This window comes from Cupressus sempervirens, chromosome 6, assembly GCF_028749045.1.
Source record: "Cupressus sempervirens isolate cs-2001-9-10 chromosome 6, ASM2874904v1, whole genome shotgun sequence".
In the NCBI taxonomy this organism is placed as follows: domain Eukaryota; kingdom Viridiplantae; phylum Streptophyta; class Pinopsida; order Cupressales; family Cupressaceae; genus Cupressus; species Cupressus sempervirens.
The window spans coordinates 331,009,835-331,081,923 of NC_143123.1; positions in this window are offsets into that span (position 1 = coordinate 331,009,835).

A 72,089-nucleotide genomic window follows, 5' to 3' on the forward strand; every position below is an offset into this window, starting at 1 on the left:
AAAAGAATGCAAGAAAATCCTCTTTCCTCTAAAACCCTTCTTCATGAAAATCCCTTCTCTAAAAATTCCCCGGTCCCTGCGAAATGAACTCCCAATCTTTGATAACGAGTTCTCCCCTAAATTTTTGGTGCTGATTGTGCAATCACGCAAGTGAACTCATTGATCAGAATTCTTTTTAATATTTTATTACCTTTTTGAATAATCATGCACACATTTTGCAATTTAAAATATTTTTATTAAATTAATCTCTCTTTCTCTCTTTAAATAATTTTTGAAGCATTTTTTGATAAAAATATCTATTAGCTTAAGTAATAATAATATTTAGCATTTATTTAAAAATGATTTCCTAAATATATTATTATTAAATTAAATAAATATTATTACGCTCTAAAATTAAAACAATAATTTTAACACTTTAATTTAATTAATTTCTCAATTAATTAAATACAATTATATATTGAAATTATCTTAATAATTTTCCATTAAATTAAATCATTAAATATTTCTTTAATTTCATTTAATTAATAAAAAAATCACCATAGACCCACAAGACGAACTATGAAAACCCACGATAAAATACAACATACAAGATCAAACTCAAGGGGTATAATCATGAATTTATGTCATATGATTAATTTGGAAGGGTGATCATCTTAGATACTTGTCCTAATTTCTAGGACAATTGGTTTAAGGTTAAGATTTGGACTCAAGGATTTATCTCCCCTCTCTTACCATTGAGATATTTCGATAGGGTATGCCCATCCTTGTAATTCAGGGAAGTCAATACCTAGTACTTGTAATCTGCATAAATTACACGCATGTACAAACACATATATTTTAAACTAAACAAGAAATGGTAGGAAGTGGTGCATCGTGTAGATCCCGACTAGTAGGTGATTACAACTCTCTTCCTTAACCATATTAGAAGCATCAAACATAAAGAAAACATACACGTACACCATACACATGCAAGTATGGGGTAAGTAACCATATAAAACATGTATAAATAATCCATCTAATTAACATCATTAAATAAATGGAATACTGTAAATAATCATTATCAAAGTATAATCATGGATACATAAAATAACTAGTACCAAAGTAGTCTCATCATATAATCAACTGTGTATGAAAATAATACCCAATAATTTGGAAAACAATGTCACTAATCATCAAGCATAAACATAAACTGGCCTAAAAGAGTTCAACAATAATAATTGAAAAGTAAACTAGGGGTAGGCACTACACCTTCTCTCCACCCCTCCTCCTTTTGGTCAGCCTGACATCCTTCTTGCTCTCTTGTTCCTTACTGGTGCCCACCTTTTTCACATCATCCTCCTCATCCATTTCCATGCCCTCTTCCTCTTCATTGTAATCCTCCATTGAGTTTGACCTCTATCTTTATTATTCTCTCCATTCCTTTCCCAAATTTCTTCTTCTTCTTCCTACCCATGTATTTCATAATTTTGGCCACCTCCTCTTTGTCATACGAATGCAAACCTACACTATCCTCTATATCAGAAGGGAGGTAAGAGCTCTCTATTTCCTTTGAGGACTCCACCTTGTAGGCTACATCTCTTCTGGAGGTTTGAGCTTTAAAATGCTCATATATAAGTAATAACATACCCTCATGGAATGCAAGTTTAGCACACACTTTCTTCTAAAACCCATGATACTCCTATTTGCTGAGAAGTAAAGGTAGAAGGGGATGGAGATTTTTGTTCCATACCTGAAGTGGTTTAAGATAACAAAATGGTGGGCATAGATCTTTTCATACCTAGTATTAAGCATTATGTAGGAGATAATTGCCCTTAGGACAAACCTTCATAATTTCTTAATTAATGCAGGTTCATAGTAGGTGCTAGTCTTCACTAAATCCTTCATCTCCTTGACATCCTTAGAAAAATATTTCACAGCATTTAGGGATATTTTATTATCCCTATAGAATTTTATACCCTAATTAAGAGAATCTATGAGCTCTGCTATGACCCCTTCATTGACTTAGAAATCAATACCATCTATCTTCACCTTCTCGTCTTTCCATGGCTTAACCATAAGGTCAGTTATCTTAGGATCCCAATAATGAATTTTTTGAATGAAGGTTGAGATGTTGCTATCCCTCAACTTCTCCCAAACCTTTGATCTCCTCTTCCACTTCTTTGCGTCACCCTTTGGCTCTCTATAATATTATGTTGTAGAGAAAACAACAAATTCTTTGTGCTCTCTAAATGCAATGACCCAAACATTGATTTTTCTCACAAAAACTATACTAGTCTCTATCCTTGGTAAAGAAATTGTAATAACAATTATTGATCACCCAAAAAATGTGCCACAAAGCCCCCTAATTATGATACCTCTAATTCGACTCGTGCCAAGCTTTCATAATTTTAAAAGTTTGATTGACAATATTAACTTCCATAGTAACACTTTATGTTTCCCGTCTTCCCCTAGATTCTCTCAATCTCTATTAAGCTTTTAGTAGCCACTGAAAACCCCTCACCACTTGGTCATTTGTGTGATGTGTCCCTACTAATTGCCTCATTTGTCATCCAATTAGCAATTGCATTAGCCTCATAGTAAACGCGTGACATATATACCCTCTCAAAGGTAAGTAAAATTTCTTTCATTTCCTCCATCATATTCTTTATACTCTAGGATAGAGGGTGTTCACCCCTATGGCATTTAATAATATTATTGGAATCCCCCTCAAGCCATAGGGTTTTGACCCCTATCTCTTTTGATAGCTTGGTCATTTGGAGGGCAGCATAAGCCTCTGCATAGTGATTAGTTTGGTGTCCAAGAGGGAAAGTAACCATCGCTATATGATACATGTGACAATTTCTGATGATCCCTCCACTTTCCATAGAACTTGGGTTACCTTTAGCCACACCATCAAAGTTGGCTTTGTCCCATCCCTCTGGGGGTGTAGACCAGTGACATTCCTATCTTCTTTTTTGAGTATCATTACTACTTCCTATTTCACCTGCAAATATGTTAGATCCTTTATTAAACATATAATTTTCCAAAAGGGCATTTTGAATTTTACTAGACACAATATTTGTAAGAATGCATGCATCTCTGAAGATACGATTATTATGTTCCTTCCAAATACCCCATCCAAAATGAGGCATAACCCATTTACTAATAGCTTGAAGCCGTGATCTCTTCCAAGAGTGATCCCACTACCTAAAGAATTCAATAGTCAAGATAGGAGTAAACCAACTCATCCCAAAAACTTGACTAAAAATAAACCACATCTCTCTTGTCAAGGAGAAATGTATAAATAGGCTATCCACTGACTTGGCCTAGTCTTTGCAAAGGTTACATCTGTTAGGAATAGGAAGACCCCTTTTACTAAGATTGTCTATAGTTAGGATCCTATTTTGGGGGAAAAGCCAAAAGAAAATATTAATTTTAGGGATAAGACTAGGGAACGAGGCCTTAACCCAACCTAGTCTCAAATCCTACCTCAAAATAGCTTGGTACCTTGAAGCCACTAAATAGATCCCAGCCGAAGTGTTCTCTCAAACAAGCTAGTCTCGATCTTCATTCAAAACCATAGAGTGGAGAATAGTCATCAGAGGTTTAAGATACCTAAACCTTGTTTGTAATAACTAACAAATCTACCATACCTTTGGATACAAATACAAGCCCATCTTCATAATTAGGATTGTTGAGAAGAGGCCCCTAGATTAGCTAGTTGTCCTGCCAGAATAGGGTGTCCTTCCTATTGCCAACACTCCATTTTGCTCTACTGATGACCATCTTTTTGGCTCTTAGAATTCCATTCTAGATATTTGATCCATTGGGAATTGACTCTCCAAAGAGCAATTGTCTAATTGAAGGTCTATGAAGGTATTTATCTTCCATGACATCCCTCTAGTTCCCCTTGCTAGAAAAGATTCTCCAAATCTGTTTCATTTGGAGAGCTTTATTGAAATGTCTAAATTTACTTATACCCAACCCCCTATTCTTTTTTGGGAGGCACACATTATCCCACACCACAGGAGTCTTCTGATCCTAACCAAAGAAAATTCCACTAGATCTTCTCCATAAGATCAACATACTTGGTGGGAATCCCAAAGAGACTCAAAGCATAAGTTGGGATATTTTGAAGAATAGATTTGAACAACTAAATCTTTCTAGCTTGGCTAAGAGTGAATCCTTTCCAACCAACCAATTTATTATTAAACCTATCTATAAGGTTGTTCTAGAAAGAATCAAGGGGTTTGAGGTCCAAAGGGAGGCCCAAATATATTAAAGGGAGGCTTCCCAATTCATAGCCCATAATAGTAGCAATCTTCCTCTTTCTCTTAATCAAAGTATTAATGAAGAAAATAAAGCTCTTGTTCTAGTTGATAAGCTGCCCCAAGCCCCTAGAGTAAGAGCTCAAGATCTTTTTCACCACCCTTGTTTTACCAATTGTGGCTTTCCCTCCCATTATAGTGTCATCAAAAAATTGTTGGTGAGAGAAAACCAGGGTACCAAAAGAAGGTTTGATTCTAGATAAAGCACCAAAATTTCTATTGGTAGGAATCATCCTTCCAAGATATTAAGCCAAAATAATGAAAAGAATGGGTGAGATCAGATCTCCTTGCATGATCCCTCTAAAAGGTTTGAAGAAAGCAGAGGGGGAGCCATTGACTAGAACAACCAAAGAGGTATTAGTCACCAATAGGTTAATAAGTTTGATGACCCTTGAGTTAAACCAAAAGTCTTTAAGAACTTTGAAAATAAATGACCGGTCCATGTGATCATAAGCCTTTCACATGTCAAGCTTGAGGAGGAAACCTTCTCTCTTACCTTCTTCCAAAGAGTGGATAACTTCATGGATAGTCATAATTGAGTCTAGGAATTGTCTCCTTGGGACAAAGCTAGATTATTGAGGTGCTATTATGGAAGGGAGGACCTTGATAATCCTCAAAGACAACACTTTAGAAATAATCTTGTAATGTGAGTTACAAAGGCTAATAGGTTTGAATTGGTCCATAGAATCCACCCTAGCCACTTTCAAAACAAGCATAAGGAAAGTGGCATTTACCACCTTAAGTAGAATCTTGGCACCAAAGAACTCTTGAACCGCTTTAGTGACATCCCAATGGACCATATTCCTAAACATTTGAAAGAAAATAGATGGGAAACCATCCGGGCCTGGGGACTTGTCAACTGCAAGAGAAAAGACAACTTGCTCAACTTCCAAAGGGGAAGGGATAGCCTCAACCATAGCATTTTCCTCATGTTGGATTAGAGCTAGGATATTCGAAATGATTTCTAGCTAATTTTGTTACACTAGATTTGGATCTTTCGAAAGAAGATTAGTGAAGAAAGATATAGCCTCAACTACTATTTCATTTTCCTCTTCCAGAACAAGTTCCCTTTGCTTGATTTTGTTAATTTTGTTATGAACTCTGTGTTTCAAAGTAGAGGTGTGGAAGAACCTTATATTTTGATCCTCATCTTTTAACCAGACAACCCTCAATCTCTATTTCTAGTAGGCCTCCTCTTGACTAATAACATTGTGAAGCTCAGATAGAATAAATTTTTGTTCCTTTAGCCTCTTCATTATACCCTTCCTTCTAAATGACATCTTGAATAATATTGAGGTCCTCTAAGATTTGAGATTTGGAGTGAAATATGTTACCAAAATTAAACTTGTTCCATGTTCTTATATTCAACTTTACATTTTTTAGCTTCTTAGCCACCTTGAACATTGTAGAAACCTCTATGTGGATGTTCCACCACCCAGATGTATGAAGAGAAATATGCGAGTGGGAATTCTACATTCTCTCAAATATGAAGGGGAAGTTACATTTCATAGAAATGGGGTCCAAAGTAAGAGAAATGGGAGAGTGATATGATCTAGTTTGGGCCATTAAAGATAGATTACAATAGTTAGAATTCATCCTGTCTAAAGAAATAAGAGCCCTATCTAATCAAAATTGAATGCAATCTCTACCCTCTCTCCTATTAGACCAAGTGAAAAGACCTCCCTAAAGATCAACATCCATCAAAGCCAGGTCATTGATAAAGTCAAAAAGGTCCTTCCTACTATAAAGATCTAGAGCTAGGCCCCCTATTTTTCATCATTCCTTAAAGGGGTGTTGAAGTCCCGCATGATAATACAAAGTCCCACTTGGAATCTAGATAAAACATTCTTAATTTTAACCCAATATTTCCTCCTTCCATTCTTAGTGTTGGGAGAATACACATTCAAAAGATACTAGACTTCTTTATTTTTAATATTTTCAACTTGAACGAGGAGAATATTGCCTTCACCATATAAAACATGAGACTTGAAAAGATTAAAACTACAGACAGTAAGAAAAACTCCTGAAGCCCCATGCAAATGTGTAGCAAAGCCCTCCAAACTTCTATTGAAAGATATTCTTTTCACCACCTTCTTTCTCATTTTGGTTTCTTGAATAAGGATGAAATTTGACCTATGGTTTGTTAGCATATTTCTTATTACCTCTTGTTTGTGGGCTCCATTTAGCCCATGAATGTTTTAGGATATGACCTTCATTTCTTATTTGATAGGCAGGCCTCTTGGATGTTCTTTTGGCTCTAATCTGCTAGATTCCTTCTTGTCTCCTCTTTCCTATTCTGACTGTAACTATTTCTCTTGGGAGTCATAGATTTTTCTCCAAAATCAGCCTTCACTATACTTCTAGTTGTAGCTAGGGAGACCAGAGAAGGGTCACAAATCTTCTTTTTCTTTCATATAGTTGTCATGTGTCCTTGAATTTCATCAATACAACTCACAAATAGAGCCTCCATTCTAGTAAGTTGACACGGTGAAGAGGATCTTACCAATTCCACCAATCTTGAGATCTTCCTAGGAGAGGCAATACCCTAGCTAAGACTACCAACTTCCTTGGAGATAAGCTTATAGGATTGAGCTATGTCTGAACTCTCAACTAGGTCATGGGAATTGGGGACATTAGATATTTCCCCTTCTATTTTTGGCTCTATTCCTCCTTTCCCTGAAAGATTCCCTTGGATGATTTCCCCCATAGGGCCTAGTTGCAACATGCTATCTAGGACTTCTAGTTCAAAATCTAACTACTACTTCTCAACCATAGGCCTTTGTGATTCGTCAACCTTAGTTTTGGTTCCAGTTGATTCTGCCCCTTGGACCCCATCAACAACCAATGATGAAGCAACCACCATTCTTTCTTGCTACTGCTCCAAAGTAGGTTCATTGTTTATTTTTTCCCTTTAGTTTCAAAAAATTCTCTCCCTCTTTGGAGCTATTGATTTTTTCCTTTATTTTTCCCTTGACCTTACTTTTACTCTAAATCCATTTCTTGGGTTTCTCCTCCTAGATCCTAGGGAAAATCTTAGCTACATGGCCAACCTTCTTGCAATGAAAGAAAGAGAAGGGGACACTTTCAAAATCCACCTTCTAGATATGGGTACCCATCTTAGAGTGGAGATACACCACCTCTAACATATCTCTACCGTAACAAACTCCAATGCATATCCTAGCATATGTTAACTGACTCCTAGACACCATGATAGGGTATATGTATAAGAGCTCCCCAAATGATTTAGCTATGCCATAAAAAACATCCTCATACCAAAAATCCATTGGAAGTTCATGTAGATGAACCCAAATAGGAGCTTGAACAAAGAAAGAGTTGTTGAGATCAAACTTTGAAGACCATTTCTATAAGGCTAGAGTTGAATGTCCAAAGGACTAGGACCCAACACACATAATCCTCATGAGATCCTCCATGCATGAGAACTCAAAGGAGAGAAAACCCTTTTCCATAGTAGCAATCTCCACATGCCCTTTTAGGTCCCATTTGTTTCTTACATGGAACCTCACAATGTCTATATTCGGCCTTGGGCCTATGAACTTCCCAACTAGAGAGGACACCATAGAAGCAATGTTATGATCTACAAGCTCATCATGGATTTCTATAGCATACGTCCCCTTTTCTTTGTCTGAGATGTATTTAATCTTTGAGAAGGAAGACTTACCTGTGAGCTTGATACCAAAGAGAGAAGACCATCATCCTTTCAAGCTCAAGTCTTGGACATTTTTTGTAGTTTGTGGGCCCAACATTGTCCAACTAGATTTCAAAGTATCATTCCCTAGGACATGCCTTGATACTCATGGGCCCTCATTCCTAGAGAGAACATTATTCCCCTATTCATCCTCCTCCTAGTAGGCACTTGAGCCTTTCTCTGCTCCATCCTAGACAGAACCACCCAAAGTAGAATCTAAATTTCTAATCTCTCCTATTCCCACTCCAACATCTGCTCCCTCACCACACACCATTACCTTGTGGAAAGAAAAATTTAACTTGTTCCAAGTATGTTTGGTGGATCATACTACTAGTAACTACCAACCTTAAAGCTAAAAATTATGAAAAAATCTTATGCCACTTTGAATCCTCTTCTTTGAAATGTGAACATCTGCATGAAAAAGGCAAAGAAGAAAATGTCATTTTTTATGCTAACCATGAAATAGTACATTTGTACCCTTCATCTAATGTACATATTCCAATGCAAAAACCCTCTATGTCACATGTTGTGGAAGTTTTTAGGGTTCTACTGTTGACCTGTACAACCCTAATATAGTGCAGTCTTCCATGAAGTACTAGCCAACTAAATGTATTTGACTTTTGAGTTGAATGCATTCTTTATAAGACACAGGTAATCTAAGCATCAAAGTACCTTTGATTTTACAATACATTAGTTTAAAAAATAAGTCTCCAAAATGGTTTTAGTTCCTTATGTTATCACTCACCCTTATTAGAAGTTTCCATTCATATATTGGATTATGGACTTGAATTTTAAGTTTATTGTTTGAAATATTTCATGATGATTTTCTAAAAGATGACACAAGCAGATTGTCAATCTAAACATCTTCTATGAGAATATTTTAATAATTAGTAATTATTATTGCATCCAATGAACAATGTCCTTAATAAAATCATATCTCACTGGTTCTAAATTACAATATATATAAAAAAATCATTTCAAGAATGTTGGCATCCACTTCTTTTCTATTTTCCAATCCCATACTAAATGCCAGCAAGGAAATATGATTATGAACCCATTGCACAAAAATATCATGACTATAAAGAGACTTATGATCACATTTTAGTCTACAACTTTATGTTATTCTTGTGATATAAAAATATTTTTGACTTTCTTTTAATTTCACATATTTCTCTTCAAGCTGTCCTTGATCAATGTGCAAATTTGAATTTTGTGTTTCAAACACTAGGTCTTATAGACTAGAAAGTTCACTCTTGGATATCAACAAAATTATTTCTTGAGTATTTTGATATTGACAATTACTTTTACCTTTTCATCATAATTTTTAGTGTTGACGATCACAAATTTTGGATAAGGGAATACTTGAGGTAATGCCATGAATGTCAATCCAACAATCGAAAGTGTAATTTAATTTTTCTTTTAATTTAACATGTTGTTAAATGTATAATATTTTGTACCCTTTATTGGATCTTTCCACTTATTTTCACTTAAAAATCTATTTTCTATGAATCTATTTTCTCCATGGATAACAAGATCATAAATATCATGCAATTCATTAGTGAAACCTGGTGTTTTAACCATTTTGTGGAAGTCTATTACCTCTTTCTCCTATCTTTTCCTAGTACTTGTGGTGTTTGTTTTAGCCATCGTGGTATGTACTTGGTCAAAAATTCAAATAATTCTACATAGTTACACTTTATAGGCATGATTCAAAATTAAACCCTAATTCTAGTTCTATAATTTAAATAGTAAACAACTAGATTTGAAAAAATTGTTTTGGCCATCATGGTATATACTCATTCAAAAATAAAAAATAATTCTCCAAATTTAAAATTTAACATGTGTGATTCAAAATTAAACCCTAATTCTAGTTTTATAATCTAAGTTATAATAAACCACATGGTGAGAATTGAAAAATAAAAAAGGCACAAAGTAGATGTTTAGTATTTTACCTAGAATTTCAATTTGAGAACTAGAAGACTATAAGAAGGAAAATACTTGAGAGACTACATTGCATTCTTCAATCTAGAAGTCATATCTCCTTTCTAGATGTCCAATACTAGTTAGAACTAAAAGATTTAGATCAAGAACCCAAAGGGAAAAAATTATACAATCATGTGATGTGAGTCATGAATCATGTACATACATATTAACTTTTATTACCTCTTTTGAAGATTTTTATCATCTAATGTCACTACGAGTCTATGAAACATGCCTAGTTTTTAGGGGACATTTTCAAAAAGAGGTAACAATTCCCCAAATTGGCCTAAAATACACCTCAGGTCATTGATCTATGATCATCAAAAAGTCATTTGTAGTAAATATTAGGTGTTACAAGTCTCATAGACTCTCATTCAATTTTTCCTTTTCATTAGTTACATGTGACATGTAACCATTGAATGACATTGAGTGGATCATTGACACAAAAGTCTGCACCCTTTCCTGAGGAACTACTTCTTAGGTGACCTTGTGTAACATGGAAACAAACTCCAAGTGTGGGACTTGTGCTCTAACGCTGAATCTCTGGAGAAGGCCGACTTCCTTACTATTAGGGTGCACCTAAACTACTACTGGAGAGGAAAAGGGAGAAGGAAACTAAAATTAAAATGTAGAAAGAGAAAGGAGGGTGATACACCAAGATAGAAATAATGGTTACAAATCTACCAATGAATGCACTACACATCAATGAAATAACCAAAATAAATTAATTGTAACTCTATTCTACCTTCTAAGAAACCATGTGTAGGTTTGGAACTGGTTGAAGTGCTAAAAGGAAAATAATCTTACTATATAACAACTGCTAACAAACTTAACACAATACATAGATCCAAGAAAATGGAAAAGAAACATTCATTGTAGGGAAAATACATGCACTAGACAACATAATGGAAAGAATAGGTAAGAACAAGGTTCTTTTCATTAATGGAACACAAAAATTGTAGAGCATAATGCTACTGCAAAAAATAACAGAGAAGAACCTAGAAAAAGTATTTACAACTACTTTTTGAAGAGTTTAGGCATAACTCAAATCTAACTATGGAGTTCAAACCCCAACCTAAGGTGGGGTCAAGTTGAAGAGAGAAACAATAAATGAATATCATATCTAAATTTGATCATGAAATACAATTTGTTGTAGAAGTGATAGGAAGGGAAAAACAAATGTACCTAGTTGTAAGAAATCAAATCCCACTAGATTTGATCATTACAATCATTAATGAGGCATGGAGATTCATAGATGTTGTGCAAACAAGGAAAAATAATGTCATTCAACATTAAAGAATAGTCCTTGTAATGTGTCATGACCACAACAAATAAATTTTCACAATTGTCAATAATATGGGATGGGATAACACACATGTTAACTTGCCACGAAAATTACAGAATTGACCCACATGGAACAAATCTAGTTTGCCCAAAAAGGTGTGAACAATCGATGTAGATCTTCATTTTGAAATAAATGTTCCATATGCTACAAAAGTCTCCTCAACAGATGAATAAAACCCAAATGTAGATGCTTATCTCCTTCATTCTCCAATGGATGGCTGAGATGCACTCATAATATCCAAAGATACCCCAAAATCTTATAGCCATTGTATCTTCGCAAGAGGCCCAAGTAATGATGCGAAAAGATGGCCACTGTCTAATCAAAAGTAGCCCAATACAAGAAGGATCCACCATGTAGCATCCAAGTATTGGCTGACACATTTCTTGAATGTTCGATTGAAGAGGCAATAGTGATTTCATGATTTCAGAAAGAGCAGTAAAGTCATTCTCTAAAATGGTGAAAATGGTTAATGAAAAATGCTAACCTCAACAAAAAATACATGTTAACCCACAACTTGGCACATGAACCTGGAAAACAAACTAACTCAATCAATGAACAAACTAAACTGGCTTGACAAATGAAGGAATCGGGCTAACTCGACTATGAAGAGACTAAGTTAACACAAGGTGTTAACCCAACCAAAAAGCATATTAACCCACATCAAAGAATCCAACCCATTGAAGGTCTCTCGGATCAGTTATCAATGATGGGCTAAATGGGGGGAAAAATTGGCCAACATTCTTGGTGACTTAGAGGGGATGCTTGCCTGCTAAGCATAGACTAGTGACCTTAAGCAATCCATTGGGCATAAGGTCACCAAAAAAAATGATGCATTATCCCACTTGAAACTTCACAAAATTCTATAACTAGCAAAAAGAAAAAACTCCTGGGAGCTTTAGAAAGCTTAGAACAACTCCAAAAAGGAGAAAATGTGCTTATGTACTTCTTAGAAAGTAGAAAAATCTTACTCTAATATGCACAAGTATTTACAATGCAAAAATATCAAACAAAGCCATTGAATACCTTGTTAAAGTAGTTGCCCTTTCTCACAATCTAATTTGTTGTTCCATGCATAAGGACAACCAAGTGAATTTGCAAGTATGAAAATCATACTATTTCATGGAACACCTTCCTCCCACTGCTAAAAATGATGAAGCTCTCTAGTAGTAGGGGATTACCTTGTGAAGAAAAATGTACTTGCTCCTCTTTGTGATCTTCACCCTCATGCTCAAGAGTAAGCATGACTGGGGGCAACTTGTTGATTTTTTGTAGAGCTAGATGCATGATGGGGCATCCTCTTGATGGTTTTAGGTCCAAGAAATCAACCTTGACCTTGTCATTGTGCTCTACAATGATGGTATCCTGCTGGTTTCAAAGTGACACCTCCTCTTCTTGTGAAGAATTAATCTTCACATCTTGTTCATGTTGGTCATGAACCACTTCCTTGGGAGCTACTGGTATGGCATGGCTTTCCACTTGTTGCTCTTGAAGAACATGCTCCTTATGTATTAGAGATGATTATTCAACATCTATGGAAGAGAAAATATCATCAAACTCATTCAAAAGATCATCCTCATCATTGATCTCCTTCATTATGGCTGCAATAATATGCCTAGGTTGAGGGGAAACCTCATACATATCAGCATGTTCCTCCTCAAGGATGAACCTATTCTTGGGATCCTCTTCTCCATCCACCATATCATGGAGGGTAGTTTGCTATAGTGAATGATCTTCTCCTTTCTTAGTTTGCAACATACCCTCATTTTCTTCTAAAGGCTCAAAAGGCATGATTTATTCCTCAAGAGAAGGAACAACCTTTTCTTCTTCTTCTTCCTCAACAAAGGAGGGGAGCTCTTTAGATAAGAGGATTAGATCCTCTTCCTTCTTCTTAACTGCTACCTCCTTTGCCTCCTTAATAGGATGCAACTCCTCCCATTGTATCTTTGTGTGCTTTTTTTCACTCTCCCGAAACTCCTTGTTTGTGCCATCAGGAGTTCATACAACCGGTCCACCCTTAAAGAGTGAAATGGTGATAGGTATGGGAGGCTCATGACCAAGCCAATTTTCTTGCACAAAGAGTGGAGAAGTTGAAGAAGTAGGCTCTTTTAATGGAGGGGGCTTCTTAAAGCTTGGGATGACATATCTTGGAGAAGGGGCTATCTCTGCTTCCTTGGTCTGAAAATGAGCCAACTATAGCCTCATCTCCTCCTCTCTTACTACAGTAACTTTCCTAGCAAGTCTCTCCTCAAATTGTCTCTATTTCTCCCTCTCTTCCTCTTCATGTTGGAGATAGGCCTAGTATGCCATATCCTCTTGTTGTTCCTCAAATTCTTGCTACCTTTTAATCTTATCAAGTTGCCTATCACTTGCCAGCAATAGCTCATCTTGTTCACATAACCTCTGGTCTATTCTCATACTACTCTCCTAGAACTTGTAGTCAATCTACCTTTTGAACTCCAACATGATATCTTCAAGTTTTTTAGATGGAAATTTTGGGACTTGTGGAGTAGAAGTAGGGAAATAGGAATAGTTTTGAGTAGATTAGCTATAAATAACTTGTGGTTGAGATTAAAATTGGCAATATGAGGGCAGAGGAATAGTATTGTCATGATTGGGGGGGGGGGGGGGGCAGCAGGGGGAATAGTAGCTATTTCTATGAAATGGATCCATGGTTAGAGTTTCATAAAAGCTACGATTTCATAGAAAGCTTGAAAATCACAAAAAGATCAAGAACAATCTTTACATACTAGCAATATTTCTATTTGAAACTAGTAGATATACACTAGAGTTGCCACAGTGTTTGGTGGAATGCCTCCAAGGGCTAATGACACTGAGAAAAAAACCCAATTCCCAATGCATAAGATTACAATGGCTACTAGCAAACTTTTGTAGCTAAATCTTCTTGTCCCACTGAGCATGCCAAAAATTGTTGACACAAAAGTTTTCACCCTTTCTTGAGGAACTACTTCTCAAGCAACCTTGTGTAACATGGAAAAAAGCTCCAAGTATGGGACTTACACTTTGAGGTTAAATCTTTGGAGAATGATGACTTCCTTACTATCAGGGTATACCTAAACTACTGATAGAAAGGAAAAGCGAGAAGAAAATTGAGATTAAAATGTAGAAAGGGAAAGGTGGGGTGCACTAGACAAAAAAATGGCAAGAATAGGTAAGAATAAATTTTTTTCATTAATGGAAGATAAAAAATTGCAGAGCATAATGCTGCTGCAAAAAATAACAGAGAAGAACCCAAAAAAAGTATTTGCAACTTCCTTTTAAAGAGTTTAGGTGTAACTCAAACCTAACTATGGAGTTCAAACCCCAACCCAAGGTGGAGTCAAGTTGCAGAGAGAAACAATAAATGAATATAAGATCTAAATTTGATCATGAAATACAATCTACTATAGAACTGATAGAAAGGGAAAAACAAGTGCACCCAACCATAAGAAAGCAAATACCATGAGATTTGATCATTACAATCATTAATGAGGCATGGAAGTGCATAGATGTCATGCAAACAAGGCCAAAGAATATTATTCAACATTAAAGAATAGTCCTTATAATGTGTCATGGTTGCAATAAATAAATTTGCACTACTGTCAAAAAATGTGAGATGGGATAACAAACAATGTTAACCTATAGTGAAAATTACAGAGTTGACTCACGTGGAATAAATCTAGTTTTCCCAAAAAGGTGTGAACCATCAATGTAGATCTTCATTTTGAAAAAAATGGTCCATATGCTACAAAAATATCCTCAATAGATGAATAAAACCCAACTATAGACGCATATCTTCTTCATTCTCCAATGGACAATTGAGATGCACTCATAACATCCAAAGATGCCCCAAAATCTAATAGCCATCATATCTTCACAAGAGGCCCAAGCAATGATGTGAAAATATGACCACCATCTGATTAAAAGCATCCCAACACAAAAAAGATCCCCCACGTGGCATGTAACTATTGGTCGATGTTGGAATTATAGATGAAGTAATTGAGAGGGGGGGGGGGGGGTGAATCAGTTACCACAAAAATAGATCTAGATCCCTCAGATGTCTTAAATAACTAGTTACTATTGTCACTCGGTAAATGCATCACAAAAATGCTATAACTCAGTGGATTGACTTGTTACTGATCTTTAAGCATTTATAATTATATGCATGCAAAAGTAAATAACATGAGTGCAAGAGACACCAGATTTAACATGGAAACCCAATATGGGAAAAACCACCAAGTAACTAGCTACCAATTTTCACTCTTCTAAAGTGAGCCTTGTTAGGAGCCAACCTTGTTAAAGGTTACAATACACACTATTAGGTGTGACCTTGTTAGAGGATTTAATCACCCTATTAGGAGTGGCCTTGCTAGAGGTCTTTAGAATAGTTCAACTGAACTGTCACCTTGTTAGAGGATTTACAAAATGGTTGTTAAACCAACTTCACTGAGAGATTTTTAAATCACTGCTACAATGGTTAGAAAGTAACAATGAATTGACCTAAATATGATGCAACTAAATTTTCTAATTTTAGATCTCTATTCTGCATCATTCGATCCTCCTCGATCAAATATAGCTTTGCTTCTCCTTAATGATCTTTGATCATCCTTCAAAATTTGCTCTCACAATAATCAATCCTCCTTCACATTCACATTACATCAAATCCATCACACACACTTAGAATACACAACTTGACCTCTTATATATACCATTCAGATGATCAAGTCAACTCATTCACAAGTTACATTTACCAATAAACCATACATCAGTTAGCTACATATATTACATTAAAAAAATAAACTCTATTTCACAAAATAATGAAATCCTTCATTGGTCGACCCTGCTTGGTAAGCACTACTTCTAGAAACAATTTCCTGAGTTAACTATCTTAGCTTGGTTAATACTGTAAAATTTGTAAAATCCTTTGGCTACCGAGTGAACTTGGTAAGAACTAAATTTCCTTCACTGACCATGAGAGCTTGGTAAGAATTATCTTTTGCACTATTTCCCTTTGATGATCGAGTGAGTCGGTAACAACTATCTGCACAAGGTAAAGCTTGAGAACACTCGGTAGACACTATAAACCTTCTTTGCTAACCTTCTGAGCTTGGTAGACTCTGTCTTTTGCCTCGCTAACCAATTGAGCTTAGTAAAATCTATCTAATGATTGATATGACATTTGTGTAACATCAAAGACAACACACAATTGAGCAATTGTATCCAATAGTTGGCACATTTCTTGAATATTCTGTTAAAGAGACAACAACAATTTTGTGATTTTAGAAATAGCAACAAAGTCATTCTTTGAAATGATGAGAATGGTCAACAGAAAATGTTAACCCTAGTAGAAAATGTGTGTTAACCTACATCTTAGCACATGAAGGAAAACAAGCTAACTTAGTTAATGAACAAATTGAACTAGCTCAACAAATGAAGGAAGCGAGCCAACTCGACTCATGAAGAAACCAAGTTAACGTGAGATGTTAACCCAACCAAAAAGTGTGTTAACCCACATCAAGGAATTCAACCCATTGAAGATCTCTCAGATCAGTTATCAATGATGGGATGAATGGGGGCCAAAAATGGCCAACATTGACTCTTTGGTTGGATACTAAACATGTGTCATGATTTTGAAAGTTTTTTTGCAAAAATTGGGTTTTGTTTCCCTTTGACCCCAAATGCACTGTTCGTTGTTGATCTATGTTCATCAAATGGTCATCGGTAAAAATATTTCATTTACATAGAATCATTTTGAAATTTTTTCTCTAATCTACAACGTACATTACTCAACTCTCTAAAACTGAATATAGGAAAAAAATAATAATAATAAATTTTATTAAAGAATTGTTTCAAAATTAGAAATATAATTTTCCAAAAATAATTTAATAGATATGAAACTTTGGTATTTTAAATATTTATAATAGAAATATTTAAAAACAAATATTTGAAAAATAATTAAATAGACAAATAATAATATTAAACTCTAAGTTCTAAGACCTAATGCTAACCCTAAAATGAGTCCTAAATTCCTAATCTTATCCATGATTTCAATCAAGAAAAAGACCCTAAAGAAAACCATAATGAAAAACTTAACCTAAACTCTAAACCCTAGTCCTAATCAACAAAAAAATTATATTATTTAAATAAAAATATAATAAATTTAATATAAATAAACAATAACAATACATATTCAACAATATTATAATTGCAAGATACATTTTAATAGAATAACCTAATGAACCTTTATATATTATCTTTTCATAATATTAATATAAATTTTTATATTATAGCATATTCATATTAGGTAAAAATAGTCATTATTTATAATCAAATGAAATACTAAAACTATGTTCACCATGACACATGCCCTTTTTCTAGGGGACATTGCAAAGAGAGTTGAGTGTTCTCCAAATCAATTTGAAATACACCTTGGATCATTGATCTGTGTTAATCAAATAGTCATTTGTAGTCCATGTTTGGTGTGACAGGTCCCATTCACTTTTTCCTTGTCATTAGTCACACGTCATCATCTAATGATGTCAATTTGAGTGGGCATTGAACATGTGTGAAGATTCTAGAAGTGTTTTGCAAAAAGTTGGTTTTATTTCCCTTATGACCTAAAATACACTGCATGCCATTGATCTACGGTCATCTAATGGTTTTTGAAACTCAATATTAAGTTGTTAAATTGATAATGGACCCCATAATTACAATTAAACTAAATTGAACTTAAAAGGCCAAACCAAATATGGTATGTGGCACATGTCATGTTTTTAGAGGAGTATGAAATATAATTTCATTCCCAACTTTGGCTTGAAATACACCTTGAATAGTTGATCATTTTTAATCCAATAGATGAAGGTACCTTTTTAATATTTGTATATATAAAAGGCAATTTATTAAAATATTACACTAAACTTAATTACAATCATATTATATTTCATTACATTATACATAATTTCAATCACAATAATTCAAATTAAATGATAAATCTGAATATATGTCTCATGTTTCTTTTTCAAATTAGGGTCATGATAATTTTTTTTGTTTCATTAATTTTCTGATTTGCAAAATTTTCTATGTTCACTACATTATGGAAAATAAAACATGGGAAACAAAGAAATAAAATTTATCGTTTTGCATTTATAAAAAGAAAAAGAAAATATATTATGTAGTCCAAAGTAGAATTTTTGTTTGTAATAACCCCAAAATAAGCCATAATTATGTATAAAATTGTTTTATAGTTTTATCTATTTTACCATTTTATGATATTACATCTATGATTTCTCATTTTAATAAGTATTTGAGAAATAAAAAATATATATAATAAGTTAAATAAAACAAATAATAAAACATAATATGTATTAAATAATAAAAATTAAGAAATAAATAAGACAATAAATAGAAAATAATGAATAAAATTCATTAGTTAAGGGATTGTTTGGTTGCTGGAATAGGAATAAGAAATTAGGGATATGTTTTCTATTTTCTATTTGGTGTGGTAATTGGAATAGGGAATACAAATATATATGATCGTTTTGCCCCTAAATTGAGCTTATGTCCATTCCAAAAAATAGTTGTTATTGAAATAACTATTCCTATTCTCAATATGCATTCATATTCTCAATTCCTATGCCTACAACTAAACATACCCTAAACTAGAGCTAGACCAAAGTCATGACTTGGTCAACCTCCCATGGTTTACCATTAATATATGAGTGGAACAAATTTATAGAGGTCTCAAACATTAGGAAAGTAAAAACATAAAAGAGAATAACCACAATACCAAACAAATAAACAAAAACATAGTGAAGGGATCAAATAGAGAGCCGAAACCATGTAAGCGAAGGAAGCCACAATGGAGGTAGAAAGAAGTGCAAAATGGACAAAAGAAAACAATCCATTATTACAAAATGATCAAGAATCTCTTCTATTAATCATAGATAAGACCCAGTCTACGTTGAGTAGTGGAAGTAAGAACAAATACAGGAAATACTCCTCATCAATAGTACAACTCAGAGAAAGAAAGATAAGAAATCATATAAGGGAAGTAAAATAAACTCTAAACAACCAGATGTCCTCCAATTTACTAGTCACCAATTAGAAAGGTAGATATAATAAGAGTAATCTTCTAGGTGGATGTGCAAGGGGCACTTTCATTCTTAACTACTAGACAAGTACCATCAATGTAGGCTGTCAACTTGCATAGACATAGACAACTACACCATAACATCTTAGTAAGATTGGAATAGGGGAAAGTGCCCATAATATGTGATAGTGTCGACCACCAATATTAAGAAACAAAGCTATGACAACATGGAGTAATTCCAATTACAACTGCAATAACATAAATAATAACAACTAGATATTAAAAGAGACTAGCAAAATCTCAAAACATAAAAAAGAACAATATATAGAGGATAACATATTATAAATCAAAACAAACTCAGAGACCCATAAAGGTATACTATAATAATCAAATAAGATCTTGATTATTTACATCCAGTATAAATGTCAAGTTCCTCTTGAGAGGGAACTTAGAGATAAGAGGACATTCTAAGTTGAATGTTGGATTTTGAAATAGGAATCCAAAGAGAGATCTATAGAGGGTCTCTTAGAGGCTATATATATATATATATATATATATATATATATATATACATATTGTAGTGGTCAATCATATGCATATGTTAGGGGTAAGAGACTTGGTTAAAGGTTGGATCTCTACCAAGTAGTAGTATTAAGAGCATAATCAAAGATCCCAAGAGGCCCAAGGATGGGCGCTCTTCATACATTGATTCAATAATCAAGAAGTGGTTTTCTTGGAGGGTTAGTTAATTTGAGAGGAGACCCTTCTAAGGGATTAGGAGGGGTTAATGAGGGATACTATTTAGATTGATATTTAATTAGTTCAACAATTATAACTTGTTTTGAATTTTATATATGTTTTTTCTTTATTTATAGTAACTATTTGTTATAAGTTATAGAATTCTTTCATTAAGCTAGCAGAGGGCACATTATAGTGGTATTTGAGCATTTTCCTTCCATTGTGTGAATAAAGAATTATGCAAACTTATGAGAGGATAACCAAGAAAACTACAATGAACAACTTAGCAAATGAGGTGAGATCTTATAAGGAGAAAACCAATAAACGTAATCAAATTATATTGACTCAAATTGAGAACTCAAATTAAAGCCTCCTCCAACCTTACAGAACATGGAAAACTCAATCAATAATTTACGAAGTCAAACCAACCTAGCCCAGAGAGACTAGTTCAATGCATTCTAAAAATAACAATATGACTTCAAACACCAGCATTCTCCAACCCATATTCCTATCTAGAGGAGTAAACCTAAGAGAGCAAGAAGGGGTATAACAACCCATGACTAGAATTGGAGAAATTGCAAGAGCATACGCTTAGTTATGTAATTTTGTGTGGATAAAAGAAGAGATATGCCTAGAAGGCATATGAATGAAGAACTCAAATGCAAAGTAAGAAAGGTAGCAATTCCAATTTTTAATGGATTAGAGAAGATTATATTCTATCAATGGCTAGAAAAATTAAACACATTTTTCATTCTAAATCCCATGACAAAAGAGGATGCCCTCCAATTATCCAGAATCCACCTTACTGGAACAACACATGATTGGTGGACCAATGGATGTATCTCATTAGGACATAAATATGTAAAATCCTATGAAGAATTCTCTCAAAAACTTATGAATAGATTTGATGAGAAAAATACCAAATGGTACTTTTGAGAGTTAACACATCTTAAGAAAATGGGAACAATGAATGTATATATTAAGTAATTTGAAGATTTTTCAGTCATGATTCATGATCTCTCCCAAAAGAGATGTTCATAGAAGGTCTCAAAGAATCCACAAGAAACATGGTGGAACCCCATGAACCAAAAAACCTAGAAGAAGTTATAAGAAAGGAAAAGATTATTTGAATCTAATAATAAGGAAAGAGATCAGAATTTTACTTCTAAAAAATTTCACCAAAATGAAGGAACAAGGAGGGATAACTAAGATGAACCATGCTTTTTGTGTAATAAACCATGCAACACTAAACATAGATGTCAACAAAGGGAATAATTAATCCAAAAACCTATGCTTTGAATGCAAGGAACCTTGGGAACAAGGTCGTCGATGTAAAACAGGAAAAGTAAACCAAATTAAAGTAACAAATGCAAGGGAAAAAGTAAAGTAATCATAACAAGGAACACTAGTAATTTTGCCCAAGAAAAAAAAAACCCTTTTGAATGAAAGGCATACTTAAGGGCCAAAAAGTAATTGCATTAGTAGATACAAAGTTTCTCATAATTTTATCAACAAGCACTTGGTGGCAAAAAGGAGGCTAAAAAATCAAGACTTTCAAGGCTTCAGGGTCAAGTTGGCAAATTTATCCATTGATCATTGAACAAATATAGTTATACAAGTTGAAATTACCACTGATGGTCATATAATTAAATACATATAAAACATACAAAATGACATCACCTTAGGGATTTTGTGAATAAAATTCCTAGGGCACATTATCATGGATGGATCAAATATTAAGACATGTTTCAAACATGAAGGGAAAGAAATAACTTTGAGAGGAATATCTAATGGAAGAAAAAGAATAATATCATGTAATAGAATAGAGAAAATATTAAAACATAACCATGAAGAAATGATGACCCAATATATGATCCTAGATGAAAATGTCACTAAAGAGAAAACATTCCATGTAGTTATTCAACCTATTGGCTCCTAAATTAATAACTTTTGAATAACCTAATGATAGGAACACATACATCTAGGGGTAGCTAATTCCCATCGACAACATACCTATTCAAAGAATGGGGCCAACTATAAGGCTATACTCCTTCTTCTTCTTCAGGCTCTAAAAGACCTAGGTGGGTGAACCTCAGATTCATTCATATGGTACCAGTTGCAAAAAAATAAAAATGAATCTTATACAAAGTAGATAAAACCCTTATTTCTCCTATACTCATGTAATGACAAAGATATGTAGTATCAAATTGAAAAACCTATGAAATCCACAAGCTGAGTGAGGACATCCTTTCAACTCTTGAACAAAAAGGGAAATGAATAATTGATTATAGTTTGATATCAAAAAAATCCAAATATCTAACAACAAGAACATGTTGATCATGTAGCTGATCAGTGCCTTATATATTGATAAATTCCACAAATCACACACATACATCCATGATATCAGTGACATATCCCATACATCAAGTTATCAGATCTATCCTACCACTTTGTAATTCAGACATCAGTGTTCATAAAAACCCTCATACTTATGAAATATCCTTCTCATGAAACCTACAACCCTATCAAAAGTATCAAGAATTTACTTAGTTCTTTTTTCCAATAGCAAAGTATATTGAGACATACAACTCTAAGGAGTTGAAAATGAGTTTAAGTCCTTGTTCCTAAACCACAAACGATAGTAGACAACAAAGATAGGAGATGAGAGTCATAATGAAACTAAGAAGTTTTCTATTCCTTGTATTCATTTCTTTGAAATAACACATTCAAGATGCATGCAAATAATTGAGAAACAACTCAATAGACCAAATCTATACATAAAACTCTATTAAATGTTGTTAATACAAGACAAAAATGCTAGGCATGAATGGTGGGATCACAGTTAGAGCTCCGCCCAATAGTATGGACAAAATCCAACCATCAACCCTAAAGAAAGAAAGAAAGAAGAAAGATATAGGAGATGAAAGAAATCCTAGATCTGATATGGAAGTGCACATGTCCACTTGAATCTCAATCCTCTGTTGCTATAAAGTCTCTCTCTTCTCTCTACAACTAAAATCTGAATGAAATTTCATCATTGAGCTTCAAAAAACTCAAAATATCTCCTCCAATTGATGAGAAACCTTTACTCTAATTAAAACATCTAATATGCATTTGAAATGTTAATAAATCCTTTACTAAAATGACTTGGAGGTAAGAAGACATCACCAGTTACATCTCCACCAACTTTAGTGCATACCCAATTCATCATTTTACCAAAAGCTAAGTGTGAACTTCCATACTAGAATACAATTGAAAAATAAGAACCTTGGACAAAGTCTTGAATATCTCACACATACTACTTCCTATATAAAAATAAATGGAAAATCTAGAAAGTTCATTTTGAGAGCTTTCTATTGGTATATGATAGTCCTATACTAGCCTCAAGGAAATGTCAAGGACATCCATTAGAAAATCAAGTTCATGACTAGTTCTTAGGTCTACGCTTTGGTTGCAAATATTTTACCTTTCCTTATAGTCAAAAATTTATAATATAATCTTCTCTGATTTAAAAATTCCTACACTTACTTTCAAAGGAAAATTAATAAAAAATTAATTTTTATGCACTTTGAAATTTCACTTCAATGTTACATCTAGGTCAAACTTGTTTGACCAAACTTTGCCATGTGTCTCCATGGGATTGGTCTATCTTTGCACTATCATCACTATCTAGGCACCATGTGGCACCCTCAAATTGGTCTACTAATTTCCACCTATCATCTAATGCATCACCATGTGGCAGCCTCCCATTAGATCTCCCATGTATGGTCACCTTACCATGCCGTCAACTTATTGGGTAGCTTACCACATCACTACTACATGGAATCATCTAATTGGTCCACTATTTACCCTTCGGCCTTTGACATAATGCCTTGTGTCAACTTATTCATTGTTGAATTGTCACTTTGGTTAACTAGTGAGCAACTTTACATTGTGACAATGCGACAACCGTCAATCTTGCCATGTGTCACGATCTAGTGAGTTACTCTTGCTCGGTGCCTCTTCATCACCCATTGCCATGTGTCACTTTTTCACTTTGGTTATCTTCCCTACGTCTTTATATTGCAGCATAGTGATGATCGCCAATTTTTTCATGTGTCACAATCTTGTGAAGTCGATCTTGGAACCTACCATGTCATCAGCTCCTCAATTTCCATGCTACTTGTCATTCTATGATTGGTCCACTCGGGTGCCATGTGTCATCTCTTCATTTTTTATCAAGTTTCCACATCACTACCACATCATCAAGCACAATGTTTAAAATTTACTCCATGGTAAAATGAAACTAGGTCCCATGTGAGGCCTTCACACCTTGTCTTTAAGCCTTGATGCTTAAGACATTTATAATGTGAAGTTTTTTTGTTATAAAGAAACTAAGGTATCCCCTCAAAATGAATGTGGAACAAAAATCAAGCATTTTTATTAAACTACTATTTAGATTAATCCTTTGGCTTTGATCTCCATAGATGGACTTTCTAAGCATTCTAAATAGAGGATTATGCATGTGCTGCTCCAAGTCCAATTATAGACCAACTGTGAAACAATGCCTCACTAAAATGGTTTCTGCCATGTGTTCACCATGTGAGCACTCATACAAGAAAATAGTTCAATATCCTTCCTGAACATGTTGATCTCAAAATGTGAAGAAAAAGAAGGGGGATCCAGTACATCTGATGCCACACAATCTTGAATTCAACAATACAAAACTATGATGGACTCGTTCAATTGAAAAACCAGTCCAAAAAATTGAGTGTAAACTTATCTAAATCAATGATTTATTTAAATATATGTCATCTTAGTTGTGTTATCCATAGTAGTATAATAATATTTAATCAACCATGATGCTATTTTGCAGGGCAATGAGGAAGTCAAGAGGGAAGAAGTACATTAATTCGGCCCACTTTTAGAGCCAAATGTCATCACCCCATTAATCAAAATGTGTATTTTAAAATTTTGCATTCTAATGCTTTACCATTTGAAATGGAAGAAGGTTACTCCATGCAAGGGTGGGTAGAGTAGAAAACCTTGATAAGGAAATTGGTGAAGGTCGATAGAGGAGTTTGTGGATGGAGCCTGTATCTGTACTATCCTTGTACACAGGAGGAGAATTAGGCACATCAACAATGTTAGAAAGTTCCTACCCACTGCATCTTTTCTGGATGATCAATTGCCTCCCTCTCTAATATGTATCTTCTAAAAAGACCCTCAAGTATTCATTCTCTCTCCCTAGATTGTGTGGAGCATTGAATTTGAAAGGTAAAAAGGATAGCTCAACATCTGATTGCCATCCATAACTCACGCACCAATAAAATACTTTCCACATCATCTCCATTGGGCTGTCATGTATTGTGTTTTTTCTAGCCCCATCTCCTTCCTTACAGTTCAGTCAGGGGGCCTTTTCATCTTCTGGAGGAGTTTTCTATGTTTAACACTGTGGCATCCTCCTTTGTTTTCTCATCTAGGTAATTAGACAAAATTAGGTCCACAATAGTTACTGCATGGCTGACCCCATTATTAGAAATAGATAGTGAAGCATGATCTATTGCTTTTCTCACATTGTCCATTACTATATCCACATCTTCATACAAAACTCATTGAACAATTGTGAAGAAACCAAGGAGGTCCTAGAAACTATGGTCATATAAGTTTTCATATTCAACTGCCAGCTTACTTATTAGGGGCAGATTTAATGTTGCTAACTAGTGGATGACCTCTATATCTTCACACATGAATGCCAAATTGAATGTAACTGTCTTCCCCTCATCAGTTGTATGAGCACATGGTAATATGCCCATTTATTTGAGTTTCTTACCTATACACCGATTATGGATGACAATGTGTATCTTGTGATATTTGATAATCAAGAATTTAATACTATCCTTTCAAAAAATCTTCAATCCTCACAAGTTGTCATCAATTTGATAAAATTAGTCAGGCACCAAATTGGGTTTGGCTAAAAAAAATTCAAACTAAAATGCTTGATCCTTGAGACTGATAAGTTAATCACCTAGCATTGATTGAAATCAAATTCAACCCCTGAATGACTATTTAAAACTCACTTTTCTTCTTTCCTTCAAACTATGATTTTCTGATAGGAAGACCTATTAGCCGGCTTTAAAAACTATTTGAATCAAATAACTAGGCCTTGAGATCTAACATACTAATTCTTTGTTCCACATTATTGTACCCTATCAGATCTTGTGTCATGACAACACCTGGGTCAAAAGATATTGATCATCAAAGTTACCTCCTCTGAACTGCCTACAAACAAACATGTCAAAAAATAGTAAAATGTGCTTGGTTTTAGCTTCAAAAATAGGTCAAACAGATACTTGAAGGCTTCAAAATTCAGGTATTAGTTCACTATCATGAGGAGAGTATAAATCTTTGATTTGGGCTCATTATGAATAACTAAGCACAATTGGAAAGAGTGAAAAGTTAGGTACTCAGAATTGAAAAATTGGGAACACTAGCAAAACAATGATTTTCATAAATGGAATGAACTTGGGAAAGTGTGTAGATGGATTCATCAAGACTTGAAAATTGACTCACTTAAATTATTCTTAGTGGAGAACATAGTGGTACAATCCATTTTGTTTCATCTATCACAGATTCAAAGTTATGATATCTCAAATAGGGTTACTGATCAATCTACACCTTTTGACACCAGTAAAACTTTATAAATTATACTTGGAATTGTGTGTAAAAACTATTCAAATAGATTTTTCATAGGCTCAAATATAGAACATAGCAAGTTTTTGACCCCTAGAATGAAATGTAAAAGGAAATTTTTCATTTTAGTCAACTGGGTCAAAGTTATAACTAGTCAAACATGCCTTAGAATTCTAAGAAATATGCATTAGCATGACAACAGTAAACAACCAACTTTGAGGGATTCAAAACCTAGTAAAAACATATCAAAGTGACTTGAAATATGAAATATAGATTCTTTGATATGCATACTAAACATTCCCAAAGTGGCGAGTCATAAAACCTTTAACTAGGTCCAAGATATTTAATTACAAACTAGGCTTCCTATTGCTATTTGACATTTTGGCAAAATGCAGATATGAACAATGCTCAAAATGAAATTTCATGAAATGATTTGGAATGACAATTTATCATCATGGGATGCATGCACATACTAAATGAAAAGTGTTAGAAATATGAAACACTTCATAGGCCTCAAAATGACGGTCAGGTACACATGCATTAAAAGTTCTTATAGGGACTCATTTAGACTTAAAACATAGAATGATACTCAAAATTAGGCCTACAATTTTGGGTCCCAACACAACCCATCCTTAATAAATATAAAAATGTGTTGATGTAGGAGTATCTTGGGTCAATGATTAATCTTGCATCGAACAAAATATTGCTCTATTTTCTATACCATTTGTTGTTCGAGAAGTAGTCATTTCTATTTGTGGTTTCAAGTTATGTGTAGTTGATAGCTTGTTGAGTACCTATTTTGGACCCTTACCCTAAGAATGCACAAGTTAAGGTGCCTTATCCTTTGAGTTCTATGCCAATTTCTCTAGTTATTATTTCCTATGACTTTATCTGAAATGGCATGTTATTTTTTTTGACGAGGTTTCTTATGATGATGTGGTGTCTTACATAGCTAGGAGCTAACTCCTTGCTCATTAGAACACCTATCCTAAATAGCACATAAAAAATTTATTCCCATTTCTTGGGTTCTAGTTTACTCCTCCAAGATAGGATTTATTTGTAATTAATGCCTGATCGATCGACTTTTGGTCTAGCTAGCTATATAAGAACTTGGATTAGCTTTAGAGAATAATCATAGAGGAATTAAGTAAGCTTTTTAGATAGGAAGATAGTAGAGAATAAATGGAATATGAAGAAGATGAGCTACTCACTCTCTAATTGTGAATTTTTTGTACTGGCTGCAACCTAGAAGGCCTCACAACTGAGCATGTTAAATATTTCGAAGTTATATTTTATCATGCTAGTTGTCTAATCAATTAGTAAATATCCTAGTTCTTACTACTCAAAATGTGTTTTCTTTCGTGTGTACTATTGACAAGGTGTTAAGAGATTGGACATGATTCCTTTCCCCTACCTTCCTTGCATTAGGTGGTATCTAAGCAAAGGTTTTTTTTCCTTGTGATGATTGGGATTGTGGAGAACCTTAATTGGATTGGTTGTAGGGTAGCAAATTTTGAATTTGACCTATAACTTGTATAAGGTTACAATGTTGCAGGAACTATTGCCAAGATGGTTTGAGGTAGAGGAAATGTAACTAATCCCATTATAGATATGTCAAGATATCCCAAAGAAGAGGTGCACATCTTAAGGATGTTAGTGAAAATGAAGAAGTGGTACCTAATTTGAATCCTAAAACTAAGGTGGAACAAGAATGAGGAAAGGCTTCTGAGAGCTTTTTCTAGCACAAACTCTAGACCTACTATTGAAGTTGCTTTCTATGATGGAAGACTTGAGACTAATGCAATGTTGGATTGGATCTCTAAAATGGACAAGTTCTTTGAGTATGAAAGTGCCCATGATAATAAAAAAGTAAAGATGGAAGTCACTACGTTGAAGGGTCATATTTCACTTTGGTGGGATCATTTGAAGACTAAAAGGCATAAAAGTGGAAAAGAAAGGATCAAGACTTGGGCAAAGATGATTGATAAAATAAAGAAAAGTTCCTCCCTATAGATTACTAGGTTAATCTGTTAAGAAGAATGCAAAATTTGAGACAAGAGGATATATGAACGCAAAAGAATATATTGAGCAATACAAGAAATTGGATATCATATCTAGACATGTGGATAATGAAGTTGAGAAAATGGCTAGATACCTTAATAGTTTGATACCATCAATTCAAGATGAGATTAGTTATATTAAGCCAAATAGTGTGGAAGAAGGATACTAGTATGCCTTGAAGGTCGAGGATAAGTTAGAAAAGAAACATGATCAAAGACAAAGAGAAAGTGGTGGCATATCTCAAAGAGATAGAGGTAGAACCTTTGGAGAAAGTACCAGATTTGGTAGTACTATATAAGGTAAGAGCAAGACATAATGGAAAGAGGAACCCACTGGTAAAAGAGGTAATTACACTAAAGGTAGCTATACTAGTTATTATAGGAATAATAGTAATAATGGTAAGAGAGACTAAAGATTTTTGTTTAAGGGCACTTGTTTTAAGTGTGGAGAAGGGCATAGAGCCTTTGAGTGCACCAATTCTGGCAAGAAGATTGGGGGTAGAAGAAGAAATAATTTTTCTTGTGAAGATGTGTTTAAATCATCTAAATAACCTAAGCATGGCAAGGATATAATGTTGAGAAGAATACAATGGAATGAGGAAACTAATGAAGAACCCATTTTGAGAAAGAGATTATTCAAATAGATGTAAGGTCACTGGAAAATGTTCTAGAGTAATCATTAATAGTGAAAGTTTAGACAATTTGGCATCATAAGAGTTGGTTAAAAAATTGTAGTTATAGAGATTGAGGCATCCTAAGCCTTATCATGTTGTGTGGATCCTTAAGGAGAATAAGCTACTAGTAAGTGAAAAATGGCTTGTTAAATTCAAAATTGGAAATTATCATGACGAATTTTTGTGTGATATTATGCCTATAGATTGTTGCCATATTCTATTGGATAGACCTTGGTAGTATAATGGAAAAGATTTGCATGATGGTAGATTGAATTAGTATACTATTTGGATTGATGGGAAGAAGAAAGTATTTTTTCCTTTGATAGATAAACTTGATGAGAATCATTGCACCACAATAAGAGTATGAGAGGTAGAAGGAAGTTAGTTTGTTAAGGATGTGTAAGAGAAAAATGTTTGTTTTTCCTTAATTCCTAGGAAGTCTGAGAAACATGATGAACTTGAGCACACACCTAAGATTGAATATTTGTTGGATGAATTTAAATATATTATTTCTAACAATGTACCTTATGGTTTTCTTTCTATAAGAAGTATTACTCATGAAGCTAGTTTGCCTAATAAAACACAACATAGGCTAACATCGGATGAAAATAAATAATTGAATAGGTAAGTAGAATACTTTATCAATAAGGATTTGGTCATATAAATTTTGACTCCTTGTGATGTACCTATTGTATTGGCACCTAAAAAGAATGGAAAATGGAGAACGTGCACTGATTATAGAACTGAAAAATTTCACCAGGATTGACCTAAAAAGTGGATATCTTCATATCAAAATTAGAGAAGGATATGACCAGAAAATTACTTTCAAGACTAATGAAGGTTTGTATGAGTAGTTATTTATGCTTTTGGTTTAACTAATGCACCTAGTACTTTCATGAGGCTAATGAATGAGGTTTTGAAGAAATTCTTGGGTAAGTTTGTAAATGTATATCTTGATGACATTTTGACATTTACTAAGACTAAGGAAGAACACCTTGAATATATCAAATGAGTGTTATAGAGATTGAAGAAAGAAAAATTGTTGATTAATATGAAGAAATGTTCATTTATGAAGGATGAGATTGTGTACCTTGGCTTTTTAATTTATGTTTCTAGTTTGAAGATGGATCCTAGAAAGGTAAAGGTTATCCTTGAATGGCCTACATTAGAAAATATTGGAAAAGTTAGATCATTTCATAGATTGGCAAGTTTCTATAGGAAGTTCATGAGAAAATTTAGTTTAATATGTAACATCATATTATAAAATATGAGAGGAGATAAAAAGGATTTCAAATGGACACATGGAGCACATAATTTTTTTGAAACATTTAATCAAAAGCTGGAAAAATCACCTACACTTGCTTTTCTTGATTTCCCTAAGGTTTTTCAAGTTGATATTGATGTTATTGGAAGTTCTATTGGAGCTATTTTGATTCAAGAAGGAAGACCTATAACTTTATATAGTGAGAAGTTGAATGATGCTAAGACAAGGTATTTAGTTTATGATCAAGAATTGTATGCTATGGTTCAATATTTGAAGAAATGGAGATATTATTTGATGCCTAAAGATTTTGTGTTTTATACTGACCACAAAGCCTTGTACTATTTGGGAAGTTAGAATAAGTTGAATCAGAGACAAATGAAGTGGGTAGAGTATTTGTAGAACTACTCCTTTATGTTGAAACATAAGAGTGGAAACTATAACAAAGTTGTTGATGCTTTAAGAAGAAGAAATTTACTAACATAGATTAGAGTTGAGGTACATGGTTTTGATGATTTGAAACATTTGTATGAAACTAATTTTTAATTTGTAGAACCTCTAGAAGCTTGTAAGAATCAAATAATTAGTCTACAAGATAAATGGATTAATTACTTCATTCAAGAAGATATGTTGTTTAAAGGAATTCAGTTGTGCATACATAGAGGATCCATGAGGGATAATACCATTAAGGAGAAACATAGTGGTGGACTTTCTAGGCATTTTGGAATTGAAAAAATAATGAAGATGATCTTTGACAGATACTACTAGCCCTAGATATATAAGGTGTGCATAAGATGGTTTATATTCCAAAATTTTTCAATTAACAAAAGGAACTAGTTAGATTTTGGGTTTGTATTCACCATTTTCTATACTAAATAAACCTTGTGAAGATATCAGTATGGACTTTAGACTTGGATTACCTAGAACTTAGAGAGGTATGATTATATTCTAGTAGTGGTTGATTTTTTTAAAAAATGGCTCATTTCATACCTTGTAGGAATTCATATGATGTAGTATGTGTGGCCGAATTATCTTTAAGGTAGTAGTGAGATTGCATGGGTTTCCTTAGACTATTTTTTTAGATAGGGATACTAAGTTTATTGATGAATTTTGGAGAATACTTTAGAATAAATTAGATACTACACTTAAGTTTAACTCTATATTTTATCTGCAAATAAATAGACAAAGTAAAGTTGTGAATAGAAGTTTGGATAATTTATTGAGATGTTTGTTTTGAGATATGCCCACTAATTGGGATTTGATTTTAGCATAAGAAGATTTTGTATACAATAATTATGTGAATAGAAGTGCTAAGAAGACACCTTTTGAGATAGTACATGGAGTGCATCCTAAAGAAAATACTGAGTTGATGGACTTGAGTACTGAGATGGAGAGAAATGATGAAGTAAAGGAATTTGTAGATTTCATTAAGACTCTACATAAGGAAGTAAAGAGGAATACAAAAACTCATAATCAAGAGTATAAATAGAGGGTAGATAAATGAAGAAGACATAAATATTTTGAGGTTGATGATGATGTTATGGTTTACTTGAAGAAGAAAAGATCTCTAGTTGGTACCTATAGTAAGTTGAAAATGAAGAAGTTTGGTCCTTGTAAGATTTTGAGAAATTTTGATGGTGGAAATGATTTTGAAGTCAAATTACTAGAAGATATGGATACATAACCAATATTAAATATTGTAGACATGTTTTAGTATTTTGAACTAGATAAGGAATCAAAATATAACCTAGATTATACCAAGAGGAATACTAACAATATTGAGAAGGTTTTGGATAGCAGAGTAAGTAAGAGAACCAAAGGAAAATAGTACATGGAGTACCTTGTTTAGTGAAAATATAAACTAGTTGAAGACAATGTTGGCACTGGGCCAACATCCCTCATAGGATTCACAACATGGATTAACTACCTCATGTGGTTCTATAAGACTACTGGTTGTATTGGGCATTGAAAGATCAATCTTTTGGTACAACAACAAACTTGGCCTTTCTAACAATTGGTATTAGAGCTTGGTCATAGGTTCAAATATCGTAGGCCACAGAGAATGGCACTAGGAGGGGGATTAATGGAAGTGGGGTAGTGTCACTTGTAGGAGTCATGATATGGCTTAATTGCCTCCTATAGTTCTATAAGACTATTGGTTGTATCAGGCATTTGTCAAGTTGATCTTTTGGTGCAACGACAACCCTAGACTTTGTAATAGATAATTCATGGATAACTCAAGATGAGATAGATCTTTATGATGCAAGTTAGGGAATTAGGTTCCCTAATGTGGACATAAATTCTTTACTTATCCTAGGTGTGTGATGTAGGAGTATCTTTTTCCAATGAGAAATCTTGCATCAACCAAAAATATTGCTCCATTTTCTATACATGTTTTTATTCAAGAAGTAGTTGTTATTGCTTGGGGTTTCAAGTTGTGTGTAGTTGAAAACTTGTTGAGTATCTATTTTGGATCATTATCCTAAGAGTGCACAAGTTAACATGCCTTGTGCTTAGAGTTCTATGTTAATTTCTCCAATCAATATTTTTTGTGATTTCATGCAACATCGCTTATTATTTCTTTTAGTGCAATTTCTTGTAATAATATGGAATCTTGCACAGCTAGGAGATGACTCATTGCTCATGTGAAGACCTATGCTTAATAGTGCATAAAGAATTGATGCCCATTGCTTGGGTTCTAGTTTACTCCTCCAAGGTAGGGTCTATTTGTAATTAATGCTTGACAAGACAACTTGTGGTCTTGCTGGCTATGTAAGAACTTGGATTAGCTTTAGAAAATCATCATAGAGGGATGAAGTAAGCTTTTTAGATAGGAAGATAGTAGAGAATAGATGGAAGATGAAGAACATGAGCTACTAGCTCTATGATTGTATCTTCTTTATACTAGATACAACCCATAAGGCCTCATAGTTGGGCATGTTGAATGTTTTTAAAGTATATTTTATTTCACATTGTCTAATCAATCAATAAATCTCTTGGTTCTTGCTTCTCAATGTGTGTTTTCTTCCATGTGTACTCTTGACAAGGTGTTAAGAGATTGGACTTGATTCATTTCCCCTACCTTCCTTGTGTCATACCTCTTGGAATTTCTACCAAAAGAGGTTTTGAACATACCATAGAATTAGGAGGAGAAAAACCTATAATTACTATAAATACCCACAATTATAAAGAAGAAATAAAGAAAACTATCAAAGAACTTTTAGAAATGGGGCATATACAACCTAGTAGTAGTCCATTCACATCATTAGTGGTTCTTGTCAAGAATAAAGATGTGACTATGATAATGTGCATTGATTTTCAAGCATTAACCAAGAAAAAAATTAAAAATAGATACCCCATTCCTAGAATTGATTAATTAATGGATGAATTAAACAAAGCATGTTGTTTCTCCAAAATTGATCTAAAATTAGGATATTACCAAATTAGGATGAAAGGAGAAGAAGTACTAAAAACAAAATTCAAATGCCTTATGGACACCTTTTTGTGATGTGGAGCCTAATTAAACTTGTAGGTTAGTTTTTCCCCAGTTTATTTGACATGGTTTCCCCCTAGATTTTACTACAAGGGCTACAGGGTCAAGGGATACCACCCCAGGTGTATTCCCTATCATAGTATAGGGTGAGGTCAAGGGTCAACGCCCCCACGGGGGATTTCAGGGGTAGCGACCCCGAAATCTCAACTAACTTCATTATTGTAAAAGGAATTAACTACTATTTTTCTATTGGACAACTTAATCTAGCCCTAATTTTTGAAGCAACAAAAATCTTATATAAAATGTCTTAGGGTTAGGGATTTCATAATGTATGGTAAGATTGCAACTTCTTGTGATAGCATTGAGTTGTAGAGATTACATATTGTAATCACTAGAAAATAATAATATTGGACTTGTTGTTTGGTGGATGTAGCCCAAGGATTGGGTGAACTACGTCAAACATTTGTGTCTTGTGTTCTCTTATGTGTGATTTATTATTTTCTAATATTGGTTATATTTGCATGTAATTGTTATTTATGTCCATGATTAATCATAACACACTTTGAGTTCCTTTTACTTCATTTTGGGCTTACAAATGCATTGACAACTTTCCAATCTCCCATAAATCATATCTTTAGACAATAGTTACATACATTCCTCCTTATATTCTTTGATGACATCCTTATTTATAAAAGAATGTGGGAAGAGTACCTACGATATATCAAGGAAATTTTGAGTGTTTTAGAAAGAGAATCATTGAATGGTAAAATTTAATATTTTTGATTTAGAATCATGGAAATATTTTACATTGGGCATATAATTAGTAAAGAAGGGGTGAGTGTTGGTGAAGAAAATATCAAAGACATTAAAGAATGACCAAAACCCAAGACTCTTACTCAACTTAGAGGATTTGTGGGGATATGTAGCTACTACCTAATATTTGTTAAAGACTTCTCAAAAATTGTAGCCCCTCTTATAGACTTAAGCAAGAAAGGAGTTTTCACATGGGATAATAAAGCACAAAAAGCCTTTGATAAATTAAAATAAGTTATGAGTTCATGCCCCATACTAGCCATACCAGATTTCTCTATGCCATTTGAATTACAATGTGATGCCTTAGAAGAAGACATAGGAGTTGTGAAAATATACAGGAAACATCCCATAGATTTTGAAAGTCTCAAACTCATGAAATATGAGAGACATTATTCTATTTATGACAAGAAAATATTGGTGATAATGCACACCTTGGAAAAAATTCACCAATATCTAGTTTGTGGAAAATTCATAGTCAAAACATATCATAATACCTACACTTCTTCCTAAATCAGAAGGACTTGAATGAAAGACAACAAAAGTGGGTAAGTAAAATTTAGGCATATGATTTTGACATAGAATATATAAAAGGTATCAATAATGGAGCAACTGATGCCTTATCAAGAAGGCCCAACATCAACACAATTTCTAGTATCTCTGAGGAATGGAAAGATGAGATAATAAAAGATTATGCTAAAGAAAAATTTTCAACCAAAGAATTGGAAGGGAAGGTACCTAATGTAGATTTAAAAGTGTCAAATGACATCATCTTCTACAAAGGGAGGGTCTACTTGATCCCAAAGTCCAAAATAAAAGAGATGGTTATGATGGAATATCATGATAACTCATTAGCGAGTCACCCCACATATTAAAAAATATATAAACACATAAGGGATAAGTATTCATGAAAATTATTAAAAAGAGACATATTAAAATATGTACAAGAATGTATGATTTATCAACAAAACAAGACTGAACACTCACATCTAGCGGGGCTGTTACAATCATTACCTATTCTAAACCCAAAATGGGAGATTATATCTATGGATTTCATAACATGGTTCCCAAAGGTTCAAGGGAAAGACATCATCTATGTAGTAGTGGATAGAATCAGCAAATTCACACATTTCTTCCTACTCTCTATTGAAGATAAGGCACCCCAAATAGCGGAAATAATTTTCAAAGATTTTTTTGTCTCCATGGATTACCCCAAAACATTGTAAGTGATAGAGATACCAAATTCCTTAGAAAATTTTGACAAATTTTTTTTAGAGTAATAGGCACTTCACTTACTCCTAGAACCATTTATCACCCACAAATAGATGGGTAGACTGAGATTGTAAATAAGAGGATAGAAGGATACCTAAGAGATTATGTCACGGGACATCAAAATGTATGCTCAAGTGGATACACTTATGGAGTAATGTTATAATACAACACATCACATGTCCATAAGGATGAGTCCATTCAAAGCATTATATGGATATGAAGCTATCACATTTGGAGGAATAATCATACTAGAAAGAAAGGTACCTAGTGAATAAGAATTCACATCAAATTGTTAGGCTATTCAGGAGGATGAATGGAATGCTTGGGATTCTCTAGCTACATCAGAAATACCACCATCACTTAATGCAGTACAAGCTGGGTCTGGATGGTCCCCAAAATTATCAGACGTGGAGTGTTCTGGATGGGACCTCATCATGTCTCAAGGTGCTCATGGTTGGGGTAGGGCATCTATAGAATGTAAGAATTCAAGCATGTATGATGACACAAAATATAGATGAATCCAAGATAGGGTGGATATGAATGCTAAGGTATCTAGGGGCTTTGTGGCTGTGATAATATGGAGAAGTGAATAGTGAAATGATTTTTGGATTTTTGTTTTTTGTTTGATAATATGTAAATTTGAGCATTGAATGTGATGGTATTTTGTTCTTACAAATAGTTTTGTAAATTAGAAGCATATTCATGGGAGATAGTTGATACTCCTTAATGTATTCATGATATGCTCTTAATGTTGCTCATAAATGTAACTATACAAATTGTACCAGTGTAATTAAAAGGGATGATGCTAGGTTTTCTTACTGATTCCTTCCTAGTTGACCTATTTTGAATTAGATTTTTATTTAAATATTATAGTGGCTTGCCAGTTTTGCCTAAAAATAATTCATCCAAAGAAACATTGATATTATGAAAGAATTGAAAGAAAAATTGCATATTCCATAGAATTAACAAAAAATCCATGTAGATAAGAATATAGTGGAACAATCATTCATGGAAGGAGATCTAGTGTACTTTGGACTACAACCATATAAAAAATCATCTATCAAGAAGAAAGGGATAAAGAAATTCAAACCTCAATTCTATGGCCCATACAAAGTAATCAAAAAGCTTTGTGAAGTAGGCTATGAACTAGAATTACCTAAAAATAGTTGAACTCACAATGTATTCCATGTCTCCAGACTCAAAAAGGTTTTGGGACAACATGTGACACCATGTGTAGAACTACTGGAATTATGATATATTTGTCATTAGTCACAACACTTATTCAATTTTGAATGCTTATCGAGCTCATCACCTAGTCTATAGTTCACACCGAGCATTTAGCGGTTACCTTATAAATTTTGCAGGTAAACAGTTGATACCGCGCATTCCTTTGGAAATTGGGCATATGGGCAGTTCAACAGTATTAACCAAGTTCACAGTGATTACCGAGTAGAACAGTGTTCTCCAAGCAGTTAGTGGTTACCGAGCAGAACAATGTTCCTCAAGCACTCAGTGCTCACTGAGTTATCAAAAGAACTTAGTGTTTACTGAGTGATCAAGGTAAATAAAGAACTTAGTGTTTACTAAGTGATCAAGGTAAATAAAGAACCTAGTGTTTATCGAGTGATCAAGGTAAACAAAGAACTTAGTGTTTACTGAGTGATCAAGGTAAACAAAGAACTTTGTGTTTAGCGAGTGACCAAGGTAAACAAAAGAATCAGTGATTACTGAGTAAACAAGGTAAATAAAGGAATCAATATTTACCAAGTGAAGAAGGTTATCAATGGATTCAGTTTTTACCGAGTGACACAATATTCACCGAGTCACCAATGGTTACCGAGTTCCAAGCTACTTAGAATGATTAGTATGGACCGTGCCTCTACTCTTACCGAGTTCATGATGATGTAGTGTATTGTAGTGGATGCCGAGTATCAAAAGGTCACTGAGTCAGCTTGTGGAACCTGAGCTTTTTACCACCTGGCCGACTCAGTAATGCTTGTTCACTTGTGTTTGGCCGACCTTGCCAGTGTAAATATTAGAATTGTGTATATCATTTGAAATAATGAGATGTTGAATATCATTGGTTGTGTTGTGTTGCAATAATTTGAGAAGAGGGAAAGCAAATCATTAGCAAAAAAAAGGAATATAGCAAGGTCAACATTGATGCAGAAAAGATATATCCATCACATCAGGTGATCAGAGCACAAAGGATCTTATCAGCAATCAGTTGTAATCAGATCCGCTACTTCATCCTAATAGGTGAATCAGTTTACTAAATCCTTTAACAAGGTAGACTTGATAGTCTTTTGTAAATCTCCTAACAGAGTGCATACTTCATTGTATGTTTGTAAATCCTTTAACAAGGTGGATCTAGCAATCCTACTTGCTCTTAATAGGGTAGATAATCAGAAGTGATCATTGTAAGCCTTAACTGACCAAATTTATACTTCAGTATTGAAGTTTTGTGGGTATCATCCCCACCCTAGTTTTACTTTCTAATTGGAAGGTTTTTGGGTCACCAAATCTATGTGTTCATGTGTTACAAATATTTATCTTTTCATGCATATAGTAGATTAGATGGATGAACGGTAAAAATATTATTATGCAAAATTGAATTAAAGTTTTAGAGTTACTAATTCACCCCTCCCCTCTCAGTAACCTTGTTAGTCTTGATTATTTCCAACAATTGGTATCAGAGCCTTCTAGTTCTCAGGATAAAGTTTGACAGCTTGAGAAAAGATCAAGGACAATGGAGATATTCAGACTTGACAAATCTATTGAGAATGAAAAGCTAGATCTAGAAATGGCCATGACTCAACTCAAAGAAGCAAAGGAGCATCTTTCTCAATCTCTGAAAAGAAGGAAGGAACTTGCAAGACAAATGAATGATCATTAGTATATTGAAGAAAGGATTGAAGACCTTTTACCATCAAGCAGTTCAAATGAAGCTAATGAAGTAATCAAGGAACTCCTAGAAAAGAATGGTTCTTTGCAGGAAGAAGTAAGAAAGCTCAAAAGAGAACAAGAAATCCAATCCATCAGGTTATGTGAAGTTTTGGAACAGAGAAACAAGGCAACTGAAGACTTAGAGGTAAGAAATAGTCTATCCCTTCAGCATGAAGATCTTATAGGACAACTATCTAATGCAAATGAAGAAATTATGAATCTAAGATTTGAGAATGAAATTTTGAGAAATGATTTAATCATTGAAAGACAAATCAATGCAAGCTTACAAAGTGATCTGAGATCTGAAAGACAAATCAATGAAAGTTTGGAAAATGACTTAAATGTTGAAAAACAAGTCAATGAAAGGATAATAAAATCTCAAGCAGATATGGATCAATTGAATCTGCAAAATGAGCAGAATCTTCATAGACAAAAAGGTAAAGTAGGCTTTGGATACAATGAAGAAGGTGAATCTTCCAAACAGGGTACTCAAAAGAATAAAAAATCCACTTGCAATCACTGTGGTAAGTTAGGTCATACATCTAATAGATGTTGGAGCAATGGTAAAGGAAAATTCAATGGTAAATGCTACAATTGCAATCAGCATGGTCACAAAGCAAATGAATGCAAAGAAAAACCAAAGTTTGAAGGCAAATGTCACAAATGCAAGAAACAAGGTCACAAGGCATCTGAATGTAGATCTAAATCATTCAATCTAGCAGAACAAATTGTCAATGCATTATTTGGTTGGGACTACAATACTTGGTGCAGATGTCACTATTGTGGAGAATATGGACACATTGGAATAAACTGTGCAAGGCATCACCTAAGAAAAAAGGATACTACTATAAGATGTTATACATGTACCGAACTTGGTCATATATCCAAGAATTGCATGAATATAGAAAGAATTGAAGATGAAAAGTAAGCTAGAGCTGAAAACATTCGAAAATAGATGAGACAACAGTGGGTTCCAAAATCTATCGAGCCAAAAAATTCAAATAATGGCTATGCCACTCAAGAAATGGGTGACTCCACCATTTCTAATTAGACTCATCAAGTAGGACCAGGGACTGCATCTTCAAGCAATATCCTAAAAGTAGTTCCAAAATGAAGAAATGCAAATGAAAAATCAGTATTTCAAATACAAGACATAGCTCACTGTGGTGCATCTACCGAGCAAGATTGGTTTCACACTTAATCGAGCTAGGTCAGTAATGTGAAAGGTTTTGTTTGTTCATCGAGTTGCAAGGTTTACTAAGTAAGTTGGTGACCATCTGACAAACTCTAGGTCATCTCAGCTACCTTTATACCTGAGCATTAATGGCAGTTTTTTCATCAAAAACACAGAGTTTGATCTCATTTTTCACCGCAAATTTAGAATATACAGAGCAAAGAGTTTCCAAGAGTGCTAAAGTGAGTTCAAGCGATTTGAAGTGATTTTCTAGCAAAGAATTTGTCTAACACCAAGCAGCAATGACATCCAGAAGCACCAGCAGTAGCAAGGCAAAAAGAGGCTTTGAAATGCTTGTGAAGGGAGTAGAATGGAAAGCACCTAGTTTCAAGTTCGTTCCTGCCATAGTTGAATTGCTCGACCCACATGGAGCCCAATCAAAAATTCCACCAAAGGTACTACTTATAAATGACATTTGTACTCATTTCAAATGCACTATTCAAGAAATAGGGACACTAGATATGGATAATTCCCTAGCCGAATTGTGTGTGGATGGAACCCTCAAACCTGAGTTCAAACATCTGGAAACCAAAGGTTTGACCCATATCCCGCACCTGCCAAGGAACTTTCAAATGAAATAGATAAGATAAATTTTAAGTTGTGTGCATAATGGTTAGTTGTGGTTAGAGAAACTCATCTTGATAATGAAGAAAATGATTCATAAGATCACGTGTTTGCCAATGTTAAGCAAATCAAAAACCACCAAAACCCTAAGTCGGGATGTGCTCCAAAAGTTAACCCTAGCTGCATGGGATGGAAGAGGATTAAAACCTAACAATGTATTTGATGTAGAGTTAAGATTCATAATCTATTTAATTGCATATAAGATGTATAGCTCCAGCAGATTGAATAGTGTGCCTTGTGAGGCTGTAGATTTAGCCTATAAGGTTGTGAAGAAAAACATGGACTTTGACCTAGCAGATGTGCTGCTGAAACAACTTAATAAAAACATGCATAGTATAAGGACCTCAAAAACCAACTCTTGTAAATTTGGTTCTTTTTTAGTTTGTTTATTTTTCTATGTACAAAAGTTTTTCCCTTCAAAAGGTACAGTTGTATGGAGAAAAGATATTCCAGTTTTGTATCAAATAAATGAGTTTGTAGCAGAGATGGGTGAAAATTTTGATAGTATTATATATAATTATTTTGGAGACTTCAAAGAAAGGATGAATAACAAATTCAGAATCCCTCCTAAGCTTGTTGAGGACTACAAAGATGATGTGTGCTTCATGGTTGACTGTGACAAGGTATACATTCAGGCAGTCAAACCTCGAGTTGCATGGGTAAAACCTCTTCCTTATGAAGTAAATATTGATGAAGTTAGAGACATTATAGAAGCACTAGTAAATGAGCTAGTAGACCCTAGGCAACAAATTTTTGGAACCTATGAAGAAGCTAAGGCTAGAATTGAGCTTGAAATCAAGCTACCACAAGCCATAAGTAAGGGTAAGAGGAAAATAGCCAAATTGAAAACTTCTACCCATCCTCTTATGCTCACCGAGGGAAAAGGTGAAGATGAAGAAGGTGAAGAAGAAGGAGGAGAAGAAGAAGAAGGTGAAGAAGAAGAAGAAGAAACCGTAGAAGAACAACCAAAGAAGAAAGGTAAGGTAATCATTACCAAACCCAAGAAGAAGCCTATTGCAGTATTCACCAGAAGAACCAGGAAAGGTAAGCAGGAACCTATACTAGTTAGGCCTGCACCCACATTTGAGAAAAGGCTCAAACAATTGGAGGAAGCAGTTGGCATCACAAATTTCAAAGCATTGAAATTTGAAACTAGAACTGATGCTGAGAAAATGCAGATTGAGGAACTGGCAGTCAGCAAGATGGGTAAATGGAAATACTCCCCAGACCAGATTGCCCCTCAAATCTAAAAAGAACTACTGGAGAGATTGCAACCAAGATGGGAGTTAGCCAACCAAACTATAAAAGATATTTATGAGCAATCCCTAAAGAATCTTCGACCAAGTCTCACTGGAGCAGAAGTAAAAGCTGAAATGAAAAACCATGAAGGTAAAATGATGATCAGATTCCACACTTGTTTGATCTTGATTAAAGACATTGAACATGTTGTAAATGATGCTACAAAAATGTGGAAAAAAATCTATCATCTACATAAGCCTAGTGTAGACCCAGTAGAAATCAAAGATGATGATAGCAACAGTGATGATGAGCTTGATAGCACTCCATCCGTCATAGTCTCACCAGGAGAGCTGCATGCACTAATGGAAGATAAAGAGGAAGAAGACAAGGAGGAAGAAGCTAAAGAGGCAAATGATCTGGTGAAAATTGCAGCAGCAGTTATTGCATCCCTTCCTCACTCTCCACCTAAAACTGTGATATCAACAAGGTTGGAGTCAGCTTCAACAGGTTTGGCCACATCTACATCAGATATATCATCTGCACCTGCCACATCTCAGCTCTAGGTATCATCAATGGAAGTTTCTACCACTTCATCTACCGAGCTGTAGGAAACTTCTTCAGTTGTCGAGTCATCCACTGCAACAGTCACCACATCAGAAATATCTTACTCCTACAGTATGTACAATGAGTTTTCCAGTCCGCTCTTCAATTTTGTCAACTTCAGCTACATTAGCACCAATTTTTGCACTAGTAAGCTCTTCAATTGTAAATATTTCAGTATGCACATCAATTCTAGAAAGTATATCAATTTTGGATACATTTAGCCCCTCTCTCAGTCTTCCTTTAGTTGGTCCTATTCCAATTTTGACAACCAGTCCAACCTCATCAACCATTGTCTCTGTTTTCAAAGACAAAGATGTTAGTACAACAGAAAAACCAAAGACTCCATTAAAACTTCTTCTTACAAGCAAGGCAATTGATGAGGATGTAGACTTGGATACTAAAATTGTCATTCCAAAGATAGATACAGATACTGCTTCAGTTGATGAACTAAGACAGCTTAGTCAGTGCATAGAACTGAAGGCAAAGTAGAAACAACTAAGAAACTAGAGAGATAGAGAGTTTAAAATTATTGATGAAGCAAAAAATATAATTACAGAGGCTATAGGTGTTGATGTTGATACTTCTCGACACATTTTGCTACAATTAGAAGAGGCAGTCAATAAATTCAATGAGGATACCTTCGGTCAAGAAAAATTGATGGAGAAAGCAGAAAAGAAATTTGATAATAAGGTGCTTGAGCACATTTCTTAGTATATAGCAATAAAATAGGTTGAATTAACCACAGTTTTGGCCAACATTGAAAATTCTTTTAATAATGTAACATCTCTTTTTGCTAAGTTTTGTGATGTTATCTAGTATACTAAGGAAATAAGAGAGCAATTGAATAAGATAGATGAGGATCTGAAGGCAAGCGCACAAAACTTGAAGCTTAACCCCAGTTCAACCTCATCTCATCACCTTAGGATAAAATTTTTATCAAAAAAATAAGAAAAATTGCTGAGAGAAGAGTCAAGGATCCGATCTACATTGTTAGATATTCAAAATATGATCCTTCCCATCATGGACACAATGCAGAAGCACATTGCCCATTCAAAAACATTGATCCATGACAACAATTTCTCCATTGCAGACCATGTGATTGAACTCTCTATAGAAGTTCAAATAGCTCTATCCACATGCAAAATCTTGAGAGAGAATTGGGATAAGACTCTGCAACTCATTCTTCAGGTACATTCAGAGTTTATCTCACATTTTGGTGTTTCTATGTAAATACATTTTTTTTTTCCTTTTCTTTAGCATTATTGTCAAAAAGGGGGAGAAAGAGATACTCAGAAAGAGTTACTGGTGAGATAAATGTACAAAATGGACAAAGAGATACTATAAATAAAAGTAATATAACTCATGTAAATACCTTGTGTATATTGTATGGGGGAGTCATATGTAAGGAAGCCATGTATATTTAGCAGAATCAGTTGTCAATATGTTAGATATTGTATATAAGTTTTGGCTCATAAGTGTTTTTGTCACTAATGCCAAAGGGGGAGATTGTTGAAATTATGATATATTTGGCATTAGTCACAACACTTATTTGATTCTGAATGCTTACTGAGCTCATCACCTAGTCTATAGTTCACACCGAGCATTCAGCGGTTACCTTATAAATTCTGCAGGTAAATAGTTGATACCGAGCATTCCTTTGGAAACTGAGCATATGGGTAGTTCAATAGTATTTACCAAGTTCACAGTGGTTATTGAGCAAAACAGTGTTCTCCAAGCAGTTAGTGGTTATCGAGAAGAACAATGTTCCCCAAGCAGTCAGTGCTCATCGAGTCATCAGAAGAACTTAGTGTTTACCGAGTGATCAAGGTAAACAAAGAACTTAGTGTTTATCAAGTGATCAAGGTAAAAAAAGAACTTAGTGTTTATTGAGTGATCAAGGTAAACAAAGAACTTTGTGTTTACTGAGTGACCAAGGTAAACAAAGAAATCAGTGATTACTGAGTAAACAAGGTAAATAAAGGAATCAATGTTTACCAAGTGAAGAAGGATATCAATGGATTCAGTTTTTACCGAGTGACACAATATTCATTGAGTCACCAATGGTTACCAAGTTCCAAGCTACTTAAAATGATTAGTATGGACCATGCCTCTACTCTTACCGAGTGCATGACAATGCAGTGTATTGTAGTGGATGTGGAGTATCAGAAGGTCACCAAATCAGTTTGTAGAACCCGAGCTTTTTACCACCTGGCCGACTCATTTTTGCTTGTTCACTTGTGTTTGGCCGACCTTGCCAGTGTAAATATTAGAATGGTATATATCATTTGAAATAATGAGATGTTGAATATCATTGGTTATGTTGTGTTGCAATAATTTGAGAAGAGGGAAAGCAAATCATTAGCAGAAAAAAGGAATATAGCAAGGTCAACATTGATGCAGAAAAGATATATCCATCATATCAAGTGATCAGAGCACAAAGGATCTTATTAGCAATTAGTTGTAATAAGATCCACTGCTTCATCCTAATAGGTGAATCAGTTTACTAAATCCTTTAACAAGGTAGACTTGACAGTCTTTTGTAAATCTCCTAACAAAGTGCATACTTCATTGTATGTTTGTAAATCCTTTAAAAAGGTGGATCTAACAATCCTACTTGCTCCTAACAAGGTAGATCATCAGAAGTGATCATTGTAAGCCTTAACCAGCCAACTTTATACTACAGTATTGAAGTTTTGTGGGTATCATCCCCACCCCAGTTTTACTTTCTAATTGGAAGGTTTCTGGGTCACCAAATCTGTGTGTTCATGTGTTACAAATATTTATCTTTTCATGCATACAGTAGATTAGATGGATGAATGGTAAAAATATTATTATGCAGAATTGAATTAAAGTTTTAGAGTTACTGATTCACCCCTCCCCTCTCAGTAACCTTGTTAGTCTTGATTATTTCCAACAAGAACTACCCCCATTTGATGATGAGGGAAAACTCATCTTGGAACTTGAAGTGATTCTTGATACTAGAAAAAAGACACTAAGGAATATAAATGTGAGAGAATCTTTAGTCAAATTGAAGGAATTGCCAAATTAAGATGCCACTTGGAAAAAAGAAGAAAGCTTCAAATTTATTAAGGACAAGGAAAATCAAGATAGAGCGACTATAATAACCCCATAATAATCCCTAATGACGTATAAACTTCATTTTTTAGTTTTATCTATTTTTCCATTTTATGATATTACATCTATGATTTTTCATTTTATTAAGCACTTGAGAAATAAGAATATATATTAAGTTAAAGTAAACAAATAATAATACATAGTATTTATTAAATAATAATAATTAATAAATAAATAAAATGAAAATAATAAATAGTAAATAATGTTCATTAGTTAAACTAGAGCTTGATCGAAGTCATGACCAAGGGTCGTGACTTAATCAACGTCCCATGGTTTCTCATAAATTTATGAGCAACATGAATTTATGGAGGCATAAAACATTAGAAAAACAAAAACATAAAAAGAGAATAACCAAAATACAAACCAAATAAACATAAACATAGTCAGGGGATTAAATACAGAGTTAAAGCCATGTAAGCCAAGGAAGCCATAGTGAAGGCAACAAGAAGTGAAAAATAAACAAAAGAATAATCCATTATTATAGAATGATCAAGAATCTCACCTATTAATTAAAGATAAGACCCAATCCATACTAAGTAGTGGAAGTAAGAAAAAACAAAGGCAATGCTCATTGTCAATAGTACAACTCAAAGAAAGGAAGATAAGGTAAGTAAAATAACCAAATGTCCTCCAATTTACTAGTCACCAATTATAGAGGTGGAGATAATAAGAGTAATCTTCCAGGCATGTGAAAGGGGCACACTAATCTTTACTACCATACAAGTACCAACAACATTTTTTGCCAGCTTACACATACAAAGATAACTACACCATAACATCTTAGTAAGATTGGAATAGAGGAAGGTGCCTAGAATATATGTCAATGTCAATCACTAATATTAAGCAACATAGCTATAAAAATAGGGAGTAATTCCAATTAAAATTGGAATGACATGAATAATACCAATAAGATGTTAAAAGAGAATAATGGTCTTAGAACATAGGGGAGAACAATATATAGAGACAAACATATTATAAATTTAGAACAAAAATAGAGACCCCTTGAGGTATACTATAATTATAAATAAGAGCTTGATTATTTACATCCAATATCAATGCCAAGTTCCTTTTGAAAGGGAACTCATAGATAAGAGGACATTCTAAGTTGAATGTTGAATTTTGAAATGAGAATCCAGAAAGAGATTTGTAGATGGTCTCTTAGAAACAATATATATATTGTAGTAGTCAATCATATGCATATGTTAAGGATAAGAGACTTGGTTAGAGGTGGGATCTCTACATAGTAGTGTTGTAAATAGCATAATCAAAGATCCTAAGGGGCTTGAGGATGGGCACTCTTCATATAATGATTTCCTAATCAACAAGTAGTTATCTTAGAGGGTTAGATAATTTGAGAAGAGTCCCTTCCAAGGGATTAGGAGGGGTTAGTAAGGGATAGGATTTAGATTGATATTTAGTTAGTTCAACAATTCTAACATGTTTTAAATTTTATATACATTTTTTCTTTATTTTTACAAACTATTTGTTGCAGGTTCCAACATTCTTTCCTTATGATAGAAGAGGGGACATTACAATTTTTATTAACAAATTAAAAAATTTACAGATAAACAGAGAGATTGGAGATATCTTACAAATTTGCAAAAAAAAAGAACCCTTAAAAATACTAAAGTCAAAATATTTAATAAGTCTAAGAATCATTTTTTTAATCCATAAAACACAAATTGAAATGAACTTGCAAAATTTTCATTAGGTTTTTTTGAAAAATTATAATTTACATTAGAAATTCCACAATCATAGATATAATTGTAATAAGTCAAAAGTTAAACAAGATAATGTCAACATTGAGTGATGGGCTCTGGGAAACTCTAATGATTTTCCTCTCCATCCAAGTAGTAATTTTCACACAATATTAATTATGAGAATTCATGAAGCCATTCGTGCTAGCCCATGAGCCAGTCATACTAGCCCACCTTTTCTTCATCAAGAAAAAAACATGTATGGAGAAAATCTCTAGCAATCAATGACCATTTCCTATGATGCTTCAACTACTTGGATAACTTCAAGAAACCTTGTCCCAGGAAAATGTGTAAAATATTGGTGAATCCTACATTATTTATTTATTTTTTGTTGGGGGGAGGGAAGGGAGATTAATTATTTTGAAAAAAAAAGGAATTTCAAAGTAATGGGAAAAATTATTTGAATTGGAAATTTGTTTTCTTCCACAGGAAAATTTCATAAAATTGAGGTGATTAATGCATTAATTTGGGGGGAAATGTATAATGTATGAGGCAATTGTTTTTCTTATGATAGAAAAATTTATAATGTATGAGGTGATTTGTTTTCCTTTTGATGAAATATATAATGTATTGGCGAATGTGTTTCTTGTAAATGGAAACAAATTAACTATATTAGCAAACAACCACTTTTCAATACTTGTTATTTGTCATGTGGGAAAATTTCAAATGGAAATTAATCAGATCTATCAAATTGCATGATGTTCTTAATTACCAGAATATAAACCTAGCATCCATCTGTTAGAATTCTTTAGAATAACTGAGAGGGGGGGGGGGGGGTTGAATCAGTTATTCAAGGTCCAAAATGCCTTATTAATACCTTTTTACTACTTTTAATGAATCGATACACTTTTCATCCATCCAAACTTAAATTAATCATATAAGCAAGTTACAGTAAATTAATATGCAAAGATAAAACATCCATAATCAACACATGACACAATGATTTACATGGAAACCCAATTTGGGAAAAACCACCAGTAACATGCTACTTGATTCTCACTCTTCTGAAGTGATGCCCTGTTAAAAGCCTGCCCTATTAAAGGCTTACAACACACTGTTAAATGTGACCTTGTTAGAGGATTTCATCAAACTGTTAGGAATGGGCCTGGTTAAAGGTCTTTACAACATTCACTTGGAATGTCACCCTGTTAAAGGATTTATCTAATGGCTATTAAACCAACCTAAGTCCATAGGATTTAATCTTACTGTTACAATTTCTAGAAAGTAACGATAATGGTCTTTTAATCTGATATAACTTACAACATACTTTGCAAATTTTAGATCACACTTTGAATTCAATCCTTATGCTTGGCTTCAATCACTCCAGCTCTGTCTGCTTGTCTTCCTCTCAAGCTTCGTCTCCTTGAGTCTTCTTACTCATTCTGCCAATGCAATCATCCTTGTGGTCATCTGTCCAAACATAGTTTCTATGCTTTCTCCTCCTTAGCACCTTCTTCAGTACTTCATGCTTTTTATGCTTGACCACCTCTCTCTCTCTCCTTTTTTTCATTAACTTATGTCTTCTTAAATAGAAATCTGATTTGCCTTTGCCGCTCAATTCTTCCTCTCCAATTTTAGGGTTTCAAAATGGATTAGGTAGGATACAATGTATCTACCCCATATCTTGTTCTTTTCTAGAAAATTTGCCAGTTGTATCCTTAAAAATGTTCTACATGGTGTTCTGTGCCACTAGCTCATCATTCTTATCTTTCTTTTAATTTACAAATTTCTAGATAACCACCTTGTCGGCTTAGATCTGGCGAATCTTCGATTTCCAAAATAATGCAGCAACTCGACATTATTGAGTTACTGGTGCTCGACACCTCTAAGTTACTCAACACCTATACTTGTTCGACACTTGGTTCTACTTGGCACTTGGTTCTGCTCGACACTTGATTCTGCTCGGCACTTGATTCTACTCGGCACTTGATTTTGCTCGGCACTTGATTTTGCTCGGCACTTGGTAAACTTTGTGTCACTCAGCATCTGAAGTTTACTCAGCATCTGAAGTGTGCTCGACACTAACTAGGAATTTGCTCGGCTCTTACTAGCTTGCTCGGCTCCTTCTCTCTAATGAACTTAGTTTGAGCTTTACAAAAGACTTAGCTAAAACCTTAACTCTTTGATATGTTTTAGTGTGCCCATTCTTTATATCTTATAGTATGTCATCAAATACACTTTTTCATCAATGGCTTAGTTGATCCTTGTACTTCATTACAACATCATAACTTCAACCTTTCTCTAGGTATTCTAGTTACATCTTATTGATTGCCTCCTCATTGACAATCAACTAATTGATAGTATTTGGATCACTAAAACAATTCTCATTCCTATAAGTAGCAAGTTTGACATCAATGACAAAACAATGATTGAGGACGTTCTTTACCAGTTCCATATATTATGCTAACAACTTTGCTTATGATTATTTCAATCATTTCCAACAATCTCCCTCTTTGGCATTGATGGAAAACCAAACTGATCAATTAATCAACTTAGTTACCACCAAGATTGTATATGTTGTCTTGCTGTATTTTTACTACTGATCTCATATATCTCCCTCTTTCATATATATCTCCCCCTTTATTTGTATTTATCAAATTTTTGCACATTTCTCCCTCTTTGACATAAATGCCAAAGATGTAGCATCTTTATCATGCAAAATATAAAATTTGGCTTCTTCTTTATTTTCTCCCTCTGTCACCATGCTTGTGACTGATTTGGAGTTTCTGCTCTTGCTATCATCCTTTGCATCAACCTGTTAATATTTCAATGATTTATTCCTGTTGATGCAAGGCAGCTTCCATGTTGCCTTAAACTGCTTGAGTTAGGGGTATGACCCCCAACTTGCCTCTAAGATATTCATAGGCATCCTTGGGCAATGGTTTGGTAAAGATATCTGCAGTTTGTTCCTTTGTGTGAATGTATTCCAACTTTACTTGTTTGTCTTCTACCAATTCTCTGACATAATGATACTTGATTGCAATATGCTTGGTTTTTGCATGCATTACTGGATTTTTGAATATGTTTATAGCACTTGTATTATCACAATATAATATCACATGTTTTGTTACCTCTTCTTTCATTCCTTCCAATAGATGTGTGAGCCACACAATGTTTATGCAATTGACTGCAACTGCCACATATTTTGACTCTGTAGTGGACTGAGATCTACATGTTTGTTTCTTGCTAGTCCAGGTAACTGGCCTTTTGCCTAGGAATAATGCACCTCCACTTGTGCTTTTTCTATCATCAATGTTTCCTCCCCATTTTGCATCTGTATATGCATTGAGCTCAAATTTTCCATTTTTTTTGTAGTAAAGACCAAAGTCATTAGTTCCTTTAAGATATCTCATTATTCTTTTTACTGTTGTGAGATGATTTTCTTTAGGATTAGCAGAGAACCTAGCCACTATTCCAACTGCTAATGCTATGTTTGGTCTACTATGTACAACATATTGTAGTTTTCCAATCATGGATATGTACATTGTTTGATTGACTTCAGCTGACTCATCATTTTTTTACAGCTTATTTTTCGTTGCCATTGGTGTGATGACTGGTTTGGATTCCTCCAATCCAAACATTTTAAGAATTTCTTTGATGTATTTTGATTGAGTAACAAATATTCCATGTTTGAGTTGATGTACTTATAGTCCAACAAAAAATTTGATTTCTCCAAACATAGAGATCTCAAATTCATGTTTCATTTTGTCAGCAAAGCCTTTGCAAAGTACTTCCTTACCACAAAACACTATGTCATCCACAAAGATTTTAGATACAATAATGTCTTTACCTTCTTCAGCTTTGATATACATGTTGCTGTTATCATCAGTTCTTTCAAATCCAATCTGCACTAGATACTTGTGAAGTCTCTCATACCATGCTCTTGGTGCTTGTTTCAAACCATAGAGTGCTTTATGTAGCATACACACCATATCCCTATTGTTTTCATCAACAAATCCTTCTGGTTGTTCAATGTAGACTTCTTCTTCTAGTATACCATTTAAGAAAGAAGATTTTACATCCATCTGATAGACTTTAAAATCTTTGTAAGCAACATATGCAACTAAAGTTCTTACTTCTTCCATTCTAGAAACATGAGTGAATGTTTCTCCATAGTCTATTCCTTCTTCTTGAGTATAACCCTTACATACTAGTCTAGCTTTTTTTTTGGTAATCTCACCATTCTCATCTAGTTTGTTTCGGAATACCCATTTTGTGCCAATCACATTCTTGTTAGTTGGTCTGGGAACCAAACTCCAGGGTTTGTTTTTTCTTATTTGATCAATTTCTTCTTCCATAGCTTTATACCAATAATCATCTTGTAATGCACCATAAACTATCTTGGGTTTAGATTTGCTGATCAGACATGATTCTTGTCTTAGTCTGTTCCTTGTCATTGGTCTTGCATCTTTGTCACTAATTATCTGTTCAACAGGGTGATGTCTTTTTACATATTTGGATAATCTTGGCTCTGTCCTTGTATCCATGTTTGATCTTTCAGATTAAGGATCACTATGCACTTCGTTTTCAGGTTGTTCTTCATCATGTGTACTATCTTCAGAATTAGATTGTCCATTTTCTTCATTCTGCAACTCGGCTTCTAAATGCAACTTGACATTCATTGGTTGAGACTCGGCTGAAACTGATACTTGTTGTTGATTTTCAATTTGATTAACATCATCCTTATCAACAGTCATTCCTTCATAAGAATACACAAAGGTTTTGTACTCTTTCATTTTCTTTGGTTCTTCAACTTGAACTTCTGTGTGCTCATCAAAATTTACATTTGCACTTTTCACAATTTTGTTAGTGTTAGTATTCAAGCACTTATATGCCTTACTTCTAGTGGAATAACCAAGAAATATACCTTCATCACTTTTTGCATCAAATTTTCCATTTCTAACATCTTTAAGGATAAAGCATTTGCAACCAAATACTTTGAAATGTTTTACATTGGGTAAGTAACCATACCATAATTCAAAAGGTGTTGTATTTGTACCTTTCTTGACTTGTACTCTGTTCAGTGTATGAATAGCTACACTTATAGCTTCTCTCCAATATTTTAGAGCAACAATCTTTTCCATCATTAGTGTTCTGGCACAGTCAATGACAGATCTATTTCTTGTTTCAGCAATTCCATTCTATGGGGGAGTTCTAGGAGCTGACGTTTGTCTTTTGATTCTTTTATCATTGCATAATATCTCAAATTCTTTTGATGTAAATTCATCACCTCTATTTGATCTTAGGCATTTCAAGCTTTTTCCAATTTTCTTTTCAACTCTAGCCACATACCACTTAAAAATTTGAAAAGCATCAGATTTTTGTTTTAAGAACATAACAATCATCATCCTGGAATAGTCATCAACAAATAGCATTATGTATTTATCTCCTCTATAGCTTTGTATTTCCATTGGACCACATAAGTCAATGTGAACTAACTCAAGTATCTCTTTAGATGTATAGTTTTTGCTTTTGAAACTTGACTTTGTCATCTTTCCTAGCTGACATTGTTTGCACATGATATTATCAGGCTTTTTCAATTTTGGTAAACCTCCGACTTTCTTCATTTTACTGATGTTGACTAGATTGTCAAATTTGACATGACATAATCTTCTATGCCATAACCATTCATCATCAAATTTTACAAGTAGACAAGAAACATCATCCATATCAAGGTAAAACAAATTACTCTTTGTTTGATCTCCTTTTCCTATTAGTTTACCATCAGTATCATAGATTTTTACAGTTTTGTTTCCAAATTCCACTTTGCAACCTATATTGCCTAATTGTGAAACACTCAACAAATTGTAGTTTAATCCTTCAACATAGTATGCATTGTCACAAGAAATTTGTTCTGTGAGCTTAATGGAACCTTTTCCTTTGATTTGACATGGAGCACCATTACCAAATCTATAACTATTTCCATCATACTGAGTAAAGTTAACAAACTTACTTTTGTCTCCTGTCATGTGATGTGAGCATCCACTATCTATGATCTATCTGTCATTCTTGTTTATACATGTTACCAGTGCTATGGGCTCTTCTTCATTAGATTGGTCCTTCATGGCTACATAAACAACTTCATCATCATTGTCATCAGAATTTTCTTCAACAATGTAACACTTCTTACCTTTTTCTTTGTAGTCTCTCTTGTCATCATCTCTTCTGTTCTTGTATTTGTTGCCTTCCTTGGAATCCTTTTTCTGTGGACACCTTGCAGCAATATGACCTACTTCATTGCAATTGAAACAAATGATAGGCATCTTACCTTTGAATTTTCCTTTGCCCCTGTGAAATCTTCTAGCAAGCAATGCTTCCAATTGTTCCACATCTTCCTCATTAGTGCTACTGTCATTGGATACATACTTCATTTTTCTTCCTTTCTTTGATTTCACCTATTCAGCATCTTTCAGTGATAACTTGGCCTTAAAATCAGATTCAACATTTTTAGGTCTATAGTTGTCAAAATTAGATAACTCAAATGCAGTGAGTCTACCTATTATACCTTCAAAACTTAGACTGTTTCCTGGTATACATCTTAGCTCTTGTATTGCTGATACTCTAATAGCATAGATAGGGAGCAAGGTTCTTAAGAACTTACTATTAACAGTATCTTCATCCAGTTGACCACTCAAGCATCTTATTGCACTTACCACTTCCTTTATTCTTGCACCATATTGAGCAGTATTCTCATTTTCTTCCATTTTCATGTCATCAAACTTTCCTCTGAAACTTTCTTTTTTTGCTCTTTGTACATTCTAATCTCCTCCATAGATGTTTGATAGGGCTTTCCACATTTTGAATGCAGTGTCACATCCTTTGATATCATCAAATTCAGCATAGCTAAGTGCAGAGGCAATTTCTAGCATTGTCTGATTGTGTTCTTGCTTGTTTTTCATGTCTTCTGTAGTAGGAGCACCTGTTGGATCTACATGTTCAGTGACAATTGATTTTTGGGCATAATCTCCTATGGATCCAAGATATAGCTTCATCAAACTTTTCCATGCAACAAAGTTGTCTTTTTTGAGCTTGGGAACTTCTCTCTTTGACATTTTGATCTTTCCTGCTTGTAGTCCCTTTAAACTGAATTAGCAGTCAAGCTTTGATACCAATTGTTAGAATTCTTTAGAATAACTGAGGGGGGGGGGGTGGGTTGGGTGAATCAATTATTCAAGGTCCAAAATGCCCTATTAATACCTTTTTACTACTTTTAATGAATCAATACACTTTTCATCCATCCAAACTTAAATCAATCATATAAGCAAGTTACAGTAAATCAATATGCAAAGATAAAACATCCATAATCAACACATGACACAATGATTTATGTGGAAACCCAATTTGGGAAAAACCACCAGTAACATGCTACTTGATTCTCACTCTTCTAAAGTGATGCCCTATTAAAGGCTTACAACACACTATTAAATGTGACCTTGTTAGAGGATTTCACTAAACTATTAGGAATGGGCCTGGTTAAAGGTCTTTAGAACATTCACTTGGAATGTCACCCTGTTAAAGGATTTATCTAATGGCTATTAAACCAACCTAAGTCCATAGGATTTAATCTTACTGTTACAATTGCTAGAAAGTAATGATAATGGTCTTTTGATTTGATATAACTTACAACATACTTTGTAGATTTTAGATCACACTTTGAATTCAATCCTTATGCTTGGCTTCAATCACTCCAGCTTTGTCTACTTGTCTTCCTCTCAAGCTTCATCTCCTTGAGTCTTCTTACTCATTCTGCCAATGCAATCATGCTTGTGGTCATTTGTCCAAACAGAGTTTTTGTGCTTTCTCCTCCTTAGCACCTTCTTCAGTACTTCATGCTTTTTATGCTTGACCACCTCTCTCTCTCTCTCTCCTTCTTTTTTTCATTAACTTATGTCTTCTTAAATAGAAATCTGATTTGCCTTTGTTGCTTAATTCTTCATCTTCAATTTTAGGGTTTCAAAATGGATTAGGTAGGATACAATGTATCTACCCCATATCTTGTTCTTTTCTAGAAACTTTTCCAGTTGTATCCTTAAAAATGTTCTACATGGTGTTCTGTGCCACCCGCTCATCATTCTTATCTTCCTTTTAGTTTACAAATTTCTAGATAACCGCCTTGTTGGCTTAGATTTGGTGAATCTTCAATTTCCAAAATAATGCAGCAACTTGGCATTATTGAGTTACTGGTGCTTGACACCTCTGAGTTACTCAACACCTATACCTACTTAGCACTTGGTTCTACTCGGCACTTGGTTCTGCTCGGCACTTGATTTTGCTCGGCACTTGATTTTGCTTGGCACTTGGTTCTGCTCGGCACTTGATTCTGCTCGACACTTGATTCTTCTTGGCACTTGGTAAACTCTATGTCACTCGACATCTGAAGTTTACTCGGCATCTAAAGTGTGCTTGACACTAACTAGGAATTTGCTCAGCTCTTACTAGCTTGCTCGGCTCCTTCTCTCTAATGAACTTAGTTTGAGCTTTACAAAAGACTTAGCTAAAACCTTAACTCTTTGATATGTTTTAGTGTGCCCATTCTTTGTATCTTATAGTATGTCATCAAATACACTTTTTCATCAATGGCTTAGCTAATCCTTGTACTTCATTACAACATCATAACTTCAACCTTTCTCTAGGTTTTCTAGTTACATCTTATTGATTGCCTCCTCCTTGACAATCAACTAATTGATAGTATTTGGATCACTAAAACAATTGTCATTCCTAAAAGTAGCAAGTTTGACATCAATGACAAAACAATGATTGAGGACATTCTTTACCAGTTCCATATATTATGCTAACAACTTTGCTCATGATTATTTCAATCATTTCCAACACCATCTACTATTTGATGATTATATATCAATAGTTAAAGTGTTATTTCAGACTAAATGTCTTGAATGAAACCTCAATCTTCTCCAAGTCTTTGAAAAGGTGACAAATGACATACATATCCCTTCACCCAGTTCCACTTGTAGTGAATAATAAATAAATGTCTTGTCGTTGTTAGTGACATTGTCTCTTCCATATACTCTGCACACACCACTTCCAATGAGGTATTGAGAATATTATAACCTTGCATTTATGGAGAAAATTTCTAAAGATTTAATCATTTAAAATAATTAGATTTGGAAGGACATGTGAATGAATATGATTAGGGAAGGAATTATAGGTATTCTGCTTTATTTATAGACAATCAAGCTTATTTCTTCCTCATTTCTCAATTCATCTTTGTAATCACTAGTTTGGTAGATACATCTTGGTAAATAGCTATGGTTTAGGTCATTAATTTGTAGCTAATTAGTCCAATTTTTGTCATAAATTAGTAGGTAGTTTGATTTTCTTATTTGTGAAGATTTAGATGAACACTCCACTTCATCTTACATGCACATCTGAGGAGGACCAGAAGGCCTTTTTGGGTACAAATGAAACCCTTGAGTCAAATTTTAAGGAGGGTAGGGTATTCATAATTCAGGCTATAAAAATAGTGTTGGGTTGAGAGTTTTTGCAAAATGTAGATAGGCATCTGGCCAATAGAAAAATTACATCCCAATTTATGGCCTCTACAATCAACTTCAGAGGAGAAAAGGTGGACATTTTCATGCTACTAAGTAGGATCTTCAAACAATAGTACTTGGTCAATGATGTTGACATTATTGTGCTTGCAGAAATAGGGGTGAGGATCCACTAGGAAAGTGAAATCCATTTTTGATTCTAAATGGTTAGAGGTTGGGAACTAATGTCCCCCTTTGTTTCCATGCTTTATTTTGACCTAGATGGGTAGGAATGAGAATTTCAAGCTTTTATGTATTTTAATTTATAATTTTTGATAGAGTTGTGTTATCTCATTTTGCATGTGATCTTGTAGCTCAAATTATATTGGATTTTTGGATGTTTTACCTCCTTTTGGAGATGGGTTTTTGATCTTATAAAATTCTAGAATGTTTGATCTTCTGGCATTTTTTCCATCTCCTCATTTTGCATGCCAGCTATGATTTTGTGGTATATGTTTGGATTTAGGAAATGGATTGTCCTCTATGTTTTCACTTTATTCATGGTTTTACTTTGTGGACACAGGGATTCATGTAAAATCCATACTCCCAAGAAGGTGTCGAGTTGAGTGAGTTAATTGTACTTGGTTATTTTATTGCATTTCTCATATCCAACCCTTGCATTAGGTTTTCTTTAGTTATTTAATGTAGTTGGTTGTGTCCAACCATGAGTATATGCACATGCATATGATAGGATATTATGGGACCCAAACTCTCAAATTTAGGCTAGTTGAGTGCTTGACTCATTTAGGGGTTGGGTTGGGAATTTTCCTTTTCCTATGAGCACTTATTGTATAGAAAGAATGGGTGTGTAGGGTGGACATATGGAGTGGCTTGTCTCATGTACCTTGGTCTAAAAGTGGTTGGCTAGGTAATGTAAAGAGGTTCTACACAAGTGATAACCAATAATAAACATGAGATAATAAAACTTAATGATAAGATAAGAGAACACATATATAGTCATCAAGTGTCCTAAGGGAGCCAATGCAAGGAGATTGTGTCTTTATAGTGGCTAGTCTCATGGGAAAGTTGGTTTGAGGATACAATGTTTGTATAGTCATTACACTTGTGTGAAAGTTGGTGCAAGGATATGGTATGTAGTCTTCTAAGGCATCATAATACCATAGATATCTTGGGCTAGTATAAGCCAAGCGATTACACTCCACTAGAGTTGTTACACATATATCCTATACTGTGTCTAGTTAGTGACCTGATGTGCTACATTTTCTTCATAATCATTGAGTTAGTATGCCATGCATTGCTTGGCATGTGTGTTAGTCTTGGATACTTTTGTCTTATGTGATTATGGTCATGTTGCTATCTCCATGAGTACAACGAGGTGGGCCTAAGTTTTCTATATGGTTGGGAGGAATTGATACCTACACCACTACTAGGGATCAAAGTATAGGGATGATCTTCTTCTAGCTTCATGATTGGAGCTTTGTTCTCACTTGGATTATATGATCCTATCTTCATGTATGTGTTGGGATTAAAGATAGAGTAACTAAGAGGGGGGGTGAATCGGTTACTAACAAAAATTAATCCACAGATCCCTTAGATGTCTTAAAGATGTAGTTACTATTGATACTCAATAAACAAATGCTGTAACTCGATAAATTAAACTATTACTTATCTTCAAGCATTCATGCATGTAACTAAAAACAAAAATGAACACAAGAGACACCAGATTTAATATGGAAACCCAATATGGGAAAAACCACCAAGTAACTAGTCACCAATTTTTCACTCTTCTGAAGTGAGCCCTATTAGGAGCCAACACTATTAAAGGTTATAATACACACTGTTAGGTGTGACCCTATTAGAGGATTTAATCACCCTATTAGGAGTGGCCTTGCTAGAGGTCTTTAGAACAATTCAATTGAACTATCACCTTGTTAGAGGATTTAAAAAATGGCTGTTAAACCAACTCTGTTAAGAGATTTAAAATCACTGCTACAATAGTTAGAAAGTAACAATGAATTGACCTGAACAAGATGCAACTGAATTTGCTAGCTATAGGTCTCTGTTCAACATCATTAGATCCTCCTTGATCAAATATAGCTTTGTTGATCCTCAATGATCTTTGATCATCCTTCAAATTCGCTTCCACAACAATCAATCCTCATATCACATTAATTCCACACACACTTCCACTCACATAGAGAATTCACAACTTGACCTCTTAATTATACCATTCAAATTGCCAAGTTGGCCCATTTACATGTTACATTTACCAATAAACCATACATATGTCGGCTACAAATATTACTTTAAACAAATAAATGTTATTTCATAAAATAATGAAATCCTTTATTGGCTAACCCTACTCGGTAAATACTGCTTCCAAAAATTTCCTAAGTTAACCTTCTTGACTTGGTTAACATTGCAATATCCTTAAAATCCTTTGGCTGCCAAGTTTACTCAGTTAGAACTATTTCTGCCACATTTCCTTTGATGACTGAGTGAGCTTGGTAAGAACTATTTCTGCCACATTTCCTTTGATGACCGAGTGAGCTTGGTAAGAACTATTTTTTCCACATTTCCTTTGATGACTGAGTGAGCTTGGTAAGAACTATTTCTGCCACATTTCCTTTGATGACCGAGTGAGCTCGGTAAGAACTATTTCTGCCACATTTCCTTTGATGACTGAGTGAGCTTGGTAAGAACTATTTTTGCTACATTTCCTTTGATGACTGAGTGAGCTTGGTAAGAACTATTTCTACCACATTTCCTTTGATGACTGAGTGAGCTTGGTAAGAACTATTTACTTGGTAGATACTGCAAGTTTTGTTTACTAATCTTTTGGGTTTGGTAGATTCTATCCTTTTGCCTCACTGACCATCTGAGCTCGATAGATTCTGTCCTTTGTCTTGTTGACCTTCTAAGCTCGGTAGACTCTATCCTTTTCCTTGCTGACCTTCTGAACTTGGTAGACTCTATCTAATGATTGATATGACATTTGTGTGACATCAAAGACAACACACAATTAAAAGTATGTTGAAAGAGTTAAAGCATGTGTTAGTGCAATTAAAGCATTTGGAGGAGATATCAATGATGAGATAGTTATAAGTAAAGTTCTTAGAACTCTACTACCCATTTATGCAATCAGAGTCTCTAAAATTCAAGAAAGAAGATGTGAGGCAAATCATAAAATAAATTTAGAGGCCATAGTTGGAAGATTGACTACATTTGAGCTAGACAACTATGACAATTATGTTCCAGCTGTAAAGATTATTGAATTAGAATTTTAAGCCAAGCTTTCACTAAAAGAAAAAGGGGAAAAGATGAAGGATCCACACTCAGACAGTGATGAAGAATCAAAACAAAGTTCAGACAGTGATCTTGAGGTGGTTGAAGCTCTACTAGCAAGAAAATATTCAAGAGGCTAAGGGAAATACAAAGGTAAGGTTCCTCTATTCTGCTTTTCTTGTGAAGAAATTGGACATATTGCTATTAGGTGCTCAAATAAGTAGAACAAGGATGAGAAGAAAGGTCACAAGTGCAATGGCAAGAAAGAATTCAAATCATTCAAGGATATAGGTAAGAAAACATGTTTCATAGTTAAAGATTCTGACAATGAAGAAGAAGATGAAATTGTCTACATTGCTATGAAAGATGAGTCTGATAATGATGAGAAATGGTACTCATTTCTCATATGATTAGAAATGATACATGGATCATAGATAGTGGTTGCTATCATCACATGACTGGTGATAAAACTAAGTTTGAATACTTTGAAGACTATGATGGTGGTAGTGTAAGATTTGGTAAAATTGAACCTTGTTGTCTAAGAGGAAAAGGAAGAATCTCACTAACCAAGGAACTTGTATGTGATAATGCATATTGGGCAGAAGGACTAAAGCATAATTTGTTGAGTGTGGCACAACTACTCAATAATGGATTATGGTATAAACTTGGAGGAAATCTGGATTTAAAGGTGTTCACTAATGCAGATTGGGCAAGAAATATTGATGACAGAAAGAGCACAAGTGGAGGAGCTTTCTTTCTTGGAAAAAGATTGGTTTCTTGGACAAGCAAAAATTAGAATTGTACATCTCAATCCATAGTAGAGGCTGAATATTATGCAACAACAGTAAATTGCTCAAAGATTGTATGGTTTAAATAATTATTGGATGGTATGAAGCAAGAAATCAAAGAACCCGTTGTTATGTTTTGTGATAACACAAGTGCAATTAACATCTTCAAGAATCCGGTGATGCATTCAAAAACCAAGCATATTGCCATAAAGTATCACTTTGTTAGAGAATTGGTGCAAGAAAAGGAAATAAGATTGGAATATGTCCATACAAAAGAACAAATTGCTGACATATTCACAAAGCCTTTACCTAAGGATGCATTCTTGTATCTAAGAGGTAAGTTAGGGGTCATTCCCCTATCTGAAGCTTAATAAAATATAGTTCTAGTGATGCATCAACAGGAACATTATTGAAGATCTATCAATTGATGTAGCAAACCAATGAAGACATTGCATATGAATCAGTACATTAGGTACAATCTTATTTAGTTGTTTTGAGTTGTCTCTGGCATGTGTTGTCAAAGAGGGAGAGTATACTATCATATCTTTCTAAAATTTGCAAAATAATAAGAGTTTGTGTAAAAGGGAGAGATTATTATGAAAGAGGGAGTTTGCTATATTTGAAGAAGAAAGTGAAGTATTCTGTCAGTAAAAGACTTGTTTTCAAATTTTATTCTGCTATGACATGTTGTGTTGCCATCAATGCCAAAGAGGGAGATTATTGGATACAATTGTTCAATTGTGTGTTGTCTTTCATGTCACACAAATGTCATATCAATGATTAGATAGAGTCTACTGAGCTCAGAAGGTCAGCAAGGCAAAGGATAGAGTCTATTGAGATTAGAAGGTCAGCAAGGCAAAGGACAAAGTCTACTGAGCTTAGATGGTCAGTGAGGCAAAAGTACAGAATCTATTGAACTCAGGAGGTTAGTAAAGAAAAATTGCAGTATCTACCAAGTAAACAGTTCTTACTGAGCTCACTCGGTGATCAAAGACAATGTGGCAAAAATAGTTCTTACTAAGTAAACTCAGCAACCAAAGGATTTTAAGGATATTGCAATGTTAATCAAGTCAAGAAGGTTAACTTAGGAAATTTTTGGAAGCAGTATTTACCAAGTAGGGTCGGTCAGTAAAGGATTTCATTATTTTTTGAAATAAGATTTATTTGTTTATAGTAATATTTGTAGCTGACTAATGTATGGTTTTTCGGTAAATGTAACATGTAAATGGGCCAACTTGACAATCTGAATGGTATAATTAAGAGGTCATGTTGTGAATTCTAAGTGTGGGTGGAAGTGTGTGTGGAATTAATGTGATATGAGGATTGATTACCGTGGAAGCAAATTTGAAGGATGATCAGAGATCATTGAGGAGCAACAAAGCTATATTTGATCAAGGAGGATCTAATGATGTTGAACAAAGACCTGTAGCCAACAAATTTAGTTGCATCTTGTTCAGGTCAATTCATTATTGCTTTCTAACCATTGTAGCAGTGATTTCAAATATCTCAACAGAGTTGGTTTAACAACCATTTTGTAAATCCTCTAACAAGGTGATAGTTTAGTTGAATTGTTCTAAAGAACTCTAGCAAGACCACTCTTAATAGGGTGATTAAATCTTCTAACAGGGTCACACCTAATAGTGTGTATTGTAACCTTTAATAGGGTTGGCTCCTAAAAGGGCTCACTTCAGAAGAGTGAAAAATTGGTGACTAGTTACTTGGTGGTTTTTTCCATATTGGATTTCCATGTTAAATCTGGTGTCTCTTCTGTTCATTTTTGTTTTCAATTACATGCATGAATGCTTGAAGATAAGTAATAGTTTAATTTATCGAGTTACAACATTTGTTTACCAAGTATCAATAGTAACTAGATCTTTAAGACATCTAAGGGATCTATGGATTAATTTTTCGTAGTAATTGATTCACCCCCCCTCTTAGTTACTCTATCTTTAATCCCAACAATATGGTTCTTGTGATTTATGCTTTTTCTTGATGTACACATTTTATCTTGATTTTTTATAATCACTATGATGAATTAGACTTGTATTTGAAGGAAGATTATATTATATGTATTCATTATAATATTTTAATGTATTGATGCTATCGAGTGCCTATCTCCATGAGATGCATATTTTTGGTACTCCCTAGTGTGGATGTTTAATTTACATTATGGTTTAGAATAAGTTCTTGTCACTTGGTCATACCTCTTTAGAGAAAAAAAAGGTACAATGAAACATGGATCCATATTTCATTGCATGTAGGTTGGGGTTGTATCACATATATTTCAAAGCTATGAGTTCATCACACCCTATTTAGAGTTGTATCATACAATCCAAGAGGTCATATTACATATGGTGTCACCATATTATCATATTCCTTGTGGAGTTTTATTTGTTGGAAATATAAGAGTAGTAACTAAGAGGGGAGGGGTGAATCAGTTACCACTAAAATAATTACAAATCCCATAGATGTCCATATAAACTTCTTATTAACTCAAATGCTTGCACAACTTAGTTAGAACTAGATATTCACTTTAACTCAATTAACAAAATAATCTTGAGATATTAATGTGTATTAACCTTTAGTAACTTAGTTGCAAAAAGATAAATTAACAAGAAAATAACATGAGCACATGAGACACCAATATTTAATATGGAAACCCAATTTGGGAAAATGACCAATGCAACTAGTTACAACTTTTCACTGTTATGAAGTGAGTCCTATTAGGAGCAAACCCTATTAAAGGTTACAAAATAAACTGTTAAAAGTGTTGATGTATCAACCAAGTTTTTTATTAGTGACACATACTTATTCAGATTGTATATAGCTATCGAGCTTATAATATGGCTACCAGTATTTACCAAGCATTTTAGTTGTTGTCGAGTTCTATAGTTGCTACTGAGTCCTTTGGACAAATCCCAGTGGTTACCAAGCAGTTGTAGTTATAGTGAAGATCCGCAATGTAAACCTTACATCTTAGTGCATGCATACTTTACTAGTGCAAACCAAGCTATACAGTGTTCACCTAGTTTGTAGTGTATGTGATTCAAGGCCATTGTTAACTGAGCTTCTTATTGTTAACCAAGTGACTCAGTTTATACCAAGCTCGAGGTGATAGTGTTTACTGAGTCATACAATATAAACCAAGAGGCTTAGTTTATATGATGAGTTTCACAGTATCTACTAAGTCACCAGGGCAGACTGAGTTCAAGACCACTCGGAAGTGATCAATATGGATTGAGCTTGTATGTCTACCAAGTGCATGATGATGCCAAACATTGATAATGGATGTTGAGTATCAGAACCTCACTAGTTCGGTCTTCAAAACATCAGTGGCTTCATTTGGGATGACTTTGTAATATTTGTGTTAACCTATATTATGGCCGACTTTGTAATTTGTATAATTGGATTGGTATGTATGTAATGAATTATATCATATCCAAATGAGTAAGGAATGTGAATGTGAATGCAATGTAAGTGAATATGGTTAGAGAAGAGTAGAAAGAGAAAATTACAAAGGCTACAATAGTATAAGGAACAAAAAAGTCATATCTATCACAACAAGGTGATTTGTACTTAAAAGAATCTAATTCAACAAACCAAGTTGCAGATCAAAGATCATCTACTATTTCATCCTAATAGGTGGATCTGTCAAATCCTTTAACAAGGTAGACCTAACAGTCTTTTGTAAATCTCTTTACTGAGTGCATACTTCATCGTATGTTTGTAAATTGTAAATCCTTTCACAAGGTGGACCTAGATGTCCTTATTGTTCCTAATAGGGCAGATCATTGAAAGTGATCAATGTAAGCTTTAATAGGCTAACTTTATACTACAGTACTAAAGTTTGTGGGTATCATCCCCACCCCAATTTTACTTTCTATTTGGAAGGTTTCTGGGTCACCAAATCTTTGTGTTAGAGTTATATGAATGCTTTCATGTTTTTAATTTCTTATACATGCAATTAGATCATATTATATGTGATAGATTAAATACTAATTGGATTTTTGGATTAAGAGTTGAAATTTTAGAAGTTACTAATTTACCCCTTCCCTTTTAGTAACTTAGTATAGTCTTAAATATTTCCAACAATTGGTATCAGAGCTTTGTAGTTCTTAGGAGAAAAGTTTAACAACTTGAGCAAAGATCAAGGCCACAGAGATATTCAAACTTGACAAAGCTATTGATAATGAGAAGCTAGATTTGGAAATGGACATTACACAACTCAAGAAAGCAAAGGAGAAACTCTTTCAATCCTTGAAAAGAAGAAAAGAACTTGCAATTCAAATGAATGATCATCTCTACATGGAAGAAAGAATTGGAGACCTTCATTCAAGCAATTCAGATGAAGCCAATGAATCAATCAAAGAACTCTTAGAAAAGAATGGTTCCCTAAAAGAAGTAAGAATAATAAGAAGAGAACAAGAAATTTAGTTAGTAAGGTTATGTGAAGTCATGGAGTAGAAGAACAAGATAAAAGAAGAGATAGATGGAAGGAACAATGAAATCCAGAACCAATCCCTTTAGCAAGAAGACCTTATTGATCAGCTCTCCAATGCAAATGAGGAAATTATGAGCCTAAGATTTGAAAATGGAAGAATAAGAAATGATCTAAATTCTAAAAGGAAAATCAATGAAAGATTACAAAATTATCTGAACTTTGAAAGGAAAATCAATGGAAGAATGATGAAATCCCAAGTAGACAGAATTGATTGAATGAGAAAAACCTGTATAGACAAAAGAGAAAAGTAGGAATTGGATATACAGAAGAAGGAGAATCATCCAAGAAAGGAGCTCAAAAGAACCTAAGACCTACTTGCAATCATTGTGGTAAGATAGGTCATACATCAAAAAAATGTTGGAGCAATGGAAAAAAAATATTCAATGGAAATTTCTACAATTGCAATTAGCATTGTCATAAGGCTAATGAATTCAAATGTCTCAAATGTAAGAAACATTGACATAGTTCATTAGAATGCAAAACCAAGATATTGAATCCAGCTGAGCATATTGTAAAAGCAATATTTGGTTAGGACTACAACACCTCGTGCAAATGTCATTATTGTGGAGAATTTGGACACATTGGTGTAAATTATATGAAGCATCACTTGAGAAAAAGAGACACTAATCAAAGATGTTTCATTTGTATAGAACTTGGTCATTTTGCCAAGAACTACATGAATACTAGTAGAATTGAAGATGAGAAAAAGGAAAAAGTTGATAACATCCGAAAATAGATGAGGTAGCAATGGGTTCCAAAGTCTATTAAGGATACTGTATGCGTGAATATGCGGCCTCTGCTAACACACACACTTCAACACGGTCATTGTATGCGGATTCATCTCGGAATGAACATTGGATTTTCCATCCAAGATTTTCCTTGCAAAGCAACCTGTTGCCTTCTATCTAAAGGGATTTTGCCTATTAATATCTTCAGAATCAAGGTGCAGGCAACTAGACCCTCTAAGAATGAAGGATTTAAAGAAATGCAACTAATCTATATGATTGTGCAGATTAATCTAGAATGAGAAATGCATTCTAATCTAAGAACATGGAAAAGAAAGCTATGCTAAAATGTATGCATATTATGCTAAATGAGATTAAACTAGAAAAATGAATATGAAAGTAGGGAGCCCAAATGAATGCACAATCCAACAGCAATTTGATGCAAATTCTCATTCAACCTCTTCAAAATGAAGAGATGAGGGTCTCTTAAATAGACTTTCCTGGAATCCATCAATGGTTGAGATCGATTTCAATCATCGATAAGGATTAAAGGTGAAGTTCAGTCATAAAGGAAGATTCCTAAATTAAAGGGAGTTAACTAATTTAGTTTGAGTAGAAAAAGGAGTTAACTGATTTAGCTCATTTTTGATCAATAGTGAACTGGAAATTTCTTTTTTTGAACTAAAGAGAGATTTTGATGAGATATTTAATTTAATAAAATGAGATATGCTCTCATAATTACCTTTTCTATTTAATTAAGTAATCTTTTAATTAATTAGAGACACTTTTCTTATTTAATTAAATAACTTTATTTAATTAATTAGGAACAGCTTCCTATTTAATTAAATAACTTTGTTTAATTAATTATAAGTAACTACTCCATTTAATTAAATAATTTCATTTAATTAATTAGAAATACCTTTCCCATTTAATTAAATAATTACATTTAATTAATCAAGATAGGCATATTTATTAAATTAAATAAATTTAATTCCATAGTACATTAGCCTTAGGATATAATTTAATTTAATTAAAGTATAAATACTTAATAATTAAATTATAATTAAATCAAGCAGGTTTAATGCGACTAATATGAGTATGTACTATAGGAATTAAATAAGAAATATGATGAATGCAGATTAGGGTTTTCTGCATCTAACAATTAAGTCAAGTAGCGAATAGCAAAATGAGAATTGCCTATTAGAATAGGACTTAGAAATTATCAGAAATAGACTAGAATTGGTATAATGGCAATGAGCCAATTTTGGGGTATTACAGATACAAGTCCAAGAAATTATGATCAAGTCACTCAAGAATTGGGTGGCTCTACCATTTCTACTTAAGTTCTCAAGGAAGGAACTGGAACTATGCTATCAAAGAAGACATCCAAAAAAATTCTAGATTGAAAGAACAAAATGATCGAAATTAGTATTCAGATTACAAAGGGACCACTAAGTACAAGTGTCTACTGAGTTATCTTCTCTATCGAGTGAGGTTGGGTCACAAACTCTAACGAGCAAGGTTAGAAGTATTAGAGATGCTTATGGTTACCAAGTCACAAAGACTTCGTTGAGTGATCAATGCAAAGTTGTGAATGATAGTCTGTCAACATGATGTCAGTAAACCTACCTTTTGTACTAAGCTTTTATGACAACATTTTAACAAAAGGCATGAAATCAAAGTCATTTCTTATAGTGAAATTTTGAGTGCTATTGCAAAGTACAATCTTCAAATATTTCAAGCAATTTGCATGAATTTCCAATGAAAGTTTTTGAATTCTCTTAAACCCTACCAATTGAAGATGGCATCCAATAGTAGCAAGGTTAAGCAAGGATCTGACATGTTGGTTCATGGAGTGGAATGTAAAGCACCAGATTTCAAGATCACTCTTGCGATCACTGAAACCCTAGATCCGAGTGGAGCACAATCTCAAATCCTTTCAAAGGTAATTTTGATTAATGATATTCACACTCCTTTCAAATGTGCTATTCAAGAGATTGGTACATTGGAAATGGATGATGCCCTAGGCCAACTATGTGTAAATGGAGTTTTGAAACCCAAGCACCAACACCTGGAAACCAAATGGTTAACTCACATCCCTCACATGCTTAATGAATTTTAAGTTAAATGGATTAGGTTTATCCTTAGTCAGGTGCATAATGGGTAGCTATGGTTGGAACAACTAGTATTTATCACAAAAAAGATGATTCATTGAATCACTGGTCTTGAATATAGCTAAAGACAAAATGAGAAAAACCCTAGGTCGATAGAACTTGAAAAGAAAACCCTAGTAGAATGGGATGATAGAGGAATGAAAATTAGTATGGAATTGAAGTTTGGTATTCACATCATTGTGCACAAGATATATAGCTCTAGTAGGTTGAATAGTGCATCATGTGAAGTTGTGGACTTGGCATACAAGGTGGTAAAGAACAATTTATCATTCAATCTTGCCAAGCTATTGTTGAAACAATTCAACAAAAATATGAAAAGCATAAGGGCATCAAAGAATAACTCATGTAAGTTTGGTTCCTTGTTAACTTGTCTATTCTTTTATGTTCAAAATTCTTCCCTTCAAAAGACACTATTGTTTGGAGAAAAGATGTGCTTGTGTTATATCAGATAAATGTGTTTATTGCTGAAATGGGTGAAAAATACAATAGTATTATGGATAATTATTTTGATGCATTCGAAGAGAAAATGAACAATAGGTACCAAATCCCCAAGAAACTAGTTGAGGATTATAAGGATGATGTATGTTTCATGGTGGATAGTGACAAAGTGTACATCCAGGCAGTTAAGCCTAGAATAGTGTGGGTAAAACCTCTTGGTTATGAGGTTAATATTGATGAAACTAAAGATATCATTGAAGCTCTTATGAATGAGCCAATTGATCCTAAGGCAACATATTTTGGCACATATGATGAAACAAAAGCTAGGATTGAACTTGAAATAAAGCTACCTCAGATGGTAAACAAAGGAAAGAAGAGAATTGCAAAATTGAAAACCAATTCTATAGTTTTGTTAACCAAAGGAAAAGGTGAGGATGAGGAAGTAAAGGATGAGGTAGAATCTGAGGAAGAAGATCAATTAAGGAAGAAAGGCAAGATGATTATCACCAAACCACAAAAGCCATCTACTGCAGTATTCAAAAGGAGATCTTCAAGGAAGAAATCTAACAAGGAAGGAGGAGACATTATATTCAGAAAACCTCCACGCACCTTCCATGATTGATTGAAAGATCTAGAAGCAGGAGCCAGAATAAAAAAAATTAAATCATTAAAATATGAAATCAGGATAGTAGAGGAGTAGAAGCAGATTGAAGACCTAGTGATGGATAAGATGGGAAAATGGAAATATTGAGCAGACCAACTTGCTTCTCATATTCTTAATGATTTGCTGAAAAAGGTAAAGCCAAGATTGGAATTTTCTATAAAAACTATCAAAGACATATATGGGAAAACCTTGAGGCAACTATTACTGAGCATATTAGATGCAGAGGTAAAGGAGTCATTGAAGAAAAATGAAGAAAATTGACTCGAAGTTCAATATCGATCTGATTTTGATGAAAGATATTGAACATATTATAAAGAATGCAACAAACACTTGGAAGAATATCTATCTTTTGCATAAACCAAGTGATTTTCTAGTTGATGTTAAAGATGATGATGATGATGATGAGGATAAGTAGAAAGACAAAGAGGAAAATATTGAAGAAGCAACTCATTTTGACAATGAAGTAGATGAAGAGGAACAAGGACAAGAGGCTACCAAGGAAGAAAAGCAAGATGATGAGGAAACTGATCTAGTTAAGATAGTAGTAGTAGTTATTTCCTCACTTCCTTACTCTCCAAGCAAACTAGTGACAACATCAAGCACAAAGACAACCCAAAAAAGTTTGATTGTGACCACTAGTACCAATCCAAACATCCAATCACTCTTTTCTCCTAATTAGCTTAGTACATTATTGATAGAAGTGACCTCCATTTCATCTACTGAGCTATAGACTCTTCCTTCATCAACTGAGTTGGCCACTTCAGTTTTGAGTACTTTAGTATTGAGCCCACTAGTTTTGAGTACTTCAATTTTGAGCACATCAATTTTGAATTCTTTAGGTATTTCTATAAATATTCCTTCAATAAGCATAGTCTTAGTTTTTATAGCCAGTCCTAGCATGCCTAAAATTATTTCTAGTTCAGGTACAAAAGCAATAAGTGTATGGAAAGTTGAGCCCAAGGTTCAATCGAGCACAAAATTTTTGGGACAAGAAAAATAGCAGGAGGAAGAAATTTATTTAGATGAGGAAATTGTAATCATAAATTGGAACATTTATAAGCTTACTCTAGAACAAATGCAGACATTTGGTGAAATCCTCTAGAAGAAGGCTAAACAACAAAGACTAAGAGAGGAGAGAGATAAGGAATTCAAGATAATTGAAGATGCAAATAACATTTGGTAGAGGCTACAAGTATTGAGGTTGATTCTTCTCAACCAATTTTGTATTAGCTAGTAGAGGTAGTCCAAAAATTCAATGAAGATATTGATGGACAAGATAAGCTAGTACATAAGGTAGAAAAGAAGTTTGATAATAAAGTGCCGGAGCACATTGCTCAACAGATAGCTATATATCAAGTAGAACTTTCTATAATTTTGGGAAATTTAGAAGCATCTTGTACAAATGTGTCATCACTTTTTGGAAAGCTATGTGATTTTTCTAAGTTTACTAAGGAAATAAAGGACAAATTTTCCAAAATAGATGAAGCTTTAAAGGATAGTGCTTAGCAACTGTAACTTGACGCTAGTTCAAGCTCTGCACATTTCAAGAAAATAAGATTTTTGTCAGATATGCAAGTAGAATTTCTTAGAGAAGAAGCAAGGATTAGATCCACATTGATAGGTATACCAAATATGATTCTTCCCATCATGGATGCACTGCAGAAACATATTGTACATTCAAAAACTCTCATCCATGATAACAACTTCTCCATTGCCGACCATATGATAGAATTGTTAGCAAAAGTCCAAATTGTACTTGACACATGTAAGGTCTGGCAAGAATATTAAGATAAAACCTTAGAAATCATTCTCTAGGTACATTCAATTTTTTTAATCTCATTTTGGTGTTACTATGTAAATAAATAGAATAAATCGTTGGCATTAATGTCAAAAAGGGGGAGAAAGACATATGTTATGGGGGAGAACATGCAATAAGTTGTTAAAACAATGGGGGAGTAAGATATGTACAAAAAGATATGTTGTATATAGCAAGAAGATGTATAGTATACTATATGAAATAACTTTACCATGTATAGATATATATCTTACAAAATTAATTTTGA